Raw genomic sequence first — 70,026 nt, 5'->3', positions numbered from 1 at the left:
ATTGTGAATCACACCTCCAAGCCAGGTGGTTGTGACCAACTCCTATTCTATGACTTTGCAGTGGGGGCTGACCTGAGAGGTTGACATGAGCTGTTCGTTTCTTAAATTTAACGAAGCTGTCCAAAGCTGATCTGCCACTTGTTTGTATGACCGAGGAACTCGCAAGCATCAGCCCGCCATTGTTGAAGTTGCCCTGAATCCGCTTGGGTGAGTTCAGATACCATCCTTAGAGAACTCTTTGAAGGTGTTCGTTGGCAAAATTTTCCTTCACACATCTACACTCTCCACCTGGGTAATCCCTTTTGTCCTTATTAAAAGATAGAGGTGGAGATTTATTAAATTTTTTTAAAAAAAGTTTATTGAATTTAAGATTTTTTTTTTTCAGTGAAACATATTAAAAGCCACTTGTTAATAAGATTATGTGAAATATTAGCAAAAAATTAAACTAAACTGAATATTTTGAGAGTCAAGAAAAAAGGAGGGCGTTTAATTGCACATGGATGGCGGGGGCCGGGTTTTTATGATTGAAGAGACACTCACATGTAATGCTGGGGATTTTGTTGGCGCAAGTTGTGAGTGCAATTTGAATATTGAATTGTTGATAAAATCATATTCATGACACAAACAGCGAAAACGCGAGGAGCATCTTAGTAGGGTCTTGTTGTATTGGAATCATCTACGAACATCTTCCGAGTAAGATTCTTGATCTGCCTCGGAGTCGTATCTGAATTATTTGTTGTTTCAAGGGGATGGCACGTCATATTGCTCCCTCACAACACTAGTTTAGACCGTCAAAATAGATAATCGTATGATTAAGTTGCATTAATTGTTGCATGCAAAATACTACAAAAAGAGAATCCTTAATTGTGCGACAGTCCAAGTTCGGAGTTCCTAGCTGTCAAGTCATTGTTTTCCTCAGCCAATTCCGTGCTTGACTGGGCCACGTGGATCAAAATGATTTGGGCCTGTGCCCCCCATGTGGGCAGATTCGGCTAGTCTATCTTTCTGGCCCAGATAGTATGGGCTCCTCCTCGTGGCTTGGGTCCATGTCCCTGTTGTCCAAAATGACGAAGGAGAGCCAGTGTGGCCCTTGCAAAAGACTGCTTTTTGAAGGACCCGCTTTCAATCATTCAATGGAGAACCACGTGTTTCGAAATCACGAGATGTTTTGATTTTGATTAATCCGTCTAAATAAATCCCCGGGAGTTCGCATTGGGCAATGGCCGTCACCTTTTCACCCCCGCCATCCTGGACATTATTGTTGTGATTCCTGAATTTTATGTCCTTGCTGGTCATTATTATTTATTTACGATGGGGACCTTCTCCCAAAAAAAAAAAAAAAAGTGGGGCAGGATTTTGTAAAATGAGGTGCGACTCCGCCCTGAATGTATTATTATTTTTTATATTTTTTATTTATTTATTTTATGTTTCTTTTACGTAATCATATGCTCATTTAAATTACGTAACTCAATTATTCTGTTAATTTTAAACCTATAAATCATTTGTAGTTATTATGCACTTAATTTTAAATTGTGACTGTTATGATGGTGTTTTTTAACTTTAAGTTATTACTTGTATTGTTTTGATTTTTGACTTCACAAGTTATGTAATTTAATAAATAAGTTAAATTATTTTTAGTTATTTAAATTTATATAATATTTTATTTTAGTCTTTTAACTTTATAAAATATCTTTTTAGTTCTTTAACCACATACTATTAATTTTATCCCAATAAATTTTTGCATTAAACTTTCAAGCATTGACAAAACATTTTCAAATATTAATATATTAAGTTTATTTTTTTAAAAAATAAGAATGATTAACATGAAAAATAATCATTTGAAACTAAAGATGTTAGGGTTAAAGGACCAAAAATATACTTTACAAAATTAAAAGATGAAACATTGAAATCTAATATAAAGTTAGAAAATTAAAAATATAAAGTTAGAAAATTAAAAGTATACTTTGACCTAATAAATATTATTATTCAGGTGTCTCTTTTATGTTTTGTTTGTTTTATCGACACATCCCGATCGCATCTCATCTTGAATAGAACAAGGTGATTTTTGGTATGGGATACATGACAAAAACTTACTCCCTCCATTTCTATTTATAAAAAAATTATTATTTTTAACTTTTTTTATATAATTAAAATCACATTTTTAAACAAGCATTTATTGCAAACTTCTTAAATTATCCCTTATAATTTTATCATTTATAATCATAAAAAATAATTAATAAAGATTTGACTAACACAATTAATAAAAAGTATTGTAGTTTAATTTTTTAATTTTCAAACACAATTAATATAGTTAATCAATTTTCTTACACTGTGTGATATAGTTTTTTTTCCTATAAATAAAAATAAAGAAAGCAGTTCCATTTATTTTTTAAGGCAAAACACAGGATAGGAATGTCTCAGTCCTGCCCTGTTTCGTAGACACCTCTAGAGAACAATAATGATAAAGAAGAACAAAGAAAACTCCTAAAAATAATTTTTAAAAATCTATAATTTTTTCTTCTCTTTATTTTCGTATCACTTTTACCTTCATCCAAATCAAGGGTAGTTTTAGAATCTTGTTGTGGTTCTAGAGAAAACAAGGCCATCATTCCGCCAATGGATTTTAACCGCTGTTCTTAAACTTTGGTTGAAAGGCACGCAATAGTGATATGATTTTGCATATATATATATATATATGGGAGGATCTGCTGTCACAAGTGATCACGAGTGGCATGTTCTGAATTTGAGGCATCGAACCATGTGAAACCGATCCACGAACGACGTCCTTGCTTTAAGCTGGCAAACGCAAGTTGTAGGCCATAAGGAATCACAAGGGTCGGCTGCAAATATTGTTGGGTTTTATGTTTGGTTAACCATATTTAATATCCAATAATTGGCACATACACACACATATGTAAAAGTAACATTCAGCCATGCGAGAGTCGATTTTCAGCCGTAAACTATCCGAGACGATCTGGGAAGCCTTGAATGTGCATAAAGGCGCGCGAAAATAATATTCACAATGATTCAGGCATCCGAGACTATTTGCATGTATACTAATTTACCCTTTTCTTTTTGTAATAAATAGAAGGAGTAGGCTCTGCTGACAACCAGAAATCTCTCTTTTGAAATACTGAAAGCAATTAATAAATCTCTCTTAATTAATTAAATTTCTACGTAAATATTGATTGATATTTGAATCTCCAACAACTTATTCAATTAAGTGATGAGAACCTATACCGTTCATGTTAACTTTAGTGGATTGATTTACCTTTTTCTATTTTCTTCAATAATAATATATGTAACAGGGATATTATATCACAGCTTATTATATAAAATAAAGTATAAGTTTAGAGGTTTAGGCTGCTTGACCTCAGCCACTGAGACAGCTGATAATGCAACATCCTTGTTTTTTTTGTTTTCTTTTCTTTTCTCGCATCGCGTTTCATATTCCGTGCATTGTGGAATGCGTGCGTAGCGATTTGCAGCGAGATGAGGAAAGATTTTCAAAACTTTGAAACATATATCTCACACACACATTTTTTATTTTACATATCTTTGATAGTAGTATAGGGCTTAGGACATATATCTTGATCAAAACTATTAAAATAAAAGGTTGAAAAATCTTATATGACGGTATTGATAAATATACAATACCTAAAATCGATCACGCGTGTGGTGCGTTGATAAGGAAATCATCATGCTCTGGAAACCAAGAGCTCGATCGTCAGTTGACTTTTAGTTTTGACAGCATTGGCAGTACTGTATAAGTACAGAACATATATCTATCTAAAATAGATCAATTGATTAGGACAGATCAATTAATCATGTATGATTAAAATTCACAGCGATAAACAAATGGGGTTTACATATATCCACATATAAACTGTAACTCCTAGATTAGTTTCGAACTTTTGACAGCTCGTGGAAGTTGTCATGTCAATTTCCATTCATTCACAGGACAGGAGGGTGAGGCAGCTGGTGAAAAGAGATATATACTGGAAGTGTTGCTTCATCCTCAAGCTAGTTGGGTTTTGTGATTATTATTCTTCTTGTAAGTTTTTAATGCTCCATCGTCGTTGTGTATTCATGTGATTTTGAGGCTTTTTTTGGGGTGGGGGGGAGAGTTTGCTTTAAGAACAAATTTAGTTAGGTAATGGAGCCATATTAAAGTCCTATCAAAGGAAAATTCCTGATACTTAAACATTCCGTTTTTGAATGCAAGTTTTGTTTTATTTCTGGCCTTGCATCTTCACACTTGTACTTCATCGATGCTGATAATCAATCAATCCATGTCTTTCTATGTTGCCAAATGAAGTTTTGAGAAACGTGAATAGAACAAATGGTCCACATCTGGCTTTGGACTATCTTTGTTTTCTTTTGATGGCTACCAACCATTTTTAGTTATAAAATGCTAGAGCCAGGAATTCAGATTCCCATTAGCCTTGCTGTAACGATCTTTTTCGGGTTTTATGCAACACCACAGGCATTCAAATCCTCTAAAGTTGGCCTCTTTTTGAACATAAAGTATTTGTATCGTATTGCTGAACATAGAGCATCCAGATCCATATACCACGAAGATGCAGACCATGCACTCGGGATTGATTTTCAACCAAACCTTTTCACACGAGCAGCACGAGTGGCTTCTTTAATTTGAAAAGACCTTCTTCCAGATCAACAAAAATGGATTGGAATGACGTGATTGGTTCTGGTTGCTTGTGTGATCTGTTAATTAATTACCATATGATTAAGTTGGTTAATTAATTAATTAAGCTGAGACGATGGCTCCACACGTTGTGAATCTCTGATCGAGGGAAGGCAAGCCACACAGAACTGTCCACGACACATGCATATTGAAATATATTGACACTTGGTGGCGTTGAATTTTTAATAAAGGTAGGAAAATTTCGGTGGAATCTGTTTCTGGATAAGTGCCCGTGACTCCATAATTAATCATTAACTAGACTTATTAATCATAATCATTGAGTGCACGTATAATTTTCTCACAGATCCCAGTCTTCGGATGGCATACATATACATATCTTGATTTTTAATGACCTTATCAGTGAAATTAATAATTTCATAGCTATAGGACAATTTGCGTAGCTAGCGCGAGGCAGATTCTAGTAAGTACGAACGTGGCAAGAGACTTGGACCACTTAATTTTGTGAGGTTGTGTTTAATTAATTAATTACCAGTCTTGGATATGACTCCAGTAAATTAAACTAACGAATCTTCTCTTGTTTTGTTCTTTGAGTAATGGAAATCATTGATTATTGACTGATTAGCCAAAAAGGCATAACTAATCGAGGTCGATGTTAACTGGTCAAAAAAAAAATCGAGGTCGATGTTTAATAACTGATGAGTAAGTAGTACATCAAATCAATCGAGGAAGAAATTAAAATCTGGTGTAACTAAACTTCAAAGCCTTTTAATTAATTAGTTTTGTGGTTGTAGCTAGGCTCGTAGGCCTCTCTGGCTTTGTCTTGCGCTTCAGATGCGATGACGTATAAGAGTGACGGTGAAATGGAAAGAGGGCGGAAAAAATTATCGAAATGTATTTATATACGGATATTTCACCAGTACCTAATTCCAATGACTTGGGTTAATGATTTTGAAATTGCACAACAACTGCTCCCTCAAATCTTTCAACTTTTCCCTTACCAGAAAAAACAATATTTTAATAACTGAACCGCACAGTGAATCAAAAAAGTCTATGGTCATGGTTTTTATAATTTAATTGATTAGTGTGGTAATTGAATGATAGATATAATAATTAAATAAAAAATAATATTTATATATATACGCACATATATATAATATATTAAAAATATTAATAATATCATTTTTAGTTTAGAGTTGTTCATTCATAATATATTAAATTTTAATTTTTTTTTATTTTTTTCACACACATATATACCTTATTTGTTTTTCAAAATAAATGAGTTTTTAATTTTCTCTATGCTTTTATTAATATAATGCCAATAAATAAATTATGCACTCGAGATCTTACTATAATATCAAAAACTATGTTACAATTTATATTTTTAAATAGAATAAAAAATTTAGTACTAAAATAAGAGTAAAAATGGGGGGTCAAAATGGTCCAGCTATTCTAGATCTTTGGTTTTCTCCAAGTTTTTAAGAACGACCAAGTCAAAGTAGGGCAACTGTAAGAATGGGCCAAATGATTAGACTGGATCACTTTCTTCTCAGAGCAATGGTAACTGTCGAGCTGGTTCAAGTAAAAATATTCCATACAACACAACTCATGGCATTGGAGATGTGGATGAATTTTTTTTCAACGATGTGATATCTCATACTTGTATCATATAATTATTAAGGATGATAAAACTTTTAATTTTTTAAATTGTCTTATATCTAAAGGGGCAATCACTCCAACATTACACATAAATGTTTCAATTATCAATTTAATCTCTCAAGTTTAATTTTTATTGATTTAATCTTTATTTATTTAAAGAGGGTGTAACATTGTTAAAATATGATGATATAAATAATAGAATATTGATGATGTCATGAATTTATCTTATAATAATGAAAATAAATATTTCTTTGAGTCGGAAAAAATGAACTCATAAATTTTAAAAACCAAACAAACCAAAGTGCACCATAATTGATAAAAAAAGCTGATTTGAAGATTAATTTATTCTCAATTAATTGTATCTACATGTTATATCTTTAACATGTGTGCACATTAGATTAATTTAAGTATCAATTTATGTTTTAAAATTTAATGGTCTAAATAATTTAAGAATGTAAAGGCTTAAGTTGATAAAAATTAAATTTGAGGTATCAAATTGATAATTAAAATAAATTTAAAATACTATCCTAAGTATTATATTAGTAATAAATTGTTGTTGTCGTTGTTATTTTTTATGGAATAGCACGACGATAGACATTTGTCATGCATGTCTAATATACAAATCTGGTTTTCCAAGATATTAGGACGAGGAAAAGGAGACGGATCCCGTCAAGCTAAAATAAAATAACATATAAAATAAAAAGGTGTAAGATTTATGGTCACTCACTCTCATTTGATCGAAGTTAGGTTCACTAATGTCATTTTTGAGGTTTCAAGTTTCGACTTTTGGCAGTGAACAAATCTAAAAAAAATTCTTGTGCGATAAAACCAATGATGATTTCAACACAGCGACGTACGAGTAAGCATTGGCAAATTTTGCACTTAATTAGCTTATAACAATACCTGTCTCTTCATAAATCAAAGGCATACCACGTCTCTCTCATCATCTTTCCAAAAAAAAGAAAAAGAGAGGATTTTATGTAAATAATGTATTACAGATACCACGGAATTTATGAATTTCACATTTCCAAATTTCTAGTGGGCCAGGTTCAATTACCCAAAAAAAAAAGCCTAAAATAATTTACGGAGGAGGATGTAGCTCAACGGTGGAGATTTCTGAGGCCATCGAGGCGTCAAGCGGTCAAGGCGTACTGTGATTCATTGATGAAATGAACGGCCAAGATTGAAGGACTGCACAAGAATGACAGTTAATGATAAAACCCATGGAATTGACTGGCTTTGTTTCCTTTTACAAGCGGAGGAAATCATAATTCTGACTGTCCTTAGTCGATCATCTATTTGCAAATATTTTTATTAGTTTCCCAATTTTATTAACAAAATACACAGTTTTTAAATCTAAATAAAGTGCGCTATCCATCTCGTGCAACAACATATGTCCTATACACGCTCAAGAAAGTATAATATACTCCAGTAATTAGTTAACTAATTTACACAAATTAAATAGATCATGTGAGTTATTTATTTGTGAAATGTTTGTGATGATTTTCTTAAAATACCTATCATTTTAATTACTTATATTGGAATATATTGTCAACATAGCATATATATCATACAATAATCTGACTATAAATGTAGTTCAAGAAAAATAAAAAAATATAAAAGATAAAAGAAATTGAAATCTTATATTTAGAACCAAAATAAACCCTCAACTAACTTTTATATCAAGGATCCCACCCAGGGAGCAATTCCATGGAATATTTTGTATACTTGTTCGCTATGTATGCAAATTAAATAACAGAAATTAATTCATTAAAGTAATTTCTCAATTTTTATAATAATAAATTATTTTAGAATCGTTTTTTTTGAACAATCTAGTAAAAGACTAACATATTACCAAACAAATACTAAATTTCACTCATTTTTATTAATAAAAAATAATATTCATCATGTAACAATAATAGAAATATTTTTAGAAGCCAATATTGTTATACATTTTAGTTAGAGTATGCATGATAGAGTGTTAATATATAGACGAAGTGCTAATATATGCATGCTAGAGTTATTTTTAGTTTTCTAGCTTTATCCTTGTGTTTTATAAAATTTTCTTTAATTATTTACTTCCGTTAGTTTCGTCAACATTTAATTCTTGAAAAAAATATTTTCACAAAAAAACAATGATTGTTATAAATAATAATAATTTAAAATTAATGGCATCAAAATTAAAGAACTTAAAAGATACTCTATAGGGAATAAATTAAATTTTTATGTAAAATAAAAAGATCAAAAATATACTTCAGCCAATATATACACATGATCATCTTTTGACTTAAAGGAAAAAATGTGCACATATTTTAGTTCTGATAATTATTTTTTGAATAATTCTTATATCTCTGCTAATAAATTTTAAAAAGACACTTAAAATTGCAAAAAAAAAAGGTAATAAATTGTGAAAAAGGGATTGACATTATTCTCATTTAATTATATTGTGGAAGGGTAGCTATATGCTATAGCCTTCAAATTGAAAACAAACCTGCTTGGGAACAGAAGATATCAGGAACTATTCTTATTAAGCCTAACATTGCTAGTCTGACTCGTAATATATGGTATACGACGCAGTAGTTGTACAAAAAGAAAGTTGATGCCTCCAGAGACTGTAGCAGTAATTGTTTGACAGGGCGCAGGGATTATTTATTCATAATGATGTAATATCATGTGAGTTATAACCTTTTCCCCTCCGTGTAAACCAAACAACGACTACCATCTACGTTCAGAGGATGCTGCATGATATTGACTGGTTTGCTGTTGGGGACACACGCACGCACACACAAGTGAGTATATTGTTTCGTATTGCCGGTGACGGTTCCTGTAACAAGGGAGGTTTTCGTTTCCCAAGTCCTAACCACAACTCGCTGGTTTATGTTTTAATTAACATCATATAATCATCTGTGCGTTTATTTATTCATTAATTCCATCCTTACTGTTTTTCAACCATGGAATCTACATTCACAAGCTTCCAAAACCTTTCCCAAATTCCCACCTTTGTGCCAGCTAATAAACCTCCCCACTTCACACATACTTGGTATTACATCCTTCACTGCCTCTTCACATTTCCACCACTATATAAACCACCCTTCTCTTCCCATTCCTCCCATCTCTTCCAAACTCCACTAGTTATACACTTATAACTATCTCTTGAAGAGAAACAAGCTACCATAGCTAGCCACCTCACTAGGATTTCCAGATCACCTCATCAATGGCCTCCAAACCTTGTTCCTCCTTCGCTCTTTTCCTGCTCCTCAACCTTCTCTTCTTTTCCATGGTTTCTGCTTGCTATAACTGTCCTGGCGGTTCAAACCCAAGGCCCAGGCCGAGACCTTTCCCCAACCCCTTCAACCCCAGCCCCTCGCCAGGAACTGGAACCGGAACCGGAACCGGTACGGGAACAGGAACTGGTACCGGAACAGGAACCGGTACTGGAACAGGAACAGCTACGTGTCCCAGGGACGCACTGAAACTAGGGGTGTGCGCCAATGTGCTGAACGGTTTGCTCAACGTGACAATTGGTCAGCCGCCGGTGACCCCATGCTGCACTCTCATCCAAGGGCTAGCAGACCTTGAGGCCGCCGTCTGCCTCTGCACCGCCATACGAGCTAACATTCTAGGCATCAACCTCAACATTCCAATCTCTCTCAGCTTGCTTCTCAACGTTTGCTCTAGGCAAGTCCCTCGTAACTTCCAATGTGCTTGATGATCCCATCAGCTATACGTACTCCGTCTTCCATCTTTCATATCAGCGGCCTTCTTAATTATTATCGTGTTATTCCATTTGTTTCAACTGCTACAAATTAAATTGTAGTATCATGTGTGTGATTTATTACGTACTTTTATGATTAATTGGATGCTAGCTAGCCGCATGCCTAGTTATCCTTTATTATTATCATCTACAGTTAGTGCTTGTTTGATTTCATTTGTGCTAGGAGTCAAAAATAAGTTTCCCCGTGTTTACTTACCAAGTAAATTGTAAGGGGAACCACAAAGATTAAACATAGTGTTCTTCATTATAAAGAAATGGTTCAATTACTCCTTCTTTGTCGTCTCCATCTCTAGCTCTGTTCCCTAGTTCTAGTGTGTGTGTGTGTGTGTTTAGCTAGCTCTTTTGCCTTCTGCTTTCGTCTCTACACACAAAAGAAGGAAAACAGAGATCAGGAAAAAGGAAAAAGAAAATGGAAGCAGATTGAGCCGGATGGATTCAGAAAGTTGGTGTTATATAACTCGCAACATTATTCTTGATATTATTTTATTTATAATTTTATATAGAATTGAAAAACTAACATGTCTTTTCCTTACTTTCCAATTTTCATATGCATATATGAACACTTTTTCTGATGGAAAAATATAAATAACCAAGGAAATATATACGATGAGTGGCATAGGGGCCAGGGCTAGGCATCTGATCAGTCGGATGGATCCATGGGGGTGAACTGAAGTGAATGATTGAAACCATTTGATGATATCTAGAATGTCGTTTTCCTGTTGGAATTAGAAGCCAAACAACCTCTTTCGCTTCTTTGTTGAACGGACTATTGGCTTCATTAAATTTCATAGCAGGCAATACTGACAAATTGCTATCGCGAAAACGAGCCATTCGCCACCAGAAAAGGCACTATTTAACCCGTGACAGGTAACGCGGTCAAAAATATTTCTCAAAGAAGAAAAAGGATGTTCATTTGAAAACCTTATGCAAAAAGTGAAGATTCTATACTTTTGGAGATCTATTTCACAGTATTCGAAGTTAATTAATTATGCTAAGAATTTACTGTGGGATCATGTGAAGTTTGAGAGTTTTTTTACTTGTCGAAGTCATGTGTTTGGTAATGATAGGTTCATTATAAACTCGGCTAATGTGTCTGTAGATATATTTATCTTGCTCTTGGAAATGAATATATTGAGTATTGACCACTTTGGTGCACAAAGAAGCTTTAATTTGAAATAAACAAAATGGAATATGCAGGGTCTATCGAAAATCCTGATATCTGTTTTACATAAAACAATAGAATATCGAGAGCATGCTGAGTACAGAGATTCATATCCCTAAATTTACTCATGAGTTACGAATATTTTATGAAAATGAAGTTATTTAATGGCTTTCCTTTAGATAGAGTAAGGCTACCAAGGAGCACATGTAAATATGTTCTGGATATACATGCATGTTGCATGTAATCGGAATTTTCCCACCGAAGAAAAGAAACAAGCTACAACAGTTGAAATAGATGAATCATATATATGTTGTTGGAGAGAGAATGAGGATCGAGGTTGATCAACTTATCGTAAAAAGTAAGGCTTCTGCATATTGGAATGATTATGAAATCCAATTTATATATGGGATTTAAACGGTCCCGATCACCACCCGTGAATCTTGTTTGGCCACATCCGATAACAAAAGCAAGCAAATGTTATGTTTTGTTTGACTTGGAGGCAACAAAGCAAGGATCCTTTATCTTCCGCTTTTGATTTCTTCTTCTTTCTTTGTTTTTTTAGGGTAGGGTGGGTAGGAGAGGATACAGGACCCTTGTATTATTTCTAACTGCAATGTCAACACATGGTATAATATCAAAATGAGAGATATGATTACGTGTAGAACTAGTTTGTTACATTTAATAATACATATTTTTATAATAAACGTATAGATTGACTTGCTAGACAAGCAGATCAAGATTATCCTTCAAGTGATCAGTGTTGTGATCCACTTTTGCCCATTGATATGAATTAATTTTTTTTTTCTGTGTGACGTTGTATTTCAAAAAAAAAAACAAACAAACAAACAACCAAACAGAGAAATAGTACATCAAAAGGCTCAAAGCCAGTCTCGCTTGAAATTAGTTGAGAAAGGTATCCGACTATCATTGGTTCATTATACAATGACACTTGTACTAAAGTTCATTAGAGCAAGAATAGGGGCCACACTAGGCCTGTGGTAACGTGGAAGTGGTTCAGTAAGAGAATTGCAGGACCACAATGCACAATGAAGCCCATCGTTATGGTCTTATTGATGGGGGTCAAGTACTCCAGAATCATCCACATGAAGAATAAGTCAGTGATTTAAGTTTGAAGTCACCAGTAATACAAGAACTTGCATACCGAGCAGAGATTAGAGAAAGTGAGGGTAAAAGGGTTTGCAGTTCCGTTGGTTGGGATGGTCTTGTAATTTCGAGAGTGAACTTATACAATCGATGTCGGAGGCACATTAATATTCTTCCTTGTTCTCCAACCTCTGAAACGCTTCGAGCATACTCCAGAATGAAAATATAAGAAAATGGTGTACTTGGAGAACAAGGTATTCAAAAGAGGCCCATAAGAATGACACGCTTCTCTCATAATTCATATATAATTTTTTGACAGCTCCGCGTTTTTCATCTTCACTCTTATGGCACAAGTTCAAGCATGGATATCACATATTCCAGATGGATCGTATACACGAGTTCAAGCATAATACTAAAACACATAATACCAGCATGACCAAATTTTATTTTTGTCTTTAACTAACTCATTATTTGATTAAAAAAAATCTTTGACTGGAATAAAAGTAATAGAAGTTTCACATTTTGATAGAAACAGAAATGATGGAGTGATGTTATCAAAAGAAGAAAAAAAGAAAAAAGAAAAGAGAATGATGGAGTGAACGAACAAGGAGCATTTTGATATGGGGGCAAGGACAGGTGTAAGTCTGCGTTTTTGGGAAGATTTTTTGGATATCTGTTATTTGTTGACATGTCGTGATTTTTTATTGACATTGTAAATTTGGGTTTATGTTCGATCTCTAAATTAAATCATCTAGTCTGTGAGAAGATATTTGTTCATGAACCTTGACGAAGAACAATGGGAGAAGATGATTCCATAGCATTGAACTATCATGAGTCGGGTAGATTGGTTGCAGACCGAATCCTTGAATTCATATGTACTCATTATTTATATATTTTTTAGAATTTTTTTTTTATATTCTGAAATTGTGAAGATCATGTTGGGGAGAATGAAGAAGATCATCCATGAGGAAGAAGCTGATGCATCAATGCATACTTTTCATGAAAGCCAAACAAAAATCATTTTAAGATTCCAGCTAAATTTTTGATTTATCAAATACACTTTTAAATCTAATTCATTTTTCCTTTACTTTTTTTTTTCTGCGCATTTCTATCAAAATGCTTTAAGGCAACCAAATTAAGTTTCCACACTTGAGATTCTTCCGTACTGGTTTCTTTAACCCCACATAGTCTAAAGCCTACTGTCACTTGCTTTTTAGGCCTTTTCATTTGTCTGCAACGAAGAGCCATCTCATTGTTGCATTACAGATCATTTTAGCTGCGTATCAAAATAATTTTAATCCAACATTTAATGATTCGAAAGCTAGAAAAACCTTTCCGATTTATGTCACTCAGGTTCGATCCTCTTGAGAACCTGTACCGACCATTTTACCACAAAAAAGAAAAGAAAAAGAAAAAAAGCGAGCTAGACGTAAATTACCAGAAATGTGTGTGTGTGTGTGTAATTAAAATGGTACTGACCTCTACAGCAAAACAATCATTTACTCCAGCATTCATCAACCCAAATATTCTTGACAGAATGAATCTTTCAACTATTTTTGCAAAACGATGAATCTTTTGGTAGCTCCTTTTCCCACTCACTCATCAGAACACCGCCCCCCAACCCCGGGGAAAAAAAAACCACTCTTTTTCTTCTTCTTCTTCTTCTTCTTCCTTTTGCCTTAATTCGCTCATTATACTGGTTCGAACTTTGAATTCAAATGGTCCTGAATTTTTCCCAACCAAAACTCCAAGTCTCTACCCAGATCACATCTAAAAAGTCCGAACCCAACCCAATCGCCAACCGGATAGAACCACGCAGATTGAGTTATCAGTTTCATCAAGTGGTTTAGGTTTCAGCGTGAATACTTCTTAAAAAAATCACTCATTTTAATATTATTCTTGTCCAAGCACACTTAATTGCAAAGTTTGAAAGAAAAATGATAAAGAGGTTTCAAAAAATTAATTAATTTAAATTAAGTCTTAAGTGTAAAATTTTTATAATTGTTTTTCCTATTAAGATTTGAAAAAATAAGTTATAAATTCTTCACATAAAAAATACAAAATTAAAAAATGAACTAACAAATTTTTGAAGTTTGAAACTTAAAACTTAATTTAAATTAATTAATTATCTTGAGACTTATATGTTATTCTTCCTAATTCTAAAGAGATTCAGTGCATTAGTTTTAGAATGATAAACTGAAAAGGTTGCTGACATGCTCCCTGAGGAAGCTCCCAAGAATAGGCAACTTTTCACTTCCATTGATACTGTCCAAGAATCTGAGGACCCTAGCGCGCGCTGATGAATTGGGATCTCCATCCCCACCCTTTCGCAATATGTAGTTAACTTGGGCTTTGCCCTCCTTTTTAATTGTTTTTTTCAAAAAAACTGGTTTAGGGTTAAAACACCCCTATTAATTTGGGAAGAATAACAGAAAAATCTTAAAAATATCAATTAATTCCAGTTAAATTTTAAATATTAAATTTTAAAAATTTACAATTCAATCTTTCAATACAATTACATTGTGATAAATTTACTATTTATATTTTAAATTTTAACAGAAAAATATAAAATTTTTTATTTTTTAACCATATTAAAATTAAAAAATTAAATTATAAATTTTTAAAATTTAACACTTGAAATTTAATTTAAATTAATTTTTTTGAAACTTTTTTGTTATTCTCGCATCCATGTGTCCCCGTCCACCCTGCCACCATAATTCTTCTTAACGTTGGGACTTGAGGCCAAACCAAAAAAAAAAAAAAAAAAAGCTTGCGAAATTATTTTCCCCTTCCATCTTAAGTACACATTCCTGAAATCCAGAGTGCACAGAAATTGGCCCACGTGATAAAGTTCATTCCTTACGATAAACCAACGGAAGTGATGGAGTTCGAGAAAAAAGATAAGCGTGAGACTCATATAAAAAGAAATAAAACAGACGCGACTCTTCCATTCCAGAAGTTGATTTGGGCCGGTCTTCACCATTCATTATTCTTAACCAGATAGGAACACAAATAACCATGAAGAACGGATATATCGGACAGCAATGGCTCATTCCATCATTGCATTTGAATCCTATGGTTCACCTCCAAGCTCCACTCGCAGATTGTCGTATGGATACACTTTCGGTGTCTTGTCAAAAGGAAATAAGAAATTAATCTATCAGTATATATTAAGTATCTGCCACAGGAAAAAAAAATGCATGGGAAACTTCAAAACCAGAAGAATATCAAAATGCAATGACTGGGGCGGGAACGTGGGGATCATATAGACCAGGCTTTGGACACACGACAGAGAAAATACTTGGTAGCACAAGATCAGGTGTAAAAAATGATGATGGTTTAATCAATGAGCAAGCCTTGACACTACACAAAGCTTGACGGTGACTCAGTCAACGAGCAAAACATGATATTACACGTAGCTTCAAAAAATTTAGAAAGGAGCGGTGCCATGTCCCACACATTTTGAACACTTGTGCGTTGCACTTTTATCAGGTCACAAAGTCCATATTTGTTTTATACTTGGTATCTACCTCGTCATTTTGAACACTGATTTCATATGCACTGTGATACTTGTGTGTTGCAATTTTATCATGTCTCAATGCCCATATTCTACAACTGCAACTGCCCTATATCACAAGGCATTTGAAGATAAAGGACAATGGCTCCAATCTACTATCTACTATAAGATAAAATTTGTAAGAAGCCAATTTGACTAATTTGGCTCGTAAGTAGTGTTATGATTTGAGATAACCGATTTGTATCAGCTTATGTGTTTTGTTGTTTAGTAGAATAATTTAATGGGCAAGTATTTTGTTTGTAACTTTTGAAACTTAGGCTAGTCTTATTAAAGGGATTACATGTTCAAACCAGCCACCCTGTTATTCCAGTCAGCAGTGCCATAATCAAAAAGAAACCTCGTGCAACTCAGCAAGATCATCACAGTGCTCAACTTTTCACAAGTTCGTGAAAGTTCAATCACGTTTACTGCATGCTATCAACATAAAAATCAAAATGCCTTTATATTAATATTGAAGAACCATCCATCTTCTAAGCCATTGACCTAACTTTAAGCCAAAAGACGAAATTAGAATCTAAAGAAAACCTTCCATGACCTCCATATTTAATATCATTTCTGACCCATTTAATTTGTTAAGGAAGCAAAGAAAATTTCATCATTAGGCCAAGGAATGATCTGGTGACATGGACCTGCCACAAAAACCTCTCCCACAACCTTAACAAGCATTTCACCACCAGGATGATTCACTGTTATAAACATTTCTGGCTTTGATGTAATAACATACTTATGAGCTGTATGCAATTGTAAACATACATAAAGCTAGATATCTAATAAACATATATATATTAAGTAAAGTTTCAGGCTAGATTCTTTTTCTTGAAGTACAAGGAGTGAAATAAGGAATGCAGTAGTCCTGAAGATCTAAAGCATTAGACTGCATAACAGCTCAAGGCACATTACCTAAGCACATTGCCTGTTAATAAAATTAACATCCTATTGAACTTAAAACTATTTGCTTCCCCTTGATTCACATCAATATGTCAATATAGAATCCAATCCATAACAAGTTACACTATTCACAAGCCATGAACAACGTTTCTTTAAATTTTGTGCAAAGCATATGGAAAAGCATGTCTAGTTAATAACAACAACAATAAATTATCACAGACTTGAATTTAGCACACAACCTGTATCAGATGGTTACAAGAAAGACCAAACCATAAAAATTAAAAGACATTGACATTGCTTTGTGCACTTCTCTTCCATCTCCAGTGAGTGATTATCGGTGATTGCTAACAGTAATACTACTCGAAGATACAATGAGACATTCCAAAGGAAATGTTAAGAGCCTAAAAATTCCAATACATTTCATTACAAGAATTTATAACAGTAAACTCAACCATAAGAATCAATTCCAAATCTAACATTCAGTAGGAATAAATTAAAAAATAGGACTTACAAAAGGTATCTTGGAGGCCTTGTCATTCCACACGGCCAATAGTCCAAGAGAGGCAAAAAATCCCAACCCCCCACATAGCCAGGCCAAAGCTTCATACTGATTTCAAAATTTAAACAGAATAAAGAAATAATTCGTAATTATTTCAAAATTGAATAGAATAAGCTAGAGATTAGTAAATAAATTTTAAAAAAAAGAGTAAAGGAAAGAAAGCACTTCGACTGCTACATCGTCTTACCTTTCCGATTGTATCTGCAATACGATCAATACACGGTTCGGGAAAAGAAGTCCCGTTGTCCCACATCAACTCATCGTTTACAGGAAGCTGAGAACCCAGATAAAAATACGAGAAAATTTCAGGGAAGCCACATCACATTGTTTCGTATCTTCCAATATCAGCTATGAACATGGAGTTTAGGTTAAGGGAATAATATGAACCGGTTTATCGGGTACAATATGCTTGCCGACTGGGAGGCCCATCCCGGAACGGAGGCGGAGAGAAGAAGCCGCAGATCGGCCTATGACCCCGTTTCCGCCCAAGATCCTCGACGCTGCGCTTGCTAATCTTCCTGCCATGATTTCTCCCCAGAACCTTGCTGCGAAGTGCAAAGGAACACATAGGCACTAAAAATCAATCCCTCCTCACAGCGATGGCAAGTATACGACATCGTTTAACTTTACTGCCCCTTTCGATCTTGGTTTTTTTTTTTTTTTTTTTGCGTTCTCTTTCCCTAATTCGGGCTGGACCTTTTCCAAGCACAGTCAGTGTTGTACTTGTACAGTTATGCTCTATGAAATTACTCGTAACTCCGGACTCAGTGACTTGGCTATGAAGCTGCATGAATATATGAATATCCATCCAAAGCTCTGTACATTTTAGATTCTACGTAGCTATTGAGATGAAAATAAAATAGCATCAAATTTGTACAAGACAATTCTATTTTGAATAGTCCGGGTATGAACAATCAATTTGATCTTAACACGTTTGAAACACGTGCGGGAAACATGGGATATATTGTATATGGGTCATTGCCTTAGGCCTTCAAAAAACTTTCTTAATGGCCCTTGTTATATATGTGCAATTAATATTTATACTGTTATATATTTAACTTTAAATTAAAGAGAATAAAATATTGGTTATTCTTGTCATTGAGATTTCAACATTAATGGTTGAGTTGAGCTCTATATACATATATATATAATACAAAAATTTAAAATATATTAATTTGCACTACATTTTTTACTTTTTTAATTTCAAAGTCTAAAATATTGACAAATATCAGTGTCAAGACTATGTAATTTTAGACCATTAAAGCAACACCTTTAAGTTAATTAAAAACTTGTTTAAATTTATATAATTATTATTGTTTTTTCACATCAATCATTGAAATCATCAATCTTAATTATATTTTTTATTTAAAAATATATCACCACCTCATATTAATGATAATATTCACATTGTATCCCTATATATAAGATGGAGTAGGATCACTTTGTCAACAATAATATTCATCTATCTATCAAATTAATTTAGTTTTTTATTAGAATTACTATATTATTTTTTAATATATGATTTTGTTAAAAAAAAAATTTGGGAGGGACAATTGGACGTGCTGGGCTCCACTAATAATTTGTCTTAGGCCTTAAGGCTCCTTTCCACGGCCAGAGTGTGTGCAGAAATATGTATACATGTACACATATGAACATAAAAAATGGTATAATTTTTAATATTTCATGAAAATAGAATGATGTGATTAGGATAGAAAAAATGACAATAATTTTTTTAAAATATATAAAAAAATAATTTAATCTCTTAAAATACTATAATTTTACTGAAGTTCTTAAGGACTTTTTTATTATTAATAAATTTATATAAATAATTAAATTGCCTTTTGTTGAAAATAAAATGATTTACAATTTTTGTTCAAATAATTACAACTTTTTTTTTATATTCACAACAATACAATAGTAAATTAGGATTTTAACATGCAAAATTATAATTTGTTATTGTATTATTGCGAATATAAGAATAAAAGTTTAATTATTTAAACAAAATTTGTGAATTATTTTATTTTTAATAAAGATAATTTGGTCATTTATATAATTCATTAATGACAGAAAAGTTTCTATAAACTTCAGTAAAATTATGATATTTTAAGAGACTAAATTGTTATTTATATAATTCAAATGGATTTTATTATTATTTTTTCATTACACTATTATGAAATGCTGTTCAAGTGTATTTTGAAATTTCACACTAGTTTAAAAAAAAATTATCAAGATAAAGTCTTACGAACCAACAATTTTTTTTTAAATAATATTGTGTTAGGAAGGGTGAAATGGATGGTATGTTTAGGAGCTAAACACTCCCTCCAAATTATAATACTACCTCTATCCTAAATTATAGGGCACTTTTAAATGAGTTTTTTTATCTCAAAATATAAAATACTTTGGGTAGACTAAGGTTTCATTAAATACACTAATTTTAACATTATCCTTTCTCTCTATATAAATAATTTTCTTTCCATTCTCTTTTTAATATATTAGATAATGGGTATTTTTAAAAGTTTATATTTTTATTTTAAAAAAATAAAGTTATTAAGTATATTGAGATTTATTGATATGTGAGATTTTATCTAAACGTGTTTTATAATTTGAAACATAGGGAATATAAGACATAAGTTATACTTGATATAACATATAAAGCAATGAGTAGTTTTATACTCTCTCTTATCCAAATTATAAGACATTTTTAAAAAAGGTTCAATATTCTAAAATATAAAATACTTTGAAAAAAATTAAAATTTCACAAATAAATTTATTTCAATATTATCCTTTATTTCTTTTTATTTAATTTACATCCCTATTTTTTCTTCAATATATTAAATAAATGGTACTTTTAAAAGTTTATATTTTTATTTTAAAAAAAATAAGGTTATTAAATATATTTAGTGAGATTTATCAGTATATAAAATTTTATTTAAAAATATCTTATAATTTGAAATAAAGGAAGTAATTTTTTCAGATATACCAAACTTCATTTATTGTTCTTTTTGTAAAAATAGTCCATTGTAAATCTAATTGTCATTATTAAACCATTTACAAAAAAATTTAATGAGAATATAATTAGGAAAATGTATAATTTTTTAAAAGATTAAGGTCTTAACTAATTTTTTTTTTTTTAAGAACTGTGAATTTGTTATCAACATCTTATAACCTATCTTATGAATTAAATGGGGTAACAAAAAAGGCAAATACATCTCAGTGTAGCCGAACAGAATTGTAATCCATACATAAGATGAGGAGAGATGAGGAGCGAAGGAAATGCATAAAAGTCACAACATAACTGGAGAAATATAAAATGAGTGAGACACAAAAAATGTTCCAAGGCAGTAGTAATAACTAATAACCACATCATTACATCACAAATCCACAAAAAGAAGTCAACACGAGACCATATGAGACACAATCCTAACGAACAACATTAGACGGGGGAAAACAAAATAGGGTGCAGGGTAGAAAGCCTTCCCGTAATCAGTTTGTCACTGGGCCTATACTGATGGGGCAAACACTGCGTTTTAATTAATGGGGTGTTTGATCACAGGGCAAAAATTAAAACAACCTTCGATTTTGATTTAAACAAAGACATGCGTTTAATCACGGAAATAGCAACCCTTGCACCCTGTGTACCTGTCACTGAAGCAGTAAATATGGGATGAAATGAGACATTATGCTTAAAGAAAACGGGGAAAGAAGATTACAAGGGAGATAGAACAGGACCATGTCATTGTCGTCTATGAACTCAAATACCCAATTGTGCCTGCACTTCAAGGATGGTCTTAGCCGAGTCCCTAAGCCTCTGTTCTTCCTCGTCGGTCAAATGGACATTGGTCACACCGAGCACCCCACCTCGACCGAGCTGTGCCGGCAAGCTCAAGAAAACTTGACCACCGTCAATGCCATAAAAGCCCTTGGCAAGAACAGAGACTGGGTGAATCTTCCTTTGGTCTCTCAGAATGGAACGGACCAGGCTAGACACGGAGTATCCTATGGCCCAAGAAGTATAGCCTTTCAAACGGATCACTTCATAAGCGCTGTCTATAACTTCTTTGTGTATGTTTTCCAGCGTTTCTTTCTCGTACGCTATCTGTTGGTTCTGGAGAAAACTTAGCACCGGTACGCCCCCTATGCTGATGCTAGACCACAGCGCCACCGAGCTGTCACCGTGTTCCCCTACTATGTACGCCTACAATATGGACCATCACATACCTCTTGTCATTTTCTTAACAATCAACGATGGGATATAATTTCACATTATACTAGAGTAAACAAATGAACCTCATCCACTCCGCTATCTCCAGTCTCCCCACTACCTCTCTCTGTATGTTATATTATTTCATCAAAAGAACGGTCAGAAAAGTGAAGTCCGAAACTACAAGCCATTGAATGTAGCTAATTGAAACGGCCCAAGCCAAACGACCAAAAACGTATTGACGTGGGCCGGCCGGCCGAGATGAGTGCCTTTTCCAGTTTTCTAGAAAATAAACATGACAAGCATTTTAATATATTTGGGAGGACATAAAAAAAATGTCATGTTGGAGACATGGAGCACTTAAAGTGACCGGTTTGTCAGTGGAATTTAAAAATACTTAAAAATGTCATGTACACTTTACAGATAAAAAGTTAAAAACTACATTCGTCATCTATTTTAATTTTTTTTGGGAAAAAATTACCAAAACAATGTTCTGGCTTAACGTGACATGCATTAAAACTAGAATGTGGCTTACAAAGTTTATGACTGTTTTATGTCTAATATATATGTGTGTTGGTCACAAATAAGTAAACATATACAGAATATTCCAAGTTTCCAATAGTATGATGCTCACAGTGAGATATAAAAAAAAAATGTGAGACATTTTAAAATATTTTCTCTTAGTAAAAATATAAAAAAATTTTAATTCAATTTTTTTAAATAAAATAGTTAAGCGTATTCAAACCAACACTATTATTCCTATTTTTTATTTTAAAATAAATATAAAATATTTATTTCATTTAAAAATATTTTTAATCAAATTTCTCCCTTAATAAAGTAACTATCTACTTTAAAACTAATTCTATTTTTTTATATTTATTTTTATTAAATATTTTATAATAAATATAAAATCATTCATTAATAAAAATACTTTGAAAAAAAAGACAATAATTACATATTAAAAAATTAAAAATATTTTATATTTTTTCATATCCAACCTCTTAAAAAATATAAAATATTTTTTAATAGAGAAGTAATTTATTTATTATCAGTATTTTTAAAAAATACATTAACGATACATTTAAACATTAAAAATACATTAACGGAAGGCATGTTACTGTCAAAATTTTAATTGGAGGCCTTCACTTCACTCGATGAGCATTGAGGAGGACATTGACGTGAGAGTCGGGACTTGGGATGGGTATCAGGTTCGGTGAACAATGAAATTAAAAAAAAAAAAATAACCTATCAAAATATAAATAAAGTGGGTAAAGTGGAAAAGGAATTGCCTGAACATCCTGAGCGTTGACGTCCAGATGATCGGCGATGAGGAAACGAAACCTGGAAGAGTCCAAGTTGGTACCCGATCCGATGACGCGATTGGAGGGGAAACCCGAGAGTTTCCAGGCCACGTAAGTCAAGATGTCCACCGGATTTGAAACTATAAGGAGAACGGAGTCCGGGGAGTAACGAACCAGCGGGGGAATGATGGTCTGAAATAGACTGACATTCCTCTGTAGCAAGTTCAGCCTGGATTCGCCAACGATCTGACGCGCCCCGGCCGTGACGATGCAGAGATCAGATCCGACGGTCACAGAGTAATCAGTGGAGGCGTGAATCTTGGTACGGGGGAGAAACGCAGCGGCGTGCTGGAGGTCCAGCATCTCGCCACGAAGTTTATCGGGTTTGGCGTCGACGAGGACGAGCTCGTCCGTGAGGTCTTGGGTGAGGATGGTTTGGGCGATGGCCATGCCCACGTTGCCGGTGCCAATGACGGAGATCTTGTTGTGGCGCTTCGTCGGAGACGGAGGGGCTGCGTTGAGAACGGGCTTGAAGAAGGCCTGGGTTAGGTCCAGGCCTCCTGGACCCAGTGATGATCCTGACTCACTCTTGTGCATTCTCTCCGTGCCTTGGGAGGTTTCTTGCAGACAAGGTGAGCGGCGCGGAAGTTGCAGATTTATACATGGGACTTGGCAGCACTAAAGTGAGGCCGACTTGTGGGTCGTGAAAGGAAGAAAGAAGCTATTTGAAATTTCAACTGAACCGGTCAATACTATAAAATTTTTTTATAAAAATTAATAATTTTTTATAATTTTATTTCAATTATAATTCAATTTTTAAATTATAACTCATTATAAATCAATTATTATAATTTTAATTTAATTATAATTTAATTTTTAAATTTTATCTCTTATAATTTAATTCTTATAATTTAAATCATTTAAATATTATTTTTTATATTTTTAAAAAATAAAATTATATAAATTAAAAATATTTTAAATTTTTACTATTTATAAAAATTAAAATATTATAAAAATTTAAATTATTAATAATAAATTTTATATAATTTTAAGCTTTACAAATATTATAAATATTAAAAATTTAAAATATTATAATTATAATTTTTTTATTATTTAAATATTATAAAAATTAAAAATTAAAAATATTTTTAATTTTTATAATTTTTTTTAAAGTATAATAATTGAAATTATAAAAATTGAATTGTAAAGATAAAATTTAAAAATTGAATTACAGTCAAATTAAAATAATAAAAATTATGTTACAACGAGTTAAAATTTAAAAATTAAATTATAATTAAATAAAAATTATAAAAATTAAATGATTAATTTTTATAATATTTTTTGAAGTATCATAATTAAAAATATAGCATATTTTGAATGTTTTAAGATGTAATTAATAATATTTTTAAAAATTTATTTAATTAAAAATGTAAGTAATAAAATTTTATAATAAAAATATCTAAACATAAAAATGGTGTATATAATTTTAAAGATAATCGAAAATATAATTCAATTAAAACTATCTGCTAAATAATGAACGGTGATTACTACTTGCGTTAAATACTTTATAACCAGAGTAAATTGTACTAAATTTTATATTTCCGTGTATAGATAAATTGTTTGCTAGGAACATCATATATACAATTAGAGATATATTTTTTATATTGCACTTGCACGTAGTGAGTTTATTGGAGCAGTAAAAACGTGGATAATTTTTGAATTTATTTCTCACTCTTCTTTTCGAATTGAAATTATAGCTGATTACAATAAATCTACATGAATAATGGTACCTAGATAAAAGAATTGTTCTATCAAACAAACAAGAAACGGGAAAAAAAATTGAATTGGCCCAACCGATGCATCGTGCATCGTGTGCTATGATCTTTTAGCACAAACAAAACGAATAAGTAGTGGATGATTTGCCGGGGGCAGCAAATTAAGATGAAACTGTAGATTGACCAATAATATCACTGGTTTACGTAGTCTGTGTTCTGGGATCGGTGTTGAACGCCAACGTGTTGGATTCAATAATTGCGTTTTAATTTGATTTTTTTTATTTGCTGTATGTGACCGGAGAATGGAATAACATTCTCCTTTGTGGTACGAAGAACGAAAGAAAAGAAAGACATTCTTCTGTTTTTTTTTTTTTATTAGAGGAGCAGGTACTGACAGGCACTGACAGCTTGAGATTGCGATCAAACTCATGACGTCAGTCACTCTTATAAGGAGAGTTTACAAGTCATAATGTTGCAAAGTGATTCACATGGCAAAAACATTCTTATCGTTGAATAGATACCAAGTGCCAATTGCCTTTTAACTAATGACATATAATTTTTTTTTTATTATAAATGAGAGATTGTAAATTCAATCCTACTTAAAATATTAAGTTATCAGTACTTATCCATCTAATTAAAAAAAAAATAGATATCATGTCATTTCCTCAGCTCGCCCACCCGCAGCGGCCACCCCCATGTCACACACTTGTTATGAGATATTTTTCTTCAACCATTTCAAATGAAAATAAATTATTTATTCAAACACCTTATAGTCCAAAGAGATTTACATCCATATGCTATTTTTTTTTATGAATTAGAATTCAACCATGTGCCATGCACAAAAAATTTTGATTTGATTTTACGTGGAAACAATTATTTTGATTTAAAAATATATTGTGAAATTAAGCTCTATCAAATTATATTGTCAAGGATTATTTTATTTTATTAAAATCATTAACACTAGAAGTCTTTACATTATAGTCATTGTCACTGAGATTGTATTTTACCAACATTCATATCATAGTTATTGATTATAAAAATAAGTGAATTAATCAAATAAAGCATGCATGAGAATAATAGTATAATATTTTTTATAAATTATAAATCTTAAGTGGGTAATAATATCATATATGGTATTCATAGTTAAAATGCTTCAAATCCGTTTAGCTAGCCCTCAATTGATACCTTATCATTCCCAAGGTTTTGCCTTTGGACTTTGAATGCAAGGCCTTTGTAGTATAATTTCTGTGTAACTGTGTTTTGTTTGGAGAAGAGCAGATACCGTCGGCTCTATTGATTTATGCATCAATGTCCATTAACTTTATTATGTCACATAAATTCCCTCTCACTGACTTCTGCTTTAAAGCCAGGGGATCCAATAAATCTAGTTCGAACAGAAATTATACAGCACTGTCCACAACCTCCACCACGTTGCTCTGAAGCATCATTGGTATGACATCGCCTTTCTTTCATTGGAATTGGAAGGCTACTGCAGACCATAATTAAGGTTGCTTTCATCTGGGAGGATAGTTTTCATTTCTACTGCACTTATCCTCTTTTCTTTTTGGTATTGGGGGGTTATTCTTTTGTGATCTTGTATTTTATATAGGTTAAGAAGCTTGAGGAGCTTGGGATCGGGAGACCTTCGTCATATGCAACCACATTGAAGGTTTTACAAGTAACCGACTCGTGCAACAGTCTGATTATAATACTTTCATAATATTTATCTTCTACTATATTCTGATTTGCTAAGATATGTGTTTTGGTCTTCAGGTCGTTGGTTTGCTGAGATATATGGTATTCAAACACAGTATCACAATCACCTCGCGCAGAACATGATTCAGTCAATTTAAACAACGAAAAGAAGCGAGGATGAGGCCTAAAACTCCACTTTAATTATAGGAAATTTATGAAGTAAATTTGACAGGATGAAAAGACAGGGCAGCATGGAAGGCGAAACCATCAATCTTAAACTATAGCATCCTCCAGGGTAGTGATGCATTGCCTAGATAGGAGAAGACAAGGTCTCTTGATGATATGTACTGTTTGTCTATACGCCAAGTTAAACTTCATAAACACCCTAATATATATAGGGAGTAATCTAAGTCAAATATTACAGTGAGTTGGATTTTAAAGGAATTAATAAGTAAATACCTTAATGGATATAGGGAGTAATCTAAGTCAACTATTATAGTGAGTTGGATTTTAAATGGATAAATAATGATTACCAAATATGTTATAAACAAAAGAAATTGATTTGCTTAATTGTTTAAAAATGCAAGTAAGGCTCTAACTAATGTCTATGAAGTTTAGTTTTGAGAGAAAATGCACGAACAAATGAAATTGATCCTTAGGAGTATGATGGTGAAGAAATACCTATTCAATAATTAAATTACTAAGAAAATGTTCTTATTAGCTAAATGTAGTTTAAGACCATTCCAAACATAGCTAACAAAACCACACACATAACCCTAACCATTAGTAGCCATGCAATAAACTAAATTAGCATCATTAAGATCTTAATATGTTATTGATTAATTGATTGGCTTAGAACAATACCCACCATAATGCCTAACTAAGAATTAATTCTAAATTAATTTCAATTAAAAATTAGCAAGGCCTCATAATGTAACTATACAATTGTTAATGCCAAGAACATCCAATAATTCAACACAACCATGCATTAAATCAATTAATACAAAAGGCAAGCAACAATTCCAACAACTAATTAACTCAACAACAAGTATCCTCAATCAAAACATCAAAGGCATCTAATTAAACATCTTAAGTGCAACATTACAACTTCACTAATTCAACTATGGAAAGAGAAGTTACGAGTAAAAAAAAAACTAACAGAAACTAGAGTCTAGAATCTCTAGCCATTGAAGTCCATGAACTTAGGCTTCATCCATCTTTCTCCTATAAATCAGGTGCCTTTAGAGCCACACTACATCACTACTTCAAATCTAACTCTAAAAGTGCATAACAGTTCAACTATTGATAGAAGAAGATGAAGAACTCGCTTGATGATAATGGAAGAGAATGGCTGAATCAAGATAGAGGTTATTGTGGGAACAGATGGAAGAGTGTCTTTATCGACTTGACTATAGAGGGAGTGATGATGTAGAATCTCAGAGAGGGAGTGGAAGATGAAGTTGAGAATCGGAGTGAGTGCGTGATAGAGAGACTGAGGATATTGAATGAGTGACCTTGAATCAACTGAAATTGAATGTGAGTTCCAAAATTGAAAATGGAATGTCCTAAGTGAAAATAGTGAAAATGCGTGAATATTGGGGAGCATGTTGTTACATCCTGTGTCAAAAAAACTTAGGAAGAGTTCTAAGTATATAAATGGATGCACTTCATAACCTACTAAGCTAGCTTTTTAGAGAGTAATAGTCCTGTGATAAAGTGGTATTAAAGATAAATCTGGGTTTGCCCAGTAGGTAGGCCACTCATGATGGAAGTGTCATAGATTGATCGGGAGAGCTGTTATATCCTATCTTGGAAGGACTTTAGAGAGGATCCTAAGTATATAAGCAAGCGCATTGTATACCCTATTAAACTAGCTTTATGAGAAGAGATTAATGACTCTGTGATAATGTGCGGTGATTATTAAAGATGAGAAGAGGTGAGTTAGTGAATGCAATTACTAGAGAAACTTAAAAGAAAATGCGTTTGTGGATTAGAGTGTGTAACATGAAGTGATCCATGAATCTCAAATTTAATGTGGTGAGCATAGTGTGTTTTGCAAAAACCAAAATGAATGAATTATTTGTTTATTTTTTAGATATGAAAATTTATGGGGAAAAAAGACTAAAAGTAAATGGAGAAAAAAATTAGGAAAGATCAATTAAGAAAGTGGGGAAAAGATAAGAGAAATAAATTTATCAATTTATCCTCTTGCTTTTTCTCTTTTTCATATACCTAACTGCACATAAAATAATAAAATCAATAAAAAATATAATTTATGAAATTAAAAATAACGTGTAATAAAATCTAGAAAAATATGTAATAAAATCTATAAATTATTTAAGGTTGCATTTGGATATGTGAATTTGGGTTGGAAATTTGGATTTAAATCTCATATTTAAAATCTCACATTTAAAATTCATGAATTCTAAATTTTTTGTTTGGATCTCAAATAAAATTCCAAAATTCAAATTATACATTTGAATTCAACGGCAACTTGGACGACGTCGATGGTTTGATCTTAGTCAAAGTTGAAGGTCCAATCTAAATTAGGGGTAGTGGCCCACTCTTAGTTGACTCTGGCTATCTGAAGCCAGACAATGTCAGTGGTTCAATCTCAATTGAAGAGGTAGCTCAATCTCAATCGACATTGGCAACACAATCTCAAACAATGCTTATGAATTAACACGAGACAATTACCGTAGTTTGAAGGCTGTGGATTAGACTTGGATGACGACACTAGACCATCCCTTGTTAATAGTGGGATTTGGCACTTGATGACAAAGGTGAACGGATCGAAGATGGTGATCATGTACCAGTCTCGGACTGCGATAGCAAGAAAGTTTCAGCCAGCACTAGCTGTTTATTCTAGGTTGGCTCTAACTATCAGGTCTTGGTCAAAGTCGATTGTGCGGTCTCAACCATTACTAGAAGTCTAGTGTTGATCAGCGTTAGCGATTTGGTCCTAGTTAGCTTTAGCCCTTTGGTCTTAGTCAAAGCTAGCCCTCTGATCCCAATTGGCATTGGTGGTTCGGTCTCGATCATAGCTGGCTGCCCATTTCTAGTCTGCTCCAGTCATCTATCCCAATCAAAATCAATCATCCAATCCTGGTAAAAGCTGACTATTAGATCCCAATCATAACCAGCAATCTAATCTAGGTTTGCTCTGACCCTCTGATCCCAGTCGACATTAGTTGTCTAGTGCCAATCACAGCTAAGGGTCTGGTCTTAGTCGGCTTCAACCTTTCAATCCCAGTTAATGTTGGTCATGCAGTCTTGGTAATGACAGGCTGTCCAGTCCTATCGATGCTAGCGATCAAGTCTTGGTTGCATCGGTGGCCTGATCTAGGTCAAAGATTACGGTCCAATCCTAGTTGGTGATGTCCGTATGATCCTGATCAAAGTCGATAGTCAAATCCTGGCCAGCGTCGATGGTCCAGTCGTTGTCAATGTCAACCATGAGGTCTCAGTCGACGTTGACAATCCGATCTCAGTTTACAATGGTGATTCAGTCTCAATAGTTGTTAGCCGAAGGCAACCATGTCCAAGTCGATAAGGTAGTAAAGTCGATGAATGAATGCAAAGGAAGAGATGAGCTTCTATTAAAATTTGAAATAATAGGAGTTATAAATGAGTTGAAATTACAAAAAGATGGAGGTAGGATTTGGATTTAGTTTTGAGTCAAATTCAAATCCACATGCATCCAAATACAACATAAAAGCATTTCCTTGCCATCTAATCACAAATATTACCCAATTATTTCAAAATATACTAAAAAAAGTACAAAAAAACCAGACATGGGCGATAAAAGTATGGAAAATATGTGAATTATCACTTGATTGTGTTAGAAATGGCAATTAAGGAACACTTATAGCTTAATAGTGCATTAGCAATTGAAGAATTGCTTTGGAATATTAAATATGATGTTGGTAAAATACTAAAATTTCAGCAACAAACCCATAAATGTATCAGCTTTTTTAAGTAGAAATTTATATACAAGACATACTATAAGGCCAAACCCTGCATGAGAATATATCAGGACAAGGATACCTATTAAAACATCCAAGCGTATGACCTGGATGATAACTTATATATAAATATATACATATATTATTGACTCACCCAAGCCATGCCCACCACATGAATAAGGAAAAGCAAGTATAATATAATATTAGATTAATTGAATTCAGCAGCTGTCGATAATAAGATGCTTATGTCTTCGCAACTCAGTAAATAGAATTAAGTAAATTAGAAATTCACATCATCATGTTCACTATACCTCACAGCACTACAATTCAATTTGAATAGTTCGTTTGAAGATGCATATCATTAACTGAATACTGAAGGAAATATGTGATTCACAGAGCTGGAAGCTATTGCCAAGAACAGTACCAGCCTGAAAAGTGTTTAATAATTACTAGTAATAAAATTATATTTTTAACAATTAGTAGTTAATTAATACTATCTTTAAAAAGTTTCTTAATTATTTATTTAAAAATTTTCGATTCATAGGATGAAGGCAGTGTAGCTTAAATATTTCTGGGAATTTTTTTGGTCGTATGATATATTTTCTTTTCAATTTTATTGTTTATTTCATGAAAAAAATATTATTTTGTGCACTGGATATAATTATCTCTTACACCATTATAAAACAACATCAACAATGAAATCCGTTGTCTGGTTTTCATGAAAAGAGAATAACGCTTGTTTGTTTAAAATAAAAAAATAAGTTACTTATAACTTAGAAATTTTATAAAAAAATAGATATTGTTTTTATATTTGGTAACAATAATAGAAAATATTAATATTTAATTATTTTTAAATTTTGTGATATGTACATGAATCTCTATTTATAAAAAAATTATTATTTAATTATTTTAAATTTTATAATATTTTTATGTATCTCCATATTTTTATGATATTTTTTATTGTATTAGATTATTTTAAAATATTATTTAAAATAACTTTTTACCATAGTTAGGAATCTAATTTTTTAACATTTTTTTATTTTTAAAAATTTAAACAAATATCATAAAATTGCATGAAATATATTATTCTCAAAACACAAGTGATTTTATTATGAAAAAATTATGTTTAATTTAGGGGAAGGTTTTGGAAGGGAAAAAATTCCCTCCCTCTACCTTATCAAATAAGAGCCTTGTCCTATTCAGATAAGGGGTGGGCCCTTCTTTTGTTTGGTAAGGTGGAAGGGAGTAAAAATTTTCCTCCGCTTTTCTCTTTTTGAATCAAACACTATCTAAAACATGAAGAAAAAGGTGATGTTAAAAAAGAAAGTTGCATATTTTGAGTTTAAACAGATTAATGCAATCCCAAACTTCTATTTCATTTACCAAGTGCTCTTGATTAGATTGATGTTGTATAAATAATGTTAACTTTAATTGTCATTTTAATTGTAAGGGCTTTATTGTCAAAATCTACAAGACAAGAGCGTGGGATTTAAACTTTTAATGATAAAGATGATTGTATGTAATGACTACAATTTAAAAAAAAATTTATGTATTTTAACCTTACCATATATATAAGTTAGCACACTCATTTAATCCATAACAATTTACTCTTCATTTTTATAATAGTATGCTTATAATTTAATTTTACAATTTGTTATATACAACCCAAATTTTTGGTTAAAAAAAACCCAAATTTTTTAAAGTTAACCGCTAATCTTCCCCACCATTAAAATTTAATTACTTAATTATTTTTGAATTTGTTGAAAAATTAAATAAGTTCAATTGATTTTACTTTCCCCTGCGCAAAACGCAGTTCCGTTGCCGGGAATCGAACCCGGGTCTCCTGGGTGAAAGCCAGACATCCTAACCGCTGGACGACAACGGAGCTTTCGATATGACTTACACTAATCATTACTAAAACTGTGGTCATCTGGACAGCATTTTCCCGATCCCGCCGTGACGAGAACGCTGTTCTTTCAAGGAATCACTCTCTGCCAACGGATCTCGCCGCCAATCACAAACGTTTGGATTGGCGTGTTCTCTGAAATGGAAGCCCTGGCTGAGCTTGAGCGACTTCAAATTCAACTTTTGCATCGGATAGCAGAACTAGAGCTTTCCTATCTGCCCCAACACCACCCTATTTCATCGTCAAAACCAAACGCCCTTCCCGCCAATGACACCGAAGTTGAAACTGAAGCTCGCCTATCCGCTCTTTTGCTCTCCAACGGTGTTGACGACTTCTCCTTCAAGTGGGTTCCTTCCGATTTCTACGATTGGCCTCTTGAAGTCAGACGTGATGCCCTTGGCGCCGCTTCTATCGATCATCTTTGCAAAAGCATTGTTTTGGTAAATTAAATTAATATCCCATTTACATTTTTCCCATTTCGAGTTTTTTTGGTTGAATATGTGCATCTTGTATCTTTTCGAGGAGGATTCAAATGGTAATGTAGTTTGAGCCAATGCTACAGTCAAAACATTGAGGAGTATGTTGGCGGATAACTTGTAAATGAATATGTAAGCATTCTTTAAGTCTTTAAGTCCTTAAGTCTCTTGGTCAATCGCTAAACCCAGTGGACTAAAAGTTGGTTTAAAATGAGATAAGCATTGAAAGGTGGCAGTCTCATCTGTCTTGTGTGTTTAGGTCCTGACTCCTGAGGCAGAGGACTAGAAGGTTATAGGCTGTTATACATGACAATGAGTAACAATGTCATTAATAAGTAGAACTTAAGACTTGCTAAACACCCTTTAGTTATGAAATGCCTGTTTCATAGTTGTTATTCCTTTCAGGTTAATACTCAAGCCCAGTCCGACGTTATAGACTGTAGAGATCGCAACAATTCAAAGTACTATGTTCTTATTGTTCAGGTATACTGTTTTTTCATTCCCCCAATTCTCTGATTTTTCACTCTCTGACCTATCTTATCAATCTTATGGGTTGCAACTTTCAAATCGTTGCAGTACACTGCTCGGTTTAATGCTGAAGCTGTTAAAAATTTTCTGTACTCGCTCAACAATGGGAAAATAGCAAAAAAGAAATTTAACTGTAAGTTGTTCACTGTAACAACCTACGCACACAAGTAAAGTAGATACGTATAATTTGTGTGAACATACTTGTTTGCATCTTCAAGTTTAGATCCACAATTGGTTAATCATCATCCTGTGCATTAGTCCTATGATTTGAAAGGATAACTGGAACGAAATAACCTATTTGGAAGAAATCTTAGCAAATCTTACTGTGGCATGAAAGGAGCATGAAAAGACAGAACAATATGTTCAACTTCCAAAATGGCAAGAAAAAAAGTAATTCAGTATCTATATTGAGATCATGGATTGTGTGCATCAGTTGTTGTCATATGACATTTTCCAAGTAGGGTGGTCGTAAAGTCAATAAAAAAGTTCCCATTTTTAACATGGATCTTCTCTGCTCTATCCAAAAAAATTATGGTTTTCTCTAATACTTCATGATATTTTTGTGCACAAAAAGGACTTATTCTATTTCTACATAAGATGGGGATAGGTAATCTCTTGACCACGTAATGAAAAATTTATATCACAATCGAATTAGCTTATGTATGATGGAAATTTTAGAACATTAACTGGGTTTGACGTCTAGTCTAGCTGATATTTTCTTATTTTGAGTATTGCTTTTGTTTTGAACTAAAAGAATATTCTCCATATGACCTTTTCACTAGTTTCTAAATGTTCACTTAATTTTCACGTCTAGTTATAAGCACCTATCTTTCCTTGTTACTCATCCTGTCTTAAATGCTTTTAAATGTATAATTTACGGAGAAGTCTTTTGATATTTTCTGCCTTCTTCTTTTTCACTTGACATGTAGTAGTGTCCTATAGAAGTAACGTATTCCTATGGTTATCATTAATTACACAGTGAGGCTTGCACCAGAAGAGACATCAACCGGTTTAACTGGTTTTGTGCACAATGCAGTCACTTGTATTGGCATGAAGACAGACATTCCGGTAAATTAGTCTTCATCCATGCAGTTAAATGCTTCTTTTTTGTAACCAAATTTTTACTTTTCGCTGCACGTATTTTATCTATGCGTATGCATTGACAATTGACGGAACCTTTGATGGGTTACTGACGAAAGATAAAATCTAGAACGGCAATTCTTGAATTTCTCGCTTTTCACTCTTTGATGATATAGTCCTTCTTCACATGTGCCTTTGACAAAATTTTCCAGACATCTATTCAGTACTGTCTTTCCTGTCCGATGTATGTTTCATTGCCCTGCACTTGCTTACAGCTAATGTTGCTGAGAAGTATGACAGAGGATCCATTAATTTTTTATAATGTCCCCTGTGTAGGATATATGACAGCAACATCTATGTATGATTTGAAGCATTTAAGACTTTTTTCCAGCTGTTTGGCTGGTCCACAGTTCCAAATTGTCTTCTGTGGCTAAAGCGACCAGGGCATCATTTTTTGTTATCTTTCGAAGTGGAAATGGTGTCTCACTCACCATATTAATTATCTATGCGAGTCTTATTTCTGTTTAATCTCTTTCTTGTGCAAAAGTACAGGGAGGAATTAATTTTCTATGTGAATATTACTAAGTTGAAATTCTTTATTTCTTTTTTTCTTTTTTTCAACTCTGAACATTCATGTCTGAACTTGAACCGAATCCAACAGCAGAAGGGGATTCAACTCCTCATCATTGATGAGTTGAACCAGGGAGGTGGGTTCAAGGACCCAAAAACAGTTGAAAATTTTCCTGTATCTTGCTTTTGGATGCAAAAATAAATACATTTTCTTTTCTTATTTGGCAGCATGATGTCTTGTTTATAAATGGGGAGGCGTCCACACTTTTCTTTATTGATTGAATAAATAAATTCTTTCAGGTGATCTTGGATGAAGCCATTGTTAAACTGACTCCAGGCTTTTTCTGGTTGGGTGGTGGCGAGGTTTATCTGAAGCTGGGGATCAGGACATCTCAGTTAATTAAATTTATCAACCCATTCATTGTCAGTTGTAGCGATAATTGATTTCGTTCAAAATGATGTAGTGCAATACACCATAAATATGCATGTTTCAGCAAGATGGTTCGAAGGCGAAGTGCTGTTGACAACTCCATCGGTGATATGACGAGATTTGGGTTGCGATATCCGCAACAGAAATGTGATATGCTTTTCAGAGCAGGATTTATAATTTTCTCATCCTTAAATTTTTTTTGGAGATTAGAAATGCTAGTGGCATCGCTGCTTCACACTTTAACTTGTATTCGTTGTGTTGTTAACATCATTGGATGATTGGCAAAATTTAACTTCTTGTTGGAATTTAATTATGGTTGTTTGATATTGTTGGGAATTGTGCCTTAGAGCCAATCATTGTACTGTACACATTATTATTTAATAAATTTTTTTTGTTATCATATCAATGGCATGTTTACTATGATGACCATATTCTTGTACAAACTGTAATAATTATCCTAAATGTCCCTGGTCGGTCATTTATGAGGAATCATAGATGAAATAAGATTAGTATGACTTTAATGAATTATAGAGATTTAAATCAAAGTTATAGGCACTTAAAAGAGTACAAGGTGCTGGACTAAATTGTTATGAGAAAACTGCATGGTACAAGTTATAAACTTATCTCATATATAACCACATCACTAAATCCTTTGACCTGAGATCATCATGAATTCCTGCATGATGACCACTGAACTTTGACTTAGTCAAAAGTTACCTTTGATCGGGTGATCATAAAGGTTATGATTGAATTTAGTGATATTCATGCAGAAAAATACAAGTGGTCAAGATATAATTTGTCCCTCACATTAAGTGAGAGATATTACTGGGCTTCTCAATGAGTAAGATTGAGAAAATATATGACCGTACCGTAATGAAAAGGGTTTTTCCATTGCTACAGTCAGTCCACTAGAGATCAAGAAAGTAATGGTTAAGTAAAGGAGAATGGCAATTTCATATTTCATATTTGATTGAATATCGCATGAAAAAATGAATGTGATATGGTTACATGATAGGTTACATCGGATCATTGATCTTCATATGAATTAGATCATTGTAATGTTTTACTAGAGGCCACTTATGACTTGTGGGCTAATAACGTAATTAGCTTATTATCAATTTTATATGGGCCTATAGGGCTACCCACAAGAACAGGCCAGCTGGAATTATAATGTCCAAGTTCATTGAATTTGAAATATATCTAGATTCAATAAATGTAATATAGGGTGAATGAATTGTATATATTTAAATATTTATTTGATAAATATTTATATATATTTATATGAAATATAAAATTTAAAATATAATTTTGTATATATATATATATTTGAAATATATTTTTGTGTGTGTGTGTATTTGTGATATATATATATATATATATATGAATATGTATATGATATATAAAATTAAATATAATATATATATATTTGAAATATATGTGTGTGTGTGTGTGTGTATATATATATATTACATTACATTATATTATATTGTGTTAGTTTTGAATTTAATTTTATATCATAAATTAAATTTAATAACTAACATGATATGAAATAATATCATATTAGTTTTATAGTTTGAATTATAAGATAAATTTAAGTTAGATATGATATTATAAATTTTATTTATGAGATAAATTTAATCTAATTTTTGGTTAGTTCTTCAAAAGGAAGGCAAAAATACTAATTTATATATAATAGATACAAGGGGACGTGCAAAATGAGAGAGTTAGAAAACTTTCGACGACCAAATATTTTGAAAGCCACGAAACAATCTAGAGAAAGGAAAACCAACATTTAAAGAAAAATGAATATTGGAAGCACTAGCACGCTATTCGAGTTAGAGAGCTGTTCGTGTGGATACTGGTAGAAGGAGTAGATTTACGTTGTTAACTCTTGAAGAGAATGCACGTGAAGCATGAAAAAAAGGTAAATGTTCTTTTCACCTTAACTTAAACAACTTCATTCGGTCCATATTAGGATAGAAAATTTAAAATTTTAATCTTCTACTACACCTCCCCGTCCAACAGATATTTTGCAACAGATAATTTGGGGGACGGTTCAAAAATAGCAATAAATAGATACTATTTTTCTTGTGTTAGAGTTTACCATACAGAGTTTGTGGGTAAGGCAGCATTATATCTTTAAGTCATGTTAATTTTAGTTAGTATTAACATTATTTTGATCTTCGGAAGACATGATACCGTCATTTAACTTTAATTTTAAGCGGTCTCGTATACTTCTTTTTCTTGTTTTTAGTTATCAATTTCTTACACAATTAACATTTGTGGCATTATTCTAAATTGAAGTATACTATAATGGCAAATGGGACCAGAAATACCTGTTCCTCTCCTTTTCTGTATCATTAAATTTCATCTGCAGTGTTTGAGCACCCCAGTTGTCCAATTTTTGCACATGATGCTTACTATTATTAAACAACTTAATAAAGTAAAAGTAAACGAGCAAATTTTTTTCCAAAACTTTAAATTCAGCGGCATTATAGACCTTAAATTTGTTTAGTGCACAAATGTTTCTTCAACTTTTGAAAATAATATAATCTAGCCTTTGTCATTACTAAAAGTTAACTCTAATTGTCAGTTAATAAAAAAATAATATCAAAAATTACAAAAAAAATTTTGAGATCCTTTTATATTATTTCTTGATCAACTAACAGTTAAAATTAATTTTTATTAATGGCAGACTAGATTGTACTAGTTTCAAAGTTAAGGGAACATTTGCATATTAAATGAATTTAGTGTCAATAATACCAATAGGCCTAAAATTATGAGAGTAATTTGCTCATTTATTCATAAATAAATGCTATCCTCATCTAAAGAGAACACCTGTCAAAATAATGTAAAATGAATCTAATGAGTGGCATAAATCCACTAATTCAATGAGTATCCAATGTTACACAATAAAAATCATTTGATTTAATTGAATGAATGTTAAGAGATTTTATCATATGATAAAAAGTATTAAATTTTAAATTTAGAGAGGGACAAAGTACATGAGAAGTGTTTTTTTTAAAAAAAATGTATCTTGATAATTTTTAAATATTGATGAAATTCAATGATTATATTTAAAACACTCATTGAATAAATAAATTTAAACTTCTCACCAGATCCAAATCTAAAAAAGTTGGTATGCCATATTTTAGATCTAGTAACTCTCAGCCCTTCGTCTATTTATTATCACCCAAATATAAAAATCAATATCCATTTATGATCCCACGCACAAAATAAAATCCAGGAACCAGGAACAACCTCAAACCAGAAAAGCTGAAACTGCATTATTCATCAGATTTTTTAGATTCTTCTTCACTTACCTCAAACCAGAGAAAGCTGAAACTACATTATTCATCAGATTTTTTAGATTGTTCTTCACTCAATTCAAATATTTTAGGGGATACGGAAACAGGATCCTTTGACACTTTCCCAGGAAATAGCATGTCACTGGAATCTTACATCCCAGCTTACAGATTTGACAAACTAAAAAGTAGTAGTCTCACTTTTTGACTTGAAAAAAAAATTAATTTATTATCAGCAATTAAGCACATGGATATGGACATTATCAGCAATTAAGCAGCTAGGGCTTTTCATTGTGGATGGGCGGTTTTCGGTGTGGTTGAGCATAATCCATCTCTACCATGTCCTCCATTGTGTCACCTGAGCTTGGATTCACTGTTTCTGTCACATGGTGCTGTGCAGGTCCCAGCATTGATCTGGTGTGCCTCCTCTGCCCCTACCAACCATATGCTTCACGTTATATCTTTGTAATGCCATTTTTTCAGCAGACCAACATGTTTCACAATACTAGTCTGGCCATATCACATATCATGATAGTTTCATCTGCTCTATGTATATTAATTACAGACCGCTAGCTATGCAGATAAACCAAAAAAAAAAAATTCTAAAGAAGAGACTTTTTCTGATGACCTTAAATACTGTGGTATGATTATGAACAGAGTTACATACTAGAAGCAAGGACGGCGAGTCCGTCTGTAAAGATGTGGTAGCTCCTGAATGCCGATTGGAAAGTCCTGAAATTTCAGAATAAAGTTACAAACAGATGAATATTTTTAGAATACTTGACAGGCCGCCCTCTAGTCCTTGAGGTGTGAATGTGTGATGCACCATAATACAAGAACGATCCCTAAAAATAGAAAGCCATACATCTTATAGGCGGACACGAAATAATAGACAACAAGAGGCACGAAAATTCTGAGGGCACTGGTCTTACCAGTCCCCACTGTTTCATCATGCGCCACTTTCCCTTGCTGCACTTTATTCTCCTCTAAGGTGCAAGGTCCTTGCTTTGATGCAGCTATACATTTATCTAGTACTAAAACCGTGTCCAAATCCTGCAGATAATCCAAAATTTTGGCCACTTGTCAACTCCAAATGTTTCACATACATGTATGTAGACACACACATCAAACTTCCCCAGTTGTTATTGCTTTTGAAAAGAGAAGTACGGACTGTATATACATGGGAATTAATCTCCTTAAATTGAGAATTTGTGAATTTCATGAAGCTTATCTTTTTTAGAAAAGGGAGAAGATTTTGTGTTTCATAAAAAAGTAATTGAATGGAGAAAATATCAAAAAAGAAAACTTTACGAAAACTTATGGATCTCAACTTTAGATGATTTGCTCCCATCTCTGTATATACATATTGATGAATCGGTATTGGAAAACGAACCTTATAAGAATGGCATTTTGCAGTCTGTATCTGAGAAAGAATGAGAGGATGGAAAGTGCATGCATGCAAAGAAAGACAGAGGAGGAGGAGCAGAAGAGGAAGAGAAGACATAATCAGATTGATATATGAATAGAACTATGGCCTATAGGAGCGAGGTCTGAATTCGAGAGTGTAGGTCTAGGGCCTAGGAGCTCACGTATATGTAACGAGAGAACAGGAAACGTATTAAATGCGTTTTATATGGGAAGAGGGACGTTCTTTAAGAGAACATGCAATTGTTTGGACGATGAACCTTGAAAACGAAAATGGGAATATGGAGGGCCCATAATTGTCTCCCTTGTCCCTCGTTTTAATCACTGGGGATCCTCCTATGGCCAAGAAAGGTTCCATCATAGAACTAGTAGCTAGTGAATCAAGCAGTTCAGCCAAAAGAGACATTTGGTAGAGTAAATTGATTCCCCAAAATTGCTGTAGGAATATGTCTGCATTTACTTGGTATTTTGATGGCTTCAATTTGATGGACAAAGCTTTTTCACGAGATGGGATGGCGAATAGGGGAACCCAACATGCTAGTTTTTGTAATATATTTATAATTATCATGTTTTTTCCTTGTTGGAGATGTTGATATAAGTGCTGGCACTGGCCCATCCGCTCTGCTTCAGATGAAACATGAAGAGATCACAGTGTCGTGTAGTTACGTTCGTTCGTGCAGGAAGACTACATATGAAGTATAAACTCTTGTTTGAGTTGCAGAGACACCCATATGAATGAAAGGTCCAAGTCCAACGACATAACAAGGGGACCTATCTGCGAGCCTAAGATGAAATGGGTGTAAAAAACAGAAGAGAGAACTGATTTCTGAGTTGCTTCAATTAATTGCAAGTTCAATAATCAACTGGGATTGCAGGGACTGTAGAGAAACATTTAACCGTGGAGTTGCGTGAATACCTGACAATTGGCGAATGATGAAGGGGAACATAAGGATATGGGTCCGACAGAGGAGTGAGAGGTGGGGAAGATGGCTCAAGGACAAAGGAACATGGCTAAACCGTTTACTTGCAATCTTCCTCACAAACACAAAAAGGTCTCCCCCCCCCCCCCTTTTTTTTTGGTTTCTTGTGACCAATCTTTCATTACTAACTCCTGTGCGGTTACTGGCCAAAAAAAACAAGAAAAAAGAAAAAAGAAACTCCTGTGCGGTTAAGTGTTAACCCCCAAGAATAGAACTTTCTTCCGATCAAGACACTTCTCTTTCAAAACTAAATATATATATATATATATATAGTGGGCTTGAACTCCTTGAAAACTACATACATATTGGATGAAAAGGCTTGAGTCGCGTTTCACTAGTTGCGTTTACTTTTCCAGGTGGCACTGTAGCGCTAATGCAGAGAAACGTGCAGCAAGGAAGAAATTTCAACTTCTCCATAACATATTTAGTCTGGCCGAAGGTTGGGTAAGAAAATTACAAGCCACACGATTGATTCTTTGACCATGTCATTACGTACGTAAGCCGGCATATCTTCCTTGTCCATTCTTCGGGAAGGAGCAAGAAGATTTGAAAAGAAAACTGAAGACTTCGAGGTCAACTAAACCTGCTATTATCTTGGACTTTGTTTCTCTCCACTCCACTTTTATACCGACGGAGGGAGAGAAAAAACGGGTAAGATTAACACAAATACATAATATCTTAACTCAAAATTTCTAAATGTGTCAGGTTTTGACTATTCGCACTAGGGTAGAAAATATCGGTACTCTAGTGCAAGTATCATACTGGGCCAGAAGGATCAGTACGAAGAGATGGGGAGAATCGGGTGCAACGTTGATGGAATTCTCGATGATACAAAGTTTAGCCAACCAATTCCATGGGTAGGCATATACATAGCTGCAGCATCGCTAGCCTGTCTCATCGGAATGGCCACAGATACTATACTTGGTATTTGTCATCGCAAGTTCTGGTTCCCTTGCAAATATTTCTCTCTTAATGCAACTTCCTTGACCTTGATCGGCGTAGCTGTCAAATTATCGGTGGATTTAAACACCTCCATGCCTCGCCACCACGATCAGCTTGCCAAACTCAGTAGCAGTGCCTTGATCTGCACCATCATGGCTAACTCTATGCCTTCCCTTGGAGCCATGGAGACCAAAGAAATGTTCATAAACCTTATGGCCTTGGCTATACTTGTTCTCACAGTAATTGTTAATATCTGCATGCAATTAGGCACTGGTGTTATCTATGTTTTCTGGAGAGAACACATCTTACTCATGTTCCTCATGCTCATATTACTCCTGCTCATGATTTCCTCTGCTTCGACTGTTCCAACCACCAAGCAATATTTGGAATTCAAATACAGTAAGAAGCATGAGATGGCACTCAAGGAATGCATAGACCAAACAGAAGGGCCAATCACGCAAATAATTAAAGATAAACTTATGAAATACTGGATGATGGCTCATACGAGTAGTCCCCAGTTTGTGTTGGGGAGATCACCAACATGTATTGCTTCTGGTGCTTTCTGTCTTCTAAGCGCTTTAATACTAGCAGAGGCTATGCTCCGATCCTACCTTACGCCTTGGAGTTTCAGATTTTGTAAAGGTGAGTCTGACTATAAATGGTCAACCATCTTAATCCTTGTGATTCAGAACGCCGCTGTAGGATTGGGTACTATTGCTCCAGCACTGAGATGGTTCATTGCTGTAAGATTCTGCTGCCCTAATGTAAGGAACAAAAGCAGCCACGAGAAGAAGGAATTCAGAGTGGAACGGTACTGGATAGAGAGCTTTCTGGAAATGAAAGAGTGCCCTTCGAATCTACGAATCCGTGATCGGCACCGCAGGAAATTAGCCCATGATGCTAAAGTTTTGTCTTTGAACTTGTGCATCCGTATGCAGATGGGAATCGTGCTGATCAGCAAAGTGACCCGAATCATTTCAATTTTCTTTGTGAGCTCCATCTTGGCGTGTTGCCATCACTGCAAGATATGGAAATCCAGGTTTAACGACACTGTATCAAGCATTAGCTCGGGAACTGAGTCACAACCAGGGTCAAGGCCAGATCTTAGACGTTTTGTTCTGCATCTTGAAGGGGAGGAAGAACTAGTGGAGGTGATGTTGAAAGAAAATCATGATGCCACCAATCACTGGATTAAGGTAGGAGAAAAGAGAAAACCTAAACACCTCATTCAGTTATTAGAGAAGTCATCTGTTTCACAAGGCTTTAAAGGAGTGGGAGCTTTTGACAGTGATGAAGTCCCTTCTTTACATCCTGAAGAGCCTCCAAACAGTTGGTCCCTACCTTTGGTGACACTTACTGCTATTGCAGTTGCACTTCCAAACATCACCAGGGATTCAGTCAAACAGTTGCTCGATACTGTTCACGAAGGACTTCACTATGTAGAGCTCGTGGAGAATACTCTGGACAAAGAAGGACATTTGATAAGAATAAGGAATGCAGCACAAATTGTGTGGCTTGGGATTGACCTCTATCGTAAGTGGTTTGGTTTGGATCTCAATAAACTAGCAGAGAAAAGCCCTGAAGAGACGCTCCAAAGATTAGCTGATGCTGCTAAAGCCAGGTACGAGAAATTCAAGATGAAAAACATAAACGTATGCTTGAGGGCAAGACCCTCAACATGGCCCCTCAAAGTATTGGCAGCAAACTCCATGTACAGAATAAGCAACACTGTTCTTTTAAATTGTAAAAGCAAAAATGAACTTACAAGCGAGACACTATTTGAAGAACTGACTTTGGTGATTGTTGATATATTGGGTTCATGTCTCGTTAACTTGCCTCACGTTCTATCGGCCAAGTGTGTGAAAAGCGCGATTGAAGAGAGGGAGGATAGTGTGAGACATGCCGGTTACATTTTCGGCAAGACCAAGAAGATTATGGAAATGCTAGACAACAGAGCATTTCCTAATCTGAATCAGGGTTGTGCGATCACGATTGATGATTGGCGATTAATGCATAAGCAGAACAGTGCCTTCTCCTTCTCTCCATCTTCACCGGAGAATAACACTGAGACAACTTCTCAATCAAGTGACTTGTCGTTACACCAGATCATCGTGGGCCCGAGCTAGTCACCAAGGACGAGCTGGTAGTGGCATGATCAAAGAGTGAAAGAAAATGGAAGGCACGTTGCGCAGTAACATAATTCCTGTTTGAGTGTTAATTGTCTGGAATAGGTACGTAGCATTACATTACTGCTTTCACGTAACCTTTATGGCAGAGAATGCTATTTGATCCTCCATAAACATGAGAGCTCACACATAACAATTGCAGAGGTATGTTATCTGAATATTACGCATAAGATTACGTTTTCAGAAAATTCAGAAGTTCAAATGTCTTGTATGTTATCAAGTCTTGAGAATCCGAGATTACAAAAATCTGGAGAGGTCTCTGTTGTGACAACTCTTCGTGAAATAACAAGAGGCAAGCTAGGCTTGGAAGAAGTTTAGCAAAATAAAACGGGGTTTAAACGAAACATTCATCCCCTAAATACATAGCAAGACACTCATGTTGTTGTGACAACTCTAGTTTACGATTATATACGCACATACTCCCTCCAATCTTAATATGACATATTTTAAAAGCAATTTTTAATTCAAGATGTGGGGGAACTTATAATAATTATTTTTTTTATTTTTATCCTTTCTTAATTAACATGAATGTATTTAATGTAGTTTTATCATGATTTAAAATTAAAAATAAAAATGAAAGTGCATTTTATTTTTTTATAATTTAAAAAAATTAACTTTTTTGCTATGCATGAAATGATTAAAAGTATTTTACAATAAAAATCGAAGGTTATATACATATTTCTGATTGTTTTGGTTCTTGAATTTCCTAAGTTGTCCTTCTGTTTTCTTGTGCAGGGTAGTTGTGTTGATTACATATTCGCCAAAAATTAAAAGAAAAAATTCTACCAAAAAAAAATTGAAAGAAAAGAATTGCAAGTAGCACCGAGTCATTAAATTTACCCTTAGCGACGGATTAATTGCTCATCAATCTTGGGAGAAATTGCAAATAGCTCAAGTTAAATACCCTCTCGAACAAAAAATATTCACTTAACGATCACATTCAAGGTTTAAATCTTTTATCCATTTTTTCCCGTTAACATTAACCTCATCAAGGAAGATGTTTCTCACCCTATCGTTCTCTAAGCATAATTCACTGCATGGATCTCTTTTAATTTCAATTAGTCTCTTTTACGCATTGCTGCTAGTGAGGGTCCCTCTTCCAAAAATAGATAAGCGGCGTTTGAATATAAAGTTTCAAAAATAATCCTTTTTTATTATGTTTGAAAGGGTTTTTTTTTTTTTGCCCCAGTGTGGGGGAAGGCAAATCATTCGGTCATACACATAACCTACTACATTCTTATCATCATTATTTCAAAGTAATTTTTTTTCTTCCATTCATAAATATAAGAGATATTTTTCATCTACAAAATTATGTCCATTTAATTCTATTTTGTGTATCAACTGTCTCCTGAAGAAAATACAGAGCCGCAGCTATTGACAAAGCACATGACTACACCGAAGAAAGGTTAGATTGAGTAACAGTCCGTCAAACTCCTAATTTTCGGTCCCACAGTCCGTCCACCGTGAGATGAAGAGAATGCGATACTCATATCATAACCCATCACTGCAGTATCAGTGGCTCTCCGGTAGCCTAAAATAAAATGCAAGCAAATCAAAGTAAACTTAGACACCAAGCCAGACGTTCAAAAAAGCGTTATGTATGCTACATATAAGAATTCTGGTTCCTTTATTCTTTTCCTGCCTATTTTCAGTCGTTAGGATGAAACTAAGCTTTCCAAGTCAAAAGTATACAAATAGAAACATGTGACGTTACCTCCAAGGGAATTCACTCGTATCAATTCCAGCTTGGTGAAGCTCATCAACATACTGTAATGCCTCCCGACACTCTTCTCGATCATCAAAGAATTCTGTCTTGTTACCTTCTATTTGGTGTGTTTCGTGGCCCTTTCCAGCAACAACCTGCATCATGCATATAAAGGGATATTCCTCATTTCTCAAATCACAATCCATATTTATTTAGCGCATTAGTATGCTAAAGAATGAAATAAGTGAACTCATTTCCAGAGAGCTTGAAGAACTTACAACCACATCACCCTCCTCTCCCATTGCAACCGCAGCTCGTACAGCCACCCGTCTAATGTCATGCAGAAAAAGCCTATGACCGTTTGGAAGAGGCGGGTAGTAGTCATTTTCCCCGTATTTCAGGTACTCCTGCATCGTCCATCCTACCCCAGCCAACATATCATCCAAAATATCCACTGCATTTAAAGTAGATAGTCATGTCTGTAAGTTAGGCTTCTCAGGCAATTCCCGCTACTAAGTATCATCGTTTCTAATTATGGTATAAACATGCACCATAATTCTTGAAAAGATAAACAAGACTGAATGAAGATGTCAACTATTCAGAGGGATGATTATTCAACATCTTCTATATATGGTATATAAAATGGTAAAAATGATGCGGCTAATGTATCAAGAGAATGCATTCGATTTGTATTTAGACCCTGGCACATATTTTAGAATATACCAGGATCAAGAATTCAGAAGAAATGAAAGTTAACCTCAGTCTCTAATGTTAGTGAAATCATGCATTGCATCCGATGCTATAAACAATAGTCAAAATGCATACATGGATCTTCATCCTTTGGATTGTCAGATGTCAAGATGGTCACATCGCTTTTATCTGTTGCTATCTTGGTCATCATGGGTCTTTTCCCTCTTTCGCTCTCGCCACAGCAACCAAACACTACAAAGAGAGAACAAAAAGAGATAGGTAAAACAAGAAAAGATAATTTTAATCCAAAAATAAATTCACGTAAGCTTTGGGCGTATGCATTAATAAAATGTGCAGCATGAGCATTGAGTAGGTACCTTGACTGAATGAAATTTTGAGATAAGTCAACCTCAGCCAAGAAATTTCCAGTCTCAAACAGTGAGAAGAATCTCAACACCACACACAGAGAGAAAATAACCATGCCAGTATTTCATCAAATGATATTTCGTTTTAATCTCATCTTATTTAAATTAGGGGAAAAAAATCATGATAGGCACAAGATAATTTCAGTCAAATAATATACCATTTTAAGCTTTGGCAAGTGCATTTATTGGGCACCCTAGATAATAAAATGGAATTTTCAGATAACAGCAGTCAATCTCAGCTTAAGATTTTCCAAGTCTCAACGGTTGAGAAGAATTTGAATACCGTGCACAGAGAGAAAAATAACCATGCTGCAATTTCAAAAACGGTGTTTCATTTTGATCTGTTCTTATTTAAATAAAGTTGAAAAGGAAATTTATCTACAGCAATTATTTAAGGGAAACACAAACGTACCAGTTATAATCCTCCGAGGTCCAAGCTCTCTCACAAAATCAAGCAATCTAGACAAGGCATCAGGAGTCTGAGCACAGTCCACTATTACCCCAAATGCTTGTTCCTCATCAATTAACTCACACCTACCAGGAACTGCATCAACTTCTTCAATCCCTCTGACAATGTCCTCTAAAGGTGCCCCAACAGCAATGCCAACTGCCACGGCAGCAAGAATGTTGTAAATATTATGTCTTCCAAGTAAACCTGATGAAATTTCCAGTATGCCACTGGGAGTATTAACCAAGACCTGCGTCTCAAACAGAGAGAGCTCAAACTTCAAGGGATGAACATCTGCATTCTTATTCTCCAGTGCAAATGTCACAACTGGGACTTCGGGGTTCCCTTGAGAAACAAAGAAAGTTGCATTCGAATCATCAATGTTGACAACTTTTCTGTTCCGTTCAGGGTCCACCATTTTTGAAAATAGTTTAGCTGTTGCATCTCTGTATGCCTCCTCAGACCCATGGAGACCCACATTATCCCCTGCCAAATTCATAAAAACTGCAATATCAAAATCAACCTCGGTGAACTTTCCTAAAGCTAGTCCTTGAGAAGAAGTCTCCATGACTAGTGCTTCAGTTCCATTGTGAAGCATCTTTGCCATCAAGCTTTGAACCAAAACAGCATCTGGTATTATGTTCACCGACTCCAATTTATTATCCCCATGCACGTAATGAGCAACTGAGCTCAACATTCCTGTTCGCAGTCCCATTGCTTCATACATACTTTTTATCAAATGTGCACTGGTTGTTTTACCATATGTCCCAGTTATCCCGATTACTGCCATGTTTCTTGAAGGATACTTGTAAAAGGATGCAGCTAATGCAGGGAGAATCGCACTAGTATCTTCCACAATCACCAGTGCCTTGCAACCCAAGGTCTCTTCTATGTCTATCTCTTCACTCGCCACCACAGCAACTGCTCCTCTCTTGTCTGCCTCAGTTAAGTACGTATATCCATCAGTTTTTTGCCCAACACAGCATATAAACAGGTTACCTGGGCTAACTAGCCTTGAATCATGCTGAATGCCGGTAATCTCAATTTCCAAATTACCGTATACCGATACAGGCACGACCTTACTCTCATCCAAAAGCTCAGCCAAAGTAATTTTAAATTTGGGTTCCACAATTCTAGCCTTACTTTTTCCATAGCTGTCAAAATCTAAATCAAACGAAGAATTTAAAGACGAATTCTGACTTTTATGGTCGAATTCATTCACTGCACCACCGAATTTATCCGAGTCCTCCGCATCCGAATCATCGGAAGTAATTCTGAGCCCCCGGAGTTCGTCAATCTCCTCCAAATCAACGACCTCCTCGGGCTGCAGCTCATCAACTTCTTCAACAACCTCATCAGAAACCATCGTCTTTTTCCTGGGATTCGGTTCAAGGAGCCCCTGCTCTACAAACTCCTTACGCTTCATCGCGATAGCTTTATCAATTTCACTGAACAAATCATCCCCGTAACCTTCAGAATCCAGAGCAGGATTGTCTGGAGCATCTTCGACATCCGCAATGGCAGCGAGGAACGTGGACCGGTTCTTTTTGAAATCTTCTTCTTGAAGCTCGCGAGCACGGGCGGCCTGCCGCTCAATTTGCTGGAATTTGGAAACCCCATGACTAGAATCCTCCAGGGCTTCTGGTGGGTCATCGTCTGCGGGGTTGGGATAGTACTTACCGTCCGGGCCTATAGCCGAAGGAGCCCCCAGAGTTCGAAATGGAGGAGAATGATAATGAAGCAACGGTCTGAAGGGAACGTGTCGAGAATTTACAGCGACGAAGTTAAATTTAGGAGAAAGAAGGAATGGAAGAGAAAGGAATGCCAAAGCCATACTGAGTTGCAGCTCAGTGATGCAGTGACCGGGAAAGAATTGAGTGGGGTTTTAGCTGAGCAGGCGGAAAATAGATATCAATGTTACTGCTACTTTTAGGCTGTATTTGCTTCCAAGACAGGGAGGAGCTTTATGTTGCCTTGTTCGCTTTTACTACGCGGAAGGGAAGGAACTTTAAATAATATTTTGTTTAGTTAAAAAGAGAAAAAAAATAATAATAATTAATTTATTATTATATTCTTACATATTAAATTTTATTTTGTTTTTGTTTTTTATCATATAAATCAATTTCATAATCGTAGTTTTTTTAACCCACTTTGAGTCTATTAATTTTTTTTTATTAAACCTCATCCCTCAAAAAAGTTAATATTTAATTGGCCAAGCTAAACAACTTCAAGTGGAACTACAGTATGACAATAATGGTCTACGTATAATACAAGGCAAGAAGTTAACTTTTTTGATAAAGAATCTTAACAAGTTTATAAAGCAATTTAGCCTAGAAAATCATTTTCAATTCACGAAAAATTTCGCACAAGAATCAAAACAGAAGATCAATACCAGTGGGAATCAAATGGAGGGAGCAACAAAGAGAAAAAGTACGAGTCCTAAGGCACAGTGAGAGCGACAGGCATCGACGAGGGGCTGGAGAGTGAAATCGATCCAATTCATTTATTTTAAAAAATGGGCAATAATGAAATATAATAAAAATTATGAGGGTAAATTAATTCAAAAATTTAGGCCCTTCCAAAAAACTTAATTTGGAGGGGATAAAAAGAAAGAGAGTGGAAATTTTTCCTTTCTTCCCTTTTCATCTAAAATTTTTTAACCAAATCAGAAAAGGAGACATTTTTCTTTTCTTTTTTCTTTCCTCCAATCAAACACATTTTTATTCACTCAAAATATTATAATAAAACAATAAATGTTCAAAAATGCCGACCCTGAATCATCCAAAGAAATGAAGGTGTAATCAACTAAATAAGAGAGCTAACGATTATAATGGCAGAAATTCATAATCTTGTTGTTTAGCCAAAGGGAAATGGTACTCGAAAAGCACTTAATTTTTTTATAATATTGAAACCTTGTTGAAATATGTTTTTAAAAAAAGACTAAGTGATTAAAATATGAAGTGCAGTCGTGCTGAAAAATGATGTGAGGACTTAAAAAATGATATGCAATCAATTTCATCATTTTAGTTATAAGCCAGCGGTCTAGGATATTAAAATATAGGGAGAATGACAAAAAAAAATTCTTATAAAATATATAAGTGACGGTGAAGTCCCGCAACATATGTTAATTATTTTTAAATCCTAAAGACTAAAGACTTGTAATTTAATAAATTTTAAAGTAAACAAATATTTTTATCCTTCACCCTCCACCATCTCTTTCTCTGTATTTGGTATGCAACATTTTCGAACCAATATTAACACCACCTTCAAATCCTACCAAAACTTCACCCACCACCACAGCCTTTGTCCGCCTGGACCTAGCTCGGCTTTGTCTTGGGCAGGGGTGTTTAATTTGAACTGTTTTAATTAATTCGGTATTATCCTAATTATATTGAGATGGATCTTGTCTCAATTCAAAAATAATCAAGACAAGATAGGAAAAGGATTCAAGAAAGGACGGGACACGGAATTATCATCGGGATGTCTCATCCCGTCCCGAATATTATATATATTATTTTTTATTTTAAATATATTAATTATATTAATATAATGTATACTCATATTAATTATATCAATTATAATTTCAATACTTGCAATTCTTATTTAAAGTTAAAGTTTCTTTATATTGATAATTTTAATGACATGGAATAAACATGGCAATATATTTCTTTATAATATATTAATTATATTAATATAATTTATTCTTATATCTATCTGTTTAATAACTTTTATTTATAATATATTTCTTACTTTATTCTCAGAAAAGTAATTAGCTTAGTACATATTCACTAAAGTAGAAGAACAATGATTTGATGTTGTACTTGATTTGCTTGTTGTTGCTACTCTTATAGCATAAAGATAACTTATATTTACTATTATAATATGTAGTTGTGATTAATATAATTTAATAATTGACTTTAAATTGTTGTGATTTATGTACTTATATTGTTTTGATTTTAAACTTAATAAATTATATGATTTAAAATTTTAATGAACATCACAATCCAGATCTTTCTCTAATATTATTCCATTTATCAAGACGTCGCGATCTTGTCCGGATCTCATCCCGACTCCTAACGGGACAGGCTGACTTTCAAGATGGAACGGGACACGTGACCAAAATTCAGTCACAATCTTTTTTTTGGGATAAGACACGATACGGGAGTGTCACGGTCCCATTCTATTCTGTGAACACCTCTAGTCTTGGCCCTTGATTTTGCTCCATCTCACAAAATTTCTGCTTTCATTTTCCTTACACACACACATCAATGGTGGTGAAAAGCACCAAGGCCAAGAAGAAGATAGCTTGCGATGCCAAGTTGTCCCAGCTCATGGAAGATTGCACGCAATTCCTTGCGGTGGCGGCCGACAATGTCGGATCTAAGCAGCTTCACAACATCAGGAGGGGTTTTCGTGGTTATTCGGTGGCGCTTATGGGCGAGAACACCATGATGAATACGAAGGAATTTTTGCGCCATTGTTACAAATTGCAGCAAATAAAACTTGAATTGGATGAGTTATAAGGTTATGTATACATATTTGTAGCGCGACCCAAAATTTCATATCAAATTGTGTGCGCGCGCCACTGTTGGAAATTTGTAGTAAATAAATCTAACATTCTCTAACTTCTACTCCCCATTCATATATGTATGCTAATACATGCGATTCAGGTTGACGTAAAGGGAGAAAAATCCTGCAATTTCATCTTTGTCCCGTAAATTAAATGCTGTGGTGGCGGGTGAGGTCTTGGGAAGACGCAAAGGTAGGATTAAATATCATGTGAGAATGCGTCTTATCAGAGATGGAGACGAAGCAAAAGAGGGAGAAGGGTTAAAATATTTTTTTTACTTTAAAACTTACTAACATGTACTTCCCTAAAAATTTAAAAAGAATTAACACATTTCATGAAATTTTATTTCTATTCAATATAGTTATATTATAATTTAAAATCAAAGATAAAAAATCAAAATACATCTTTATTTTCTATGATATAAAAAAATTAATTTTTTAAAATACATAAAACAATTAAAAACATATTACAATAAAGATTGAAGATAATATTTTGGAGGGATTTTTTTATTATTATTTTTCTTTAATATACATGTGCGTGCCGCCATTATACTTTAGGCAGTATTTAATTTTAAAGTCACACTATTTCATATTATTCATAAAATTTAAATTTAAATAATATGTTTTAATTTTACCGAAAATTAAGTGAAATATCTGCTCATAAACTGGTGGTGCGTTTTTGGTTAGGCGGGCGGGATTTTTTTTTTCTTGTGAAATTAGTAGGTATTAAAATAATAAAAACATTGAACGAAAACAGAAAGCACCCTGTCATTTCACCTAAGCCAGTTAAAACATCGAAATTCAAATGGTTTGGCTTGCATTTTCCAGGTTCCAAATGTATCTCCAAGACCGCCATTCAAAAAAAGATCAAGATCAGCCAACAAACAAATGAGGCCTGCCTCTGAACGACATCTCCACTCCGCTCTAAATTTTCGGACCTAAATTGTGATCCTTCCAATCAAAACTGTTTTCGAGTGCGTAAAAATTTATGGGATTGGATCGATCTGAAGCAGCGTTGTTCCATCTGCATTGTAATTTAATATCTATACTGGATAGATGAATCCGCTGTCTCATCGATTCCCCATTTCTCTCTGTTCCTCAGGTTCGTCCCTCATTTCTTCCGCAAGACAGGTTCGCGCTGATCTGGTTGTATCTCTCTTTTCTTTTCCTTTCCTTTTGGCTGACAATGCAGCTATGATTTCAAATATAATATATCATGTTAATCATCGAATTCTTTTTTCTTCCGATGCCCACATATCCATTTCGGACGAAGGTTCTTGGACAGCAGGGATTAATGAGTTGAAAAATCATTCAAACCACGACAAATTTTCATTTTTTTTTTCCAGGACAACATATTTCAGCTGGACTAACACACTGTATCCTCTAATGTAGTTAAGTTGAATGGAACTTTTTGTCGGACATAAGGTTCAGCGTCAATAATCATGTCATGTTATCTTATTTTTTCCATTTTAGTTTTTAATCTTTCCTTCCTGGTGAGGAGCCTTCCCAGACCAAGAAATGTTTTAGCCGCTTGACATGCTAGCTTTTCGCAGAAACCATTTTGATTGCAGTACTTCTAAATTTTGGTTTCTTAGATATTCTTGGTTCAGATTTTGGACAAGTTTTTATTAAGTATCTTTGGATAAATTTCTCACTCATCAACGTAAGATACTAAATTGTTTGGAATTAGATGCGCTTATTAAGATAACTTTTTCTCCTTTGAAGCAGTGTGCAGGAATAGCTAATCAAAAGGACGAGGAGTCTGTGTGTTTGAGATAAACATGCAGTTGGAGCAAAAAGAACGGGGAAAAAGGGGAATTGACAGATTAAATGGTTATCCCGATGATGTTAGCCTAATACAAGCTTTCGGAGGTTTGCTTAAAGATAACATAACTTTTAGTCTCTGATCCTTTAGTTATGCGAACAACCACCCCCCCCCCAAAAAAAAAAAACCACACACACACGCGGGGGCAACTTTTGATTATGATTTGCTTTCAGGCAGTCGGCTGGAAACTCTGGTGAAGTGGTTAAACAGTGTGCTTCCTCACTTAAATCTGCCAACAGATATTTCAGAGGAGGAACTGAGGGCACTGTTGAGGGATGGGTCTGTATTGTGCAGCATTTTGGACAAGCTGGTTCCTGGTTCTGTGAAAATTGTAGGACTTTCTTTCATTTTGCTTTAAGTTTATATATTGTTTATTATTGTTGCTGTTATCATTTCATACAGTTTGATGACCCTGTCTACTTTTTTGTTTTTTTTTTTCCTTAGTTGCGCTGTCATTTATGTTAGAGCATATTTTCCTTATTATTTTTCTTCTGAGAGACTGCCTTCTTAACTTCAGGGAGGTTATTCTTTGGATGAGCAAGTGAACATTAAAAAGTTTCTGCAGGCTATGGATGAACTGGGATTGCCTGGATTTGATTTGTCAAGGCTAGATCAGGTATATGAAGTTTCTTTGTGAAATATAATTTGCGGAAATGGTTGAAAAGTCAGGTTTTGTTGAAGATAAAAGATTGCCTCGAACATCATTTCCTATAATAAAAGAATACATATATACAATAAGAAAAAGATTGCAACCTTAATTGGGTGTGGGACTCTTTGGTAATGCTTGATTGTTGGCTAAAGAATACCTGGCCCTAGGTGGTCTGTTTCACCTTTTGTCACCCACAAAGGAAAGTCATTGTACAGTTTAGAAGTAACATTGACTATTTTACCGTTGGGTCTTGGGAGGATGGTATTAATTCCTTTACATTTCTCTCTTTTGGATGATGAAACATATAGTCTTGGTCTGTCCTCTAGATTTGGTTAGACTTTGAACTAAGTGAGGCTAGTTACATGGATCACATAAATTATTGTGTTCTATCAATAACCAACTCTTCAAATACATCATTTACTAGTAGATCATGTTTGATAACTTCCTTGATTGTTCTTTTTGGTCTTCCTCTGCATCACTTCACGAGGCTAAAGATCATTTTCTCAACCCTCTTCATTGACACCTCTATCAGCCTTTTTTGCCCATGTATGAACCACTTTAAAGGATTTTCTCCCATTTTTTCCTTAACATATGCCATAATATATGCTGTGCCAACTTTTTATCATATACTCCCTCCAATTCATAATATAGGGTATTTTCTAGAAGCTATGCTTGCTCCAAAATGTTGGTTGTTGGGTAGTTTTTATGTATATATTTTTTCAATTATACTCTTCATTCATTTATTTATTTATTGAAAAAATGGTCATTGAAATTTCAATTGTCATTATCGAGGCATTTATATATAGCATTTAATAAAGATATAATTGGAAAGATGTACAATTTTTTAAAAGATTAAGGTTTCAACTAACTTTTTTTGATAACTATGAAGTGATTACTATTGCCCTCTATTGTGGACTAGAGGGAGTATGATCATTACGAATATCCTATCTTTTCTTGTATAACCATACATTCATCTTAGCATTCTCATCTATGTTACTCCAACTTTTTGCTATTGTTGTCCTTTCAATGCTCGACATGCATTACTATATAACATTGTTGGTCTCATTGCGGTATTATAAAACATCTCTTTAAGCATAGTAGGTACTTTGCAATTACAAATAACTTCTAATGTCTTTCTTTATTTTAATCACCCAACTTGTATTATATGTATAACAACTCAAGGATGATCGTAGATGTGAATCAATTCTTATAGGAAATTCTTTTGCCTCACCACCAATCATTGTCACACTAGTTGTTGTCACTTCATCCATATCCTTTATAGCTCTAAATAATATAAGTAACATGAAAACTTTTCTTTTCAAGGGCTTTCTGTAGTACTTTTCTTGGTATACAATTAAAAGCTTTTTCCAGGTCAATAAAAATCATATGTAAGTTTCTTTCTTTACTCTTGTACTTTTCCATCAACCCCTCTTAGGAGATAAATAAACTCTAATGTAGACCATCTTGACATAAATCCAAATTGGTTCTTTGAAATAAAAGTCTTATTTCTTAATATGTGTCTAATCACCCTTTCCCATAATTTTACAGTATGACTTGTAAGTTTTATCCCTCAATAATTTGCATAGTTTCAGACATCCTCCTTATTCTCGTTTATAGGCATTAAAGTGTTTCTCCTCCATTGCTCTAGCATTTTATTGGACCCCAACATCTCATTAAATAGCTTAATGAGTGAAATTACTCTTCTCCCTTAAACACTTTCATACTTCAAAATTGAGTTGCATTGGCCAAAACATGAAGCTGAAATTCAATGGTCCCTTGTTATTCTTTTTCATTTCCAAGTTTTTTCCTATTTTATTTCTGGTCTGAGATTATATGCAGGGATCGATAGTGCCTGTGTTGCAGTGCCTTGAGGATCTGAAAACTCATTTTGTTTCAAATGTTGTGAGAGAAAATATCCAAAGTCTTTCCAGAAAGACGTGGGATCAATCAGATCTAGCATTCTTGACCTTTGGAAGTGAAGAGAGGCTAAAATTTTCAGGTGATTCAAATTTCCAACATGAAGTTGAGGGTTCTGTCCTACCAGGTATTGTCATCCTTTTCTTATGGAGCTGGAACAAAAGCACAGTGTGATTTTCACTTGGTTGAGTAGCTATGATAAACTAAGGCATCATCTGCTGATTTCTGTTTGTGAACTAGTTAATTCTTTCCATGTTTTGTTCATATTGGCATTGGCGGGCTGGACATATGAATTGATTTGGTTAAATTTCAAGATTTGCATCTGATTTTAGCTTAAGCATTACAAACCTTAGCAAAGTTCCCGTAAATGACCTCCAGTAGAATGAAGAAAATATTGTGATTGACAAGTTTCTGGAACCGAAGTGGAGACATTCTTTTTGCGTACCTCAATTTGGGAAGTTCTTGAGGATCCAATTTTTAGATATTAGATGTACCCTGTGCTTAATGTGAGACTAAGTTTGGAAAATAGAATTTTTATTTTTGTCATTCACTGCATGTTCTAACTGCAAACTTTTCACTCAATAAAACTTTGCAAACAGATCTTTTTATGGGAGTCAATTTTCAGCTTGAACTTAGAATTCAATGCTTTTGTGCATAATAATTGAATCGGAGTGCAAAATTATATTTCTTACAGTCTAATAATAGTTTCTGGGTTGGCATATCTTTTTCCTGCTTATATATGTGTTAAATGTCTCAAGTAGACTATGAATATCATGCATCATCCAGATTTCTGCCACAACTTAATGGGCTAGTTGTCTGACCGCCTTCACATGCAATACAACTTAAGAACTTTCAACAACACGGGCTATAGTATTGGCCCCAAAAAAAAAAAAAAAGATAGAGAGCACAGGCCATAGATGGTAGTGAGAGAAAACTGGATTTAGTCCTAATATAATTCCTTTGTTTAATTATGCCACTGCTATTTGAATTCAAACCTTCTGGTGCAGTTTGCTTTAACCCATACTTTATGTTCTCTCTGCAGATGAAGCTACTCTCGTACATCATGTGGGATCTAAGTCTAATGAACTCTTACAGTCAAAGCGAGGATTGCATGTAGATCTTTCTGATGATAAAATTATGGAGTTACTAAAGTCAAACAGTTTAGATGTAAGCCAAAGAGCTACTTGTCCATGTCTATGTCCCCCTCTGTTAGTGTGTTACTGTGTTTATCATTAAAATTATGTTGTTGCATGATCTGTTGTAAACTAATATATGATCCTCAGGCATTAGTTTTCCCCCCTGCAGAATGCTTCAACTCGATCACTTTTTAACATAGGAAATAGGATTATGGGTGATATTTTTGGAAGAAAGAATGGAGATATGCCTCAAGTAAGAACCCAGAGCGCTGCACATCATCTGCGATAAATATGACAAATCAGTTTTGCTTTTTGTGCATACTTTCACTTTCTTTGTTACTGAGAAGCATCTGTATTTTACTTTTAAATTTCGTGTTTGTAGTCTCAGCATGCAGCATGGCTTTTGAGAAAAATTCTTCAAGTGATAGAGTGGCGCTTTTCTAATCAAGCAGAGAGCCTGAAAAATGTAATATACACATTCTTTATGCATTCTTTTCTTGACTAGATTTCTGTTTTGGTTGTTTTGACAGATGATATTTATGTTGTTTTATATCTACAGCAAAACAATCTTTTCAAGGTTCGTGAGGAGAAGTACCAATTGAAAATAAATGCACTTGAAACCCTGGCAGCAGGGACAACTGAAGAGAATGAGGTATTTTCTTTTTTCTTTGTAAATGGGTTTGCATGCGTGCCTCGTCATGTCTTCTAGTTTTTTAGGATTACATGGTCGTATTTTCTACTATTGCCATTATCTGCATAACTAATATAAAAGTTGTTTCTACTTTCTGCAGGTTGTCAAAATTTGGTTACAGCAGTTGAAGGTTCAAACCAATCTTCTGCCCTATCTTTAGTTTGAAGATTGTGGAACAAACTATCAATATAGATCTTTAATTCTTTGTTGAATTTCATTCTTGTTATTTTCACTAGTTCTTTTGGGTACTTGATGGAGCAGATTTTTGAATGTTCGACCTATTGCTAACTATTTGTACCCTTTACCAATATTCCACACTTGGGGACTTATTCATCACTTTTAAAATATTGAAAATGCGAGTGCACTAAAGAGGCATGGCTTTTTGCCATAGTGGATATATAAATAATTGTTTAAATTATTTAATTTATAGTTCTAATCTTAGTTGAAGCTTCTGAAAAATTGTGATACCGGTAATTTTAACATAATTTGTATTAGCTACTAACTTGATACGATTATTTGTATTTCAGTTTGCTCTTCAAGTTGAGAAAACTAAAATGGAGGAGAAAAACAAACTTGATGAGCAAGGTGTTGTTCGTTTAAAACAAGAAAAAGTTCGTGGTGAAATTGAGATTTCTGCTTTGAAGCAAGAACTGGAATTGGTCAAAAAAGAGCATGAAGAGCTCCATATGCAGTCAGAATTACGTGCTGAAGAATCTAAATCTGAATATGAGAAGAGGATACGGGAACTAGAATGTGGTCTTTCTGATGCAAGGAATCAAGCCAAGAAATTGGAGGCATTTATAGAATCTAAATCTCTTAAATGGAAAAACAAAGAGAATAGCTATCAAAGTTTCATTAATTACCAATTTGGGGCTCTCAAGGTTTGTTATCTTGCTCACCACCCTTATGGTCTTATCTCTTTAAAACATGTACCGTTTAATCTTTCATGTTGTACAGGAATTGAGAACTGCGATGGAATCTGTAAAAGATGATGTGCTAAAAACAAAAAGAAGCTATTCCGAAGAATTCAAGTATCTGGGTAGGAAAGATTGTTTGAAATTGTGCAAAATCTATCATTTATTTATTTTATTGAATTTGTATTTACTAGATGTGTGAATATTTTATTCAGGGAAGAAGCTCAAAAGTCTAGCTGAAGCTGCTGAAAATTATCATGTAGTTCTTACAGAAAATCGGAAATTATATAATGAAGTTCAAGATTTGAAAGGTAGATAGCTTTGTTTGCCTATCATGTTTAGCATTGAGGTCTGTACTTGAGTTGCTTCGCTATATTGCTGACCTGCTGTCTCTATTTTCCCCTCCTTGTCTCTTTTTAACCAGCTTCATTTCTGAATAGGAAATATCCGGGTATATTGTCGAATAAGACCCTTTCTTCCCGGGCAAAGTCAAAACCAGACAACGATTGAATTGATTGGTGATAATGGAGAATTAGTTGTCAGCAATCCTCTCAAACACGGAAAAGAAACTCGTAAACTTTTTAAATTTAACAAGGTTTTTGGTCCAACTGCTAGTCAAGGTAATCCATTGTTTTCTGTCAAGCTCAATAGTAATACTACTATTTAATTGTTTTAGTTGGACTAATGGAGTTGATAGTTTTCATCTAATGCATCAATGTTTTATGCTCGCAGAAGAGGTATTCATGGATACCCAACCACTAATTCGTTCTGTACTTGATGGGTACAATGTTTGCATATTTGCTTATGGTCAAACTGGCTCAGGAAAGACATATACAATGGTATGCAATTCGTTTATTTATTCGTATTTTTACTGCGCTTGTGGTTTCAAATTGTACAAGATGTGACTTGCCTAATATTTTCTTCCACCAGAGTGGACCAAGCCTATCATCCAAATCAGACTGGGGTGTCAATTATCGAGCACTACATGATCTTTTCCATATTTCCCAGAGTAGGAAAGGCTCTATAGTTTATGAAGTTGGTGTTCAAATGGTTGAGATTTACAATGAACAAGTTCGTGATTTACTATCTGGCAATGGTCCTCAAAAGAGATATCCTTACGATTTTTTTTTTTTTCATATCAAATCTTTATAAAACTATGCAAGTCTTTCCAAATCTCAGTATATGCACACATAACATTTTTTATTTTTTCTCTTTCTCCTTGGATTTCAAAGAAATTCAACGTAGGTGTTATTTCCTTGACTTACATACACTTGGGATTTGGAATTCTTCCCAGCCAAATGGGTTGGTTGTCCCTGATGCAAGCTTGCATTCTGTGAATTCAATGACGGATGTGCTGGAGTTGATGAATGTTGGACTAATGAATCGGGCAACTGGTTCCACAGCATTAAATGAAAGAAGTAGCAGATCACATAGGTTGTATTCACAGTTTTGAGATTTTCTGACGTCCTATTTTCACAATAGTTGATGCTTGAAATTCATAACGTTTGTGTAATTATGTGATAGTGTTCTTACTGTTCATGTTCGTGGCATGGATTTGGAGACTAGCACTTTGTTGCGTGGATGTCTACATCTTGTAGATCTTGCAGGAAGTGAGAGAGTAGAGCGTTCTGAAGCAACAGGAGATAGGCTTAAGGAGGCACAGCATATAAATAAATCACTATCAGCACTTGGAGATGTGATTTTTGCTCTAGCACAAAGGAATCCACATGTTCCATATAGAAATAGTAAATTGACTCAACTTCTTCAGAGCTCGTTAGGTAATATCACTCTTTAGTTTTTTATTTGGTCGTTATTGTATCGACATGCAATTTGTGACATCATGTTTTGTAACTTTTTAAAATCATAGCATGTTCCCAAATGTCACTTGTTCAATGAAGTTGTTGAATAACGCTTTAGTTAACATTATGTCCAAAAGCTGGGTTGTTGATAGATTATGATGGCATCGTACAATTCATGTAGCAAATCCTGCCTATTGGGATAAGACTTATTTTTTCTATTGTCGTTCCCAAGTCATGCTAATTGTATCTTTTTTCCTTCATTTGTTTTCCTTTAGGTGGTCAAGCAAAAACCCTCATGTTTGTACAGCTTAACCCTGACACTGCTTCATATTGTGAAACAATAAGCACCTTGAAGTTTGCCGTGAGGGTTGCTGGTGTTGAGCTAGGTGCTGCTCGTGGTAATAGAGAAGGAAGGGATGTCAAAGAACTCTTAGAGCAGGTTACTCTAAATTTTGATTTATTGTCACGTAGATATTCTAGTATTTGTGAATGTTGTCAATGTTATGTACTTACATTATCAGCAAAACATTACATTTTAGCATGCTAGTTTTTGTACATCCGGGTATTTGTGCCGCGTCACTCTTGCAGAAAATGTTGTGCCTGCATAGTTATATGTATAGCGGATTAAGCTCTAAATTTAAGCTTGTTTGGTTTGGAAGATAATAGGGGGGAAAGAAAACCGAAACAGCTAATTTTCCCGTTTGAACTGCGAAAGAGTGAAAAAAAATTACAAACATCAAAGAAAAATTGCATGTAGACCCACCTTTTTTAAAATTTTCCCCCTGAAAAACCATAGGAAAAAGGGTGATTTTCATTGGTCGTTTTCAGTCCTATGACAGGCAACTCATTAGGATAATAATAATTATCATTTTCATTAGACATATCCATACATATAGGCGGACAGACACTACAGATTCAACTGTAATTCTACGCTTTTCAAATAAAACAGTGCTCCATATTGTTCATTTTTCCTACTCCTTCCTTTTTCTTTCCTCTTATTTTCTTTTTCCTCAATTTTTCCTCTCCTCCTCCATAAAATGTTCAAGTCTTTCTTCCCTTCCTTTTGGCTTGTGTTCTCTTACCAGCTTCTTGGAATTTAATTAATTATATTTCCTTTTATGACATATGAAAAAAAATTTCAATTTTGTCAGCAACCAATTTATCTCTTTACAACCTGAAGTGCGTATTTGGAAAAGCAGATATTTTTAGGTCGTTAATTATGGAAGTGTTGGCTTGCGTAGTCATTCATCTGTCTCCCAATATTCCAATCTGCACTCGGTATTGTTACTGCCTACTGCCTAGGATGCGGAAATTGCATTCAGCAGGAAGATGGATTTATCCTTTCTGGGGCGAGGATGTTGGGGGGAAGAATGAAGATAATATTCTTCTTCCTTCAGATTTCTTTTGTAGGCCGCGAACTTTTCATGGCCCAACGATACCTATGATTGTGAAGTGAAACCGTTTGTCTTAAACTGAAATTTCGCTATTGGTTGCAAGCCCTTTGATTTAGTGATTTTTCTTGCAGGTGGCATCTCTCAAAGATGCACTTGCAAGGAAGGATGAAGAGGTTGAGCGGTTGCAGCAGCTCAAGGCTAATCTCAATGTTGCCAAGCGGGGGATGATGAGGTATGGTTCATCATCTCCGAGGAGACATTCCACTGGAACTTCAAGGCATAGCACAAGACTTTCCGGAGCTGGGGCCTTGCGAGTTGGTGAAAAATCAGCTTCTGACATGGACAACTGCTCAGAGTATAGTGATAAGCACTCGGAAGCTGGTTCTCATCAGTCAATGGATGATCTCAGGAACAATCCCAGTTCCCCGCTGTTCAAATCATCCAAAGAAGATGCAAGCCAGAATGTCAATGACGACATCGATCTCTTAGGATTTGGAGAGGCAGATTCTGAAGAGAGATTAAGTGATATATCTGACGGCGGTCTTTCAATGGGAACAGAAACTGATGGTTCTATCTGCAGCATTGTGGAGTACACTCTTTTCCCTGAAGCGGAGAAGCCAACTGAAATTACCCCAAGTAAGAGCACAACAACAGACAACCTGTCAAGTGTTAACAAAGAGAAGTGAGTACCACCACCACCACTACTTCCTCTTCTCAAGTTTATCTTGTATACAAAGCATAATTAGGGACGATTCCTTCGACTATTTGAACTTTGTTTTCATTCCAAGGCCCGTAGTTGCTTTGATTTGCTTCTTTACCTTCTTTATTTGAAGCAGACCTGATGTTTGTTTTGGTTGGTTTCAGATCCGTGTTGGCGTCCAAAATTCCCAAAGCCGCGGAAGTTCTACAAAAAGTACCAATAAAATCTTCTAGATTGTCAATGAACAGAACTTCCTCAAAGGTTACCTCAAGTGAGTACATCTAATGATGTATTCATGGTTTTTCTCAACATTGTTGGAACCAGTTGTTTGACCGGTCAAACCGGGAACCAGCCATATATTTGGTCCAAAACACCCTCAAAACCTGTGAGAAACGGTCAAAACCGTGAGAAAACTGGTTTTGAACCGATTTCTTTACAATTCAAAGCTATGTTAATTTTTTCCAGTTGGTTTTTCTTTGGTGTTGCACACATACATATATACATACATAGATTTGATGATTCATTAGTTCTTATGGTTAATCATGAAAACTTGTACTGATTTTTTTATTGGATAATTAATTTGATATATTTGATGATTTTAGTAATTTGTAATGAATAGTAAATACTCTTGTTATAATATTAATATGATTGACTATAAATTTAGGATGCATGACAAGGATATGAATAAATATTGTCCAAGATATTTTTTTGTTTTTCACACATATTCTTTAAATTATATTAATTTTAATTAAAACCAGTCCAACCAAAGAAACTTGCACCAATTTGGCGAGTTCGATGTCTAGGATCTAATGGCATTATTTTTATGAAGTTGTTCTCTACAATAAATGACTGATCTCGGCTTGCTCTCACAAACTTCCTAATCTGATTTATGTAGGCGTCAAAAAAACTGCTGCCGGTAGCTCAACTTCAGTGAAGGCCCCTCCTAAACGATGGCAATAATTAGGATGCGACTTGGATTCTAAAGTATTTTCACCAGCGGGAATTTATTATTCATACTACCAGGTACTTATTATTTTCGTCTATGATGTACTTGATGGCTCACTTTGGCTAGAACCTTGTATTGGATGAGGTGTATGCGAGCTCTAGCCTCTTAACTACTTCATATGTTATTGTCAATGTTTTAGTTTGGAAGGTTCATCCAATCTGTTGTACCTTTCACCCTCAGGCCTCAGCGCCATTGATGCGTTTTTTCTCCTGGAGCCATTGATGATTGATGTACAATCTCAGTATTACAAGTTAAAACCAAAGTAACTAGTAATACTGAGATGAACATGCCCAGCATTTTTTAGGGGAAAATGCGTGCTTCTAGTTCTAATGTTGGCTCTTAAGCTTTGTACAGATATTTGCCCACTTTATCATGAAGTTGACTTCTCATAGCTCAAGTCTTCTGCAAATTTATAAGTGCTGTCTCTGTATAAATGAGAAAAAGGATGATATTTTTATTTTGAGAAAATTAATCTTTTAATCCTCCAACTTTTAATTTACTTGTAACTCAATCTCTCAACTATGACTCGCTGTGACTCAGTCGTTCAACTATGACTCAGTTCTTCAACTTTTGAATCACTTACAAATTAGTCCCTTAACTTTTGTTAATTTTTTTTTCATGTTAGCTTATATCTCACATCAATGAGTGAGAGGAGGGTATTTTTTTCAACTTTTGAATCACTTACAAATTAGTCCCTTAATTTTTGTTAATTTTTTTTTCATGTTAGTTTATATCTCACATCAATGAGCAAGATGAGTGTATTTTAAAATAATATATGAGCATTTTTTTATTTCTCTTATTTGATAAGAAATTTTTTTAAAAAATAAAAAATAAGGACCGAGTTATAGGTGAATCAAAAGTTGAGGGACTGGATTACAGCGAATTATAGTTGAGGAGATTGAGTTACAAGTGAGTTAAAAGTTAAAGGATTAAAAGATTAATTTTTTTCTTTTATTTTAAATATAAGGAGTAATTTGATATGCAGGTGATCAGTGACGGTTGACTTGCTGAGAAAACAAATGTTCAATATACTTCAAAAAAAGCTCGAATTAGTTATATTTTAATCTCACATCCATGGATTATAATTACATTCTTTTCTTTGTTTTCCTCTTTCCATTTCTAAGCCACAATTTTATTTTATCACACACACACACATGTATTATTTTGACTAGACGATCCTACTCCATTGCGAATTGAAGTCTTGAAGGGAACCAGCCTTTGTTGTGAATGTGATCTGTCAGGCTTTTGGTTGAGGCCCGGGGGAGAAAAGCCGTCCTGGATTTTGACCCAATTCATTTTTTGAAATAAGAGTCCGTTGCCCGCAGACATCGGGAAAACTATAACTATTGTTAATTAAAAAAAATTTCATGGTAAAAATAAGGTGCATTTGGGCTAGAAAAACTCGTGCTCAAAATAAAAATATATATATTTTATTTAAAGAAATTCACGGTTTTATAAAATTCTAAAGATTTTAAAAAAAAATAGAGAGGGTCAAGATGTAAATTGTATTGAGTTAAATTATTATGCCAAAAATTACTCTAAAAGTTTAGTCTAAATATCTCTTGTTTATAGTGTTATTGCTAATCCAAACATACCAACTACCCTCAAGTGATCGTCACCCGAAACATTCCGCTGAGTTACATTAGTTTGGTCTTGATTTGAGATTATTAATATTGAACATATGCAACCAAGTGGATATGATGAGGATAGCAGCAGTTTGGACCTTTTAAATATTATTTTAAGATTTGATTATAGAAGGTATGTATAGAAATCGTTGTTTGGAAAAAGATAATTCCTTAAAAAGAAGTTTAAATTTTTTGAGAAATTAATTTCACAATTATTAATTATAGGGACACCTTAGGAATTTAAAAAAATAAAAATAAAAGAACACATGCATGATATTATTTATATCAACTTTATCAAAAGCCATACTAGTATCAAGATACTAGTTTATGATTTCATGATCGGACCATTATAGAATTATGGTTGAACCGATCATGAAAAAATTTAGATATTTTAAATAATATATACTTAAAATAAAAAAATATTCATAATAATAAAAATAAATATTTCAATCTAGAGAAAAGTAATATATGGTAAAAAAAAAAGGCAACATCTATAAATATTCATTGTCCTCATCCAAGATTTATATACTTATTTTATAATTTATAATTTTAAACTATATATGTTTATACATATTTCGTGCATGTTTTTTTTTCCTTCAATCTTACTCTCTCTGGATCAAAATATGGAATATTAGTAACTAATTTATGGTTTTTAAAAAATATTACTTGAAATTTTAATTTCTTAAAAAAATTACATCTTTTCAATCTTATCTTTATTAAATATCATATATAAGTACTTTAATAATGATAATTAAAATTTTAATGCATAATTTTTTAAAAAAACATAATAAATAAAGTAGAGATATAGTTGAAAAAATAATTATAAATTTTTTTTAATATCTTGTATTTTAGACTAAGTAAAATTTTTAAAAAATGCAATATATTGTGGTTTAGAGGAAATATTTGGTATAGAGAAACATAAACTGTTGCTTAGAAATATGAATAAAAATTTTAATAAATAAATGTGACTAATTCAAAGCTAATTCAACGAATTCTCAAATCTCTCAATCGTCTCCTATCTTTGACACAGACATTGGATCGGTTTTTATTCAGAGCGACTGGTTGTATTTGATTCTTAGAAATTAAAATATTAAGTTTTACTAATTTTTTGAAAGATGTTTATTTTAATATGAATCTACTACTCTTTCTATGTATCTTGGCGCAAAAAATTAAAAAAATAAAAAAATCTTTCCATATACCGAGAAATTAATGTGTCAATGTTTGTTGCCTTTCTCAATGTATTCCCCCATGTCTTCAACATCGACTTACCATGAGAGACGCAAACAGACACGGCTTAGCCTTTAGGGACAACGTTGAAAATATTACTATAAATTATAAAATTTAATCCTTTGAGGACTTGAACTCTTTTTCTTTTTCCATGTTGCTGTTTTTAACTTGGTATTTTCTTCGAAGTTGACAGAACTTCAATCAATGGTCAAATAAATTTAACGTGATTTTTATACACAAAATTAGAACCCATGCAATTTGTAAGAAAAATCGAATTATTTTCACTTTATTAACCATAATTTTTTTAAAAGTTTTCTTGGGTTATGTTTTCTTTTTATATTTTTAATACAAAATCATTGAAAACGTGCAGGAAAAAATCAATTCACACTAGAATAAATAACACTTCTGCATCTTAAAGTGAGTCGACAAAAGTTGAAAACTCTAAATTGTGGTTTGAAGCATCCCGGCCAACCAATTCGCTGTATATTTACATGCAGTGGCGGGTCAGGACCCCATGTCAGGAAGTATAGATTAATTTTAAAAATAATAATTTAAAAAGAATTATTTAATATTTTTTAAAATAATCATATATTTTATAATTGTTCCCTAATTATTATCAAATGCTATTAAAAATATTTCCTTTCATATAAGTCACTAATTTATGATATTATTTATATATAAAAATATATAATAATTAACCAGAGATTTAAAAAATTAAATAAATAAGTATATTTTTTTTTAAAAATCATGTTGGAGTTTTAAATTTAATGAATTCATAATCGAACTTAAGTTAAAATATTCACCCAAAAAAACCTAATTTTTAAAGGGTTTAAAATTTTGTGACTAAAAAAAATAAAATAATAAAATATTTATTATTTATTTGTAATTTTTTTTAAATTGAGGGAGTGCACATGCTCCCCTTCAAATACATGCGGCTCTGTTACTGTTCACATGGGTTATGTTCCCCCCACGGCAGCGGGTACTGAAAGCAGAGGCTCCTAGTCGCGGGTTCACCACGCTGCTTGGGAAACGTGAGCACCAAGCCACCAATGCTTCACAGTGGAATTTTCCCATGATAGGGTTTTATTGGCCATTTCCTGGATTAAGGAATGTACTAAGAAATATTAGACATCCAATAGTGCAGATAATAAGTTAAAAGATTCAACAATTAACACTATCGACCAACGGACTAAAAAATAATTATATAGTAATAATAAAATTTTATTAAAATATGTAAATAATAACAATCAAATCTACCGAAATGTAACAATTGCTTTGAAATCCTTGAATACCTTTTTTATATTAATAATTTAGATTAAATAATAAAATTTCTCCTTATGTAAAATAAAAATAATGGGATTTGGCTTTATTCTTTTAATCACAAACTTTGTTCATTGAATTATAAAAATTGGACAATAAATTACAACTTTTTATGTAAAGTTTCTTTTATGGTTCATAAATAAGTTTTGAAAAAAATTAATTTCAATCACAACTTTGATTTAGTAAATCATAAGAGTTGAACAATAAATCATAAATTCTCACAAAAGAATTCTCACATAAAATGCCTTTTGTTATTGAAATCCAAATTTTAAAAATAACGAATTACAATCTTATTAAACAATCACAATTTTTATTATGTGAATAGCAATAATTGAATAGAAAATTACAGCCTTTCATGTAAAATTTCTTTTATTACTAAAATTCAAGTTTTAAAAATAATAAGTTGCAACTTTTATTTAAATAATCATAACTTTTATTTTATAAATTACGATAATTAAATATGAAATCACAAATTTTCACGTGAGCTCATTGTTTTTTATTTCAAATAAGAGACAATTTAGTCATTTAACTTAAAATTATTAATGTTAGAAATACACCTAAAAATTTTAAAGGAATTATGGCATTTCAAGATACTTAATTTTCATTTATATATTTCTATAAAATTTTATTATCATTTTAAAAAAACTATTTTCAAATTATAAGATATTTTGGAGAGATTTGATATACAAAAATATAAAACACTTTGAAAAAAAATCAAGGTTTATTGAACAAGTTTATTCCAATCTTACCATTTTCTCTCTCTCTATTAAATTGTTAAGTTTTGACTTAAGGTTTTATTAAATTAAAGATATTTTTGAAATTTTTTAGTTTTATTTGAAAAGATAAAATTATATAACGTATTTAATGAATTTTATTGATGCGTGAAAATTTGTTCAAAAATATTTTTTAATTTAAGATAGAAGAAGTACTTTCTTTTGATGAATTTCGTGTCTTCAAAGTGTTAAAGAAATATATCTACAATAAGCTTAGAAAAAGAAAAGCAAAAGCTACTTTTTAATTTATAAGATATTTTTGAAAAATATTTGATGTTTCAAAATATAAAACACTTTGGCAAAAATCAAATTTTATTAATAATACTTTTTTAATATTACCTTCTCATTATATTCTTTTTCTTTAACATTCTTTTATAAATAGAATATTAAATGAAGAGTATTTTTAAAAATTTATACTTTTTTTGAAAAAATATTTTAAAGTATATTTAATAAGTTTTATCCATATCATTGTTTTTTTTTAATTGAGCAGTAATGTAATTCAGTTTGAGACATGATTAAATATTAAAATTAGGCAACTCTCTTATATGAGATTTAAATCCTAATTCATCATATTATAAGATGCTAACTCTTTCTATTAGACTCAATCCTCATTAATATTGATGTGCATGATTTTATTTAAAAATACTTTATAAATTAAGACGTATATTGTAATATATTGTGGTCTGTGTAGTACATGGAAATTAAGTTTAAAAGCAAAATATTAAAAAAGCAGGCCCATGAAGAGAGTATAGTGATGTCAAATTTGTCTTATTAGCACTGCTGTTATACTACATCGATTTTTACTAAATTTAGGCTATCAAATTAGAAACTTTTACTGAGAATCATAGTTTGAAAACATCTTTAAGGAAAATACTCATCGAATTGGTAAGCTACTTAATCGTATGTTCTTTTTTGGTCAACCAAAGTAATAGACTCTAGCATTTTTTCACCTTTTTTGGTGCATAAATTCTTGCATTCTAAAGGAAACGAGAAAAAACATATTAGGCAGATATTTTTTTTTTTTGGGCCATCAGGTAGAGTGATCCATTCGATCAAATTAT

The 70,026-nt window shown here is 33.4% G+C and overlaps 8 protein-coding genes and 1 non-coding gene across 15 annotated transcripts; 4 read left to right on the top strand and 5 right to left on the bottom strand.

The window, feature by feature from the left end:
* Positions 1–9,428: 9,428 nt before the first annotated feature.
* On the top strand, positions 9,429–10,363 carry LOC129321528 (14 kDa proline-rich protein DC2.15-like). The gene has a single exon (XM_054967316.1). The coding sequence runs from the start codon at positions 9,537–9,539 to the stop codon at positions 10,029–10,031; it is 495 nt and encodes a 164-aa protein (XP_054823291.1). The 5' UTR covers positions 9,429–9,536; the 3' UTR covers positions 10,032–10,363.
* Positions 10,364–15,196: 4,833 nt separating this feature from the next.
* Positions 15,197–17,971, bottom strand: LOC129322733 (NADH dehydrogenase [ubiquinone] 1 beta subcomplex subunit 8, mitochondrial). Its single transcript, XM_054969089.1, has 4 exons — positions 17,775–17,971; positions 17,575–17,661; positions 17,340–17,435; positions 15,197–15,493 (listed from the first exon to the last, which is right to left on the bottom strand). The coding sequence occupies exons 1-4, from the start codon at positions 17,910–17,912 to the stop codon at positions 15,437–15,439; spliced, it is 378 nt and encodes a 125-aa protein (XP_054825064.1). The 5' UTR covers positions 17,913–17,971; the 3' UTR covers positions 15,197–15,436.
* A 2,745-nt stretch (positions 17,972–20,716) lies between these two features.
* On the bottom strand, positions 20,717–23,589 carry LOC129321689 (L-lactate dehydrogenase A-like). Of its 2 annotated transcripts, XM_054967562.1 has the most exons (3): positions 22,878–23,589; positions 21,117–21,582; positions 20,717–21,032 (listed from the first exon to the last, which is right to left on the bottom strand). In XM_054967562.1, the coding sequence occupies exons 1-2, from the start codon at positions 23,484–23,486 to the stop codon at positions 21,139–21,141; spliced, it is 1,053 nt and encodes a 350-aa protein (XP_054823537.1). In that variant the 5' UTR covers positions 23,487–23,589; the 3' UTR covers positions 20,717–21,032; positions 21,117–21,138. The 2 variants fall into 2 exon arrangements, with proteins under 2 accessions (XP_054823537.1, XP_054823536.1); XM_054967561.1 differs by having other exon boundaries at positions 20,717–21,582.
* Positions 23,590–32,137: 8,548 nt separating this feature from the next.
* TRNAE-UUC (transfer RNA glutamic acid (anticodon UUC)) lies at positions 32,138–32,209 on the bottom strand. The gene has a single exon. It is a non-coding gene; the product is annotated as a tRNA-Glu (tRNA).
* A 51-nt stretch (positions 32,210–32,260) lies between these two features.
* On the top strand, positions 32,261–35,714 carry LOC129322927 (uncharacterized). The gene is made up of 5 exons (XM_054969397.1): positions 32,261–32,670; positions 33,112–33,189; positions 33,283–33,367; positions 34,214–34,302; positions 35,185–35,714. The coding sequence occupies exons 1-5, from the start codon at positions 32,371–32,373 to the stop codon at positions 35,326–35,328; spliced, it is 696 nt and encodes a 231-aa protein (XP_054825372.1). The 5' UTR covers positions 32,261–32,370; the 3' UTR covers positions 35,329–35,714.
* Positions 35,715–38,634: 2,920 nt separating this feature from the next.
* LOC129321319 (uncharacterized) lies at positions 38,635–41,183 on the bottom strand. Of its 3 annotated transcripts, none has more exons than XR_008595976.1 (4): positions 40,961–41,183; positions 39,552–39,672; positions 39,287–39,351; positions 38,635–39,053 (listed from the first exon to the last, which is right to left on the bottom strand). XR_008595976.1 is itself a non-coding variant. In XM_054967054.1 (4 exons), the coding sequence occupies exons 1-4, from the start codon at positions 40,121–40,123 to the stop codon at positions 38,898–38,900; spliced, it is 447 nt and encodes a 148-aa protein (XP_054823029.1). In that variant the 5' UTR covers positions 40,124–40,218; the 3' UTR covers positions 38,635–38,897. The 3 variants fall into 3 exon arrangements, 2 of the variants coding, with proteins under 2 accessions (XP_054823029.1, XP_054823028.1); XM_054967054.1 differs by lacking the exon at positions 40,961–41,183 and adding an exon at positions 40,013–40,218 and having other exon boundaries at positions 38,635–39,047; XM_054967053.1 differs by lacking the exon at positions 40,961–41,183 and adding an exon at positions 40,013–40,216.
* A 282-nt stretch (positions 41,184–41,465) lies between these two features.
* On the top strand, positions 41,466–44,356 carry LOC129321592 (uncharacterized). Its single transcript, XM_054967426.1, has one exon. It carries the CDS (start codon positions 41,813–41,815, stop codon positions 44,090–44,092), a length of 2,280 nt encoding a protein of 759 aa, XP_054823401.1. The 5' UTR covers positions 41,466–41,812; the 3' UTR covers positions 44,093–44,356.
* Positions 44,357–45,398: 1,042 nt separating this feature from the next.
* LOC129321201 (UDP-N-acetylmuramoyl-L-alanyl-D-glutamate--2,6-diaminopimelate ligase MurE homolog, chloroplastic) lies at positions 45,399–49,372 on the bottom strand. Its single transcript, XM_054966886.1, has 5 exons — positions 47,385–49,372; positions 46,683–46,799; positions 46,136–46,311; positions 45,867–46,012; positions 45,399–45,683 (listed from the first exon to the last, which is right to left on the bottom strand). Exons 1-5 carry the CDS (start codon positions 49,252–49,254, stop codon positions 45,665–45,667), a joined length of 2,328 nt encoding a protein of 775 aa, XP_054822861.1. The 5' UTR covers positions 49,255–49,372; the 3' UTR covers positions 45,399–45,664.
* A 3,393-nt stretch (positions 49,373–52,765) lies between these two features.
* Positions 52,766–64,411, top strand: LOC129322168 (kinesin-like protein KIN-14J). 4 transcript variants are annotated; one of them, XM_054968276.1, is made up of 23 exons: positions 52,766–52,963; positions 53,092–53,120; positions 53,718–53,861; positions 53,988–54,145; positions 54,332–54,430; positions 56,303–56,507; positions 57,423–57,547; positions 57,686–57,769; positions 57,899–57,982; positions 58,076–58,168; positions 58,308–58,337; positions 58,735–59,088; positions 59,165–59,246; positions 59,337–59,432; positions 59,562–59,741; positions 59,854–59,960; positions 60,052–60,231; positions 60,392–60,555; positions 60,646–60,899; positions 61,196–61,359; positions 62,446–62,996; positions 63,179–63,285; positions 63,910–64,411. In XM_054968276.1, the coding sequence occupies exons 3-23, from the start codon at positions 53,771–53,773 to the stop codon at positions 63,972–63,974; spliced, it is 3,273 nt and encodes a 1,090-aa protein (XP_054824251.1). In that variant the 5' UTR covers positions 52,766–52,963; positions 53,092–53,120; positions 53,718–53,770; the 3' UTR covers positions 63,975–64,411. The 4 variants fall into 4 exon arrangements, with proteins under 4 accessions (XP_054824251.1, XP_054824248.1, XP_054824249.1 ...); XM_054968273.1 differs by lacking the exon at positions 53,092–53,120 and having other exon boundaries at positions 52,766–53,091; XM_054968274.1 differs by having other exon boundaries at positions 52,766–53,120.
* The last annotated feature ends 5,615 nt before the right edge of the window (positions 64,412–70,026 follow it).

This window comes from Prosopis cineraria, unplaced genomic scaffold, assembly GCF_029017545.1.
Source record: "Prosopis cineraria cultivar Desert tree isolate PC_DT_omini unplaced genomic scaffold, ASM2901754v1 PC10, whole genome shotgun sequence".
In the NCBI taxonomy this organism is placed as follows: Eukaryota; Viridiplantae; Streptophyta; class Magnoliopsida; order Fabales; family Fabaceae; genus Prosopis; species Prosopis cineraria.
The sequence above is the reverse complement of the archived record's forward strand: the minus strand, read 5'-3'. Positions and strand labels throughout refer to the sequence as shown.

Excerpts from the sequence above, each read along its gene's own strand:
- LOC129321528 (XM_054967316.1), top strand. The coding sequence starts at position 9,537 with ATGGCCTCCAAACCTTGTTCCTCCTTCGCTCTTTTCCTGCTCCTCAAC.
- LOC129322733 (XM_054969089.1), bottom strand. The coding sequence starts at position 17,912 with ATGGCAGGAAGATTAGCAAGCGCAGCGTCGAGGATCTTGGGCGGAAAC. Across the intron at positions 17,436-17,574 it reads TTGCAGATACAATCGGAAAG|TATGAAGCTTTGGCCTGGCT; the intron begins GTAAGACGATGT and ends TTTTGAAATCAG. Across the intron at positions 15,494-17,339 it reads AGGCCTCCAAGATACCTTTT|ACACCGAAAGTGTATCCATA; the intron begins GTAAGTCCTATT and ends CCTTTTGACAAG.
- LOC129321689 (XM_054967561.1), bottom strand. The coding sequence starts at position 23,486 with ATGCACAAGAGTGAGTCAGGATCATCACTGGGTCCAGGAGGCCTGGAC. Across the intron at positions 21,583-22,877 it reads TCAACGCTCAGGATGTTCAG|GCGTACATAGTAGGGGAACA; the intron begins GCAATTCCTTTT and ends TCCATATTGTAG.
- LOC129322927 (XM_054969397.1), top strand. The coding sequence starts at position 32,371 with ATGGAAGCCCTGGCTGAGCTTGAGCGACTTCAAATTCAACTTTTGCAT. Across the intron at positions 33,368-34,213 it reads AGCAAAAAAGAAATTTAACT|TGAGGCTTGCACCAGAAGAG; the intron begins GTAAGTTGTTCA and ends TTAATTACACAG. Across the intron at positions 34,303-35,184 it reads GCATGAAGACAGACATTCCG|GTGATCTTGGATGAAGCCAT; the intron begins GTAAATTAGTCT and ends AAATTCTTTCAG.
- LOC129321319 (XM_054967053.1), bottom strand. The coding sequence starts at position 40,123 with ATGTCTTCTCTTCCTCTTCTGCTCCTCCTCCTCTGTCTTTCTTTGCAT. Across the intron at positions 39,673-40,012 it reads CAAAATGCCATTCTTATAAG|GATTTGGACACGGTTTTAGT; the intron begins GTTCGTTTTCCA and ends GATTATCTGCAG. Across the intron at positions 39,352-39,551 it reads TGATGAAACAGTGGGGACTG|GACTTTCCAATCGGCATTCA; the intron begins GTAAGACCAGTG and ends CTGAAATTTCAG.
- LOC129321592 (XM_054967426.1), top strand. The coding sequence starts at position 41,813 with ATGGGGAGAATCGGGTGCAACGTTGATGGAATTCTCGATGATACAAAG.
- LOC129321201 (XM_054966886.1), bottom strand. The coding sequence starts at position 49,254 with ATGGCTTTGGCATTCCTTTCTCTTCCATTCCTTCTTTCTCCTAAATTT. Across the intron at positions 46,312-46,682 it reads TCCAAAGGATGAAGATCCAT|TGGATATTTTGGATGATATG; the intron begins GTATGCATTTTG and ends CTTTAAATGCAG. Across the intron at positions 46,013-46,135 it reads GAGAGGAGGGTGATGTGGTT|GTTGTTGCTGGAAAGGGCCA; the intron begins GTAAGTTCTTCA and ends TGCATGATGCAG.
- LOC129322168 (XM_054968276.1), top strand. The coding sequence starts at position 53,771 with ATGCAGTTGGAGCAAAAAGAACGGGGAAAAAGGGGAATTGACAGATTA. Across the intron at positions 58,169-58,307 it reads GGACAACTGAAGAGAATGAG|GTTGTCAAAATTTGGTTACA; the intron begins GTATTTTCTTTT and ends TACTTTCTGCAG. Across the intron at positions 60,900-61,195 it reads ACTTCTTCAGAGCTCGTTAG|GTGGTCAAGCAAAAACCCTC; the intron begins GTAATATCACTC and ends GTTTTCCTTTAG.